This window comes from Triturus cristatus, chromosome 10, assembly GCF_964204655.1.
Source record: "Triturus cristatus chromosome 10, aTriCri1.1, whole genome shotgun sequence".
Lineage (NCBI taxonomy): Eukaryota > Metazoa > Chordata > Amphibia > Caudata > Salamandridae > Triturus > Triturus cristatus.
The window spans coordinates 1,110,560,440-1,110,632,528 of NC_140593.1; positions in this window are offsets into that span (position 1 = coordinate 1,110,560,440).

The following is a 72,089-nucleotide window of genomic DNA, read 5'->3' on the forward strand; positions in this document are numbered from 1 at the left end:
TGGTTCACACTCGCAGCGTAACAAAAGGGTGGTTGATACTTGCTCCCATACCCCTCTCCCCAGGGTGGGTGGGAGGGGGAGGTTGGTCCTACAAAATTGCCAGGACTGCTTTAGGTTCCCAGTCCAGACCTTTTCTGGAGGCTTCAATCCGGAGAAAGGTTGGTATCTGTTTCTATGTAATTGGAGGACCAGCTATTTAACAATTCACATTAGGCTCATTGTGTGTAGGATGATATGATAATTATGTTTGGGAACTCTGAACAGACTCCTCATTTGTCATACATGTTATAATAGATGATATTTTCATTCTGTTATGTATATAAAAATAGAATCTCATATCTTTTGTATACTGCTGATGATTATTGGATAAGAACAGTGATTAGAGTAATGTTGATAGTAAATTCACTTTCATACTTCCATGTGTATCAAATGTGGATTGGAACCAACTCTAATTCAACAGTGATGGGTTAACACATGAATTGATGTTTAATAGGAAGCAAATTAGAAGCGTAGCCTAGGTGTTTTAATCACCTGTTTGTTTCAATGCAGTGCTTATTTATTTTAATGAGACAAAGGTGGCGGGAGAGAGTCATTTCTTAAGTGTATAACGTAAGGAGATTACATTGTTGTTAACTTTAGGGATCCCGGTCTGATGAGATCTCTCTTGCAGTGGATGAACCCAGTACTGCACAATGGGAATAGGATTCAAGCGCTTCTGCTGGGGGTTTTTCTATTGTCCATATTCTTGGCCAATTCATCCAGACTCGGGGCTGATCCTCCCATCTCACTACCATCACTGACTGGAGTCTCGAGTGGCGGGTGCAGCCTCTATTACATATGACAACATGATACCTCCAGAGGGGTGAGTAAAAGTTAACAATTCGATACAGATAACTGCCATGCGTCGGAGATTTTCCATGATCTCCTGGAAGTAAGCTGGGATTTCTTCTAAACTTGCTGACCCTGATTGGTCCACGTTCATAGGGGACTATGATGTCTGTTTAGTTTAGGAGACATGGGCAATAGAGAAAGTATTTGTTGATGGTCATTTCTCATACCATTTGGAGGCGAGGCCACCAGGGCCGAAAATGGATAGCAAACCAGCCAGGGCAATTACGTCTGACCGGCTTCAGAGGGGGGGGGGGGTGCTGGCGGGAACGCTGCTGCGCTTGTTGCAAGGGGCCAATTTTGCAGCACTGTAGCAAAACTGGCCCCCAGCAAAAAAAAAAACCCTACTGGTACAAAGCTGGCCCCCACCCTTCTAGCCCACCGGGAAAACGCCCGATGTCCGCTATGCCAGTCCAGCCCTGGAGGCCACCAACAAAATCTGGACGAGCGATAAGGGGTATGCTGGTTTTGGTAAAAAACAATATTGTATGTCTGCACATGACAATGGCAATAGATTCCCCAGACCTAATGAGGGAATTGTTCCAATTACCTCTGGGTTGGATGAGACATTATGTAATGTTTATGCCAGATCAGTGCCTACCTATAATGAATCGTCTGTTTTCACAATGTTAGGTGACCTTCTGGGGCCGCATTACACATGCGGCGCATTTTCCTTCATTGCGATTTGGGCGGGTCTAATGAAATTGTCCTTGGCTTAGCCCATTGGAAGACCTCTGTGTTACCATTCTTCAGCTTAGATGACACCTTATCTGCAATTAATAGACTTATGTCAGCAAAAGACCCCATCCTGATCGAATACCAGGTGACATATAAATCTGAACTGCAGATTTGGGCTAACAAAATTAACCTCTTGTCTAATACAGTAGCTGCTGGGGGAGAAATACCAGATACATGGAGGGAGGTGGAAATAGTATCGGTTTTCATGAAGGGGGATGCCAATAATCCAGCTAACTATAGGCCTATAAGCGTAATAGATAACTTGCAGAAAGTCTTTTCAAGACAGATCTTAGATAAACTGCAAGATTGGATCATCCCCTTATTAAAAAAAAACCTAACAGTCATAATTAGAAAAAAATCTTTAAAAAATGATCAAAATACTTTTAAATACATATTTTTTTAATAGAAAAAGTCAACACTTTTTTACAGTAAATTACACCCATACATTAAACAAAAATTAAAATTAAATATTGAAAAATAAGTTACAACAATAAAAACATTATCCCCCATCAGACCACAAATAACTCTCATAAAAAATAAAAAAATGCATTTCATTAAAATGGAATACATTTTTTTTACATTTAAAGTCTTTAAAATACTACCCACCCTTTTACCCTATAAACCCAACAACCCACTCCTAAAAAAAATTACAATTTGATTTGAATTAATTTTAATATTTTACATTTTAAATTATACATTTTTAAATTACTTCCTCCTTATCCCCTATAAACTCAACATCCGGCTCCTAAAAATATTTATTACAATTTGATTTAAATTCAATTTAATATTTAAATTTCTAAACGATAAATGTTTAAATTACCCCCACCCTTATCCCTTATAAACTCAAAATCCCACTCCTAAACAAAATATTAGATTTTCATGAAAATTAATTTTAATATTTAACATTTTAAATTATACATTTTTAAAAACCTCCCCACCCTTATCCCCTTTAAACCCAACATCCCGCTCCTAAAACAAATTTTCAAATTTTCACATTTATTAACTATAATTATAACATTTACAAACATATACTATAATAAAAAATATACAAAAACGATATAATTTAATAACGAAATTTTTGTAATCGAGATTTCTGACAACGATATTTTGAACAAGACAGTAAATCGATATTATTAACATCGATGTTTTAAACAACGATGTTAATCACTATTGATGTTTAAAACTCAATTTTATAACATAGCAATATTAAAAAATCGATATTGTGTCTACTTACCACCTGTGGCTGAGATTAATTCAGGATTCCAACGATCACTGTTTTTTATCTGCAATCAGAAAATTCAGTATCTTCAATAATGGTATCCTTGACATGCCCTTCAATAAAGGTACTCAATCGCTGTTGTGCATTTATTGGAACTCCCCTCAATTTTTGTTTAACAGGCTAAGCTCTTTTCAGTTTGATGGGGTGCATAAAACCTTGCCGTTTGCCTAAATCTTGAGACAAAAAATTTGGAAAACATTTGGCAGCACACTCTGTATGGCCAATTTCTTTGACTAAAATAACTTTTTCCTTATTACAAGAGTTCAGGGTGATACTGAGTTTCCATTATCTCTCCATCCTTGTACATTTACAACTTTATGAGTGACATACATGTTGTCCTTGCTGTACTCTCTTTGAAAGTTAAATCCACTTTGACGAAACCTGGAGGGCCTCATTTATGTGTTTTTGCCATAGGGCAGCACAGCAGGCCTTCCTGCTGCGCTGCCCTACGGCAAAAGAAAAGGGCAGGAATGCGATGTATCTCTGAGATACGGCGCATTACTGTCCCTTTCCCCTGCGCCGGCGCACTATAGGCTGCCGTGCACCAACGCAGGCATTTTTCTGCAGGAAGGTTTCCCTTCCTGCACAAAAACAATCACAAGAGGCTTTTTCCTTTTTCTATGTGTGCTGCAGAATGCAGCACATATGAAAAAAGGAATAACAAGGAGAAATAAAGATATATATTTTTTTTTATGTGTTTCTAAAGCGCTCGAATGTCGAGGCGTCTTGGCGCTGAGAATGTAGTGGCAAGGAACACAGAAATCGAATGCTTATATGGTTGCAAAGAGCCTGGTTTTTAAACTTTTCCTGAACATCTGAAGGTCAGGTTGCAACCTCATAGTATGAGGCTGCTTGTTCCACAGCCTGGCCGCACAGTATGTAATCGTCCGGCCGCCCCAGCCTTCTCTTCTGATCTTTGGTACTCTAACAAGACCTTGAGTAGCCGATCTTAAGAAGCGTGATGTGACGTAAGATACAAAGAAACTTTCCAGATCCTCTGTGGCACCGCCATAGATTGCCTTATGCACATATGTAAGCGCCTTGAATTCTATGCGCTGTTTTATAGGCAGCCAGTGGCAAGATCGTATCCCGGCTGAGGTGAGCTGTCCTCTACGTAGACCCAACAAAAGCTTGGCTGCTGCATTCTGTAGTGACTGCAGTTTCAGCAATTGAAATTTATCAATCCCCAAAAAGAGGGCATTAGAGTAGTCCAGCTTTGAGAGAAAGAGAGCCACCATCACTGTTTTTTGTAATTCCAAGGGGAATAAAAGGGAAACATTTTCTCAGCGTCTTCAAGAGGAAAAAGCACGAGGACATGAGACTGCTAACTTGAGCCCCAAAGTTGAGTTTATTGTCAAAGAGGACGCCCAGGTTTCTAACCTTCTCTACTGGGGTTGGACATTTTCCCGCCACTGGTGGCCACCACGATTGGTTCCACACGGGCGGACCTGGTCCAAACTCCATCACCTCTGTTTTGTCTGTATTTATCTTTAAGTAATTCTGACCCATCCAGGACATGATCTCTGTGAGACAGGAATGAAATCTACACGCTATGGTTTCGAGCTGGTTGGTGGTAGATATGATAAGTTGGGAATCGTCAGCATACGAGACCAAAGCGAAACCGTGTTTCCTGACAAGGTCAGCCAGAGGTGTCACATACAGATTGAACAGGGTTGGAGATAGGGCTGACCCCTATGGAACTCCGCAGGGGAGGAGAAAACTGTTGGATTTCATGCCATCCCAAACAGCCTCTGTTCCCTGTTTTCTAAAAAGGAGGTCAGAAGAGACAGAGCAGTCCCTCCTATCCCTATCTCCCTCAGCCGCTGCACCAGAACCGTATGGCTGACGGTGTCGAAAGCAGCCGATAGGTCAGGGAGTACCAGGACCGCTTTCCCACCACCATCCACAGCCCTACGAATTTCTTCAGCTGTGTTGGGAGGAGTCTAACAGGCCATTTGTATCTAGATAGACTGTAAGGATTTTATTCAAGTGTTTCTCCAGAACCTTAGCTGCAAAAGGAAGAATAGCGATGGGGCGGTAATTGTTGGAATTGCCAGGGTCCAAACGTGTTTTTTTTAGAAGGAGGGTAACGGCTGCCCTTTTCCTTGTTGTGCCTCCCTTACGCCTCCCCTGGGGAAGCATAGGTTTTTATCACTGCCTCAGATTAATAGTTTCTCAGAAATCTGGGGCAGTGTCAAAATGCCATGGACGTTGCTGGGAATGCCACCCAAAACAACACCCATTGCACTCCCCTTTACCGCAGAAAACTGCGTTAAAGGGGACAATATTTACGAGGCAGCATTAAGCCAAAAAAAGTGGCTTAGTGCTGCCTCGTAAATATGGGACAATTCCGACGGTGCAAGGGGCTTCATAAATGAGGCCCAGTATATCTTTCTTGCGCCCATCAAATGACTCCACCACAATATCTGTTTGTCCAAAGTCGCTTTCATTCAACTCAACTTCAAATCAAATTGTTCCACAAAACATTCTCTTGTGACTATAGTCAATGCCAAACCCGAATCTACCATAACATTAAAATATTTCCCTAAAATATGTACTTTACCCACAGGTGGCTTTCTGCCTTACAATTTCCACCCTAATTTTGCACACTCTACCAAAATTCCCAAATTTGCTGCAAATTTTGCATTCCTTGCTTATAGCTGGGCAGCTTTTCCGTGATGAATCATGACATTGACTCCAACAGCTACAGCACATTGTTTGCTTCACTATTTTCCTTTGATTGCTTTCTTCTTTTTTCACACGATAACCCAAAAATACACTCTTCACCGTTCTTGTGCTAACTTATCTCATTACTAACAGATTTATTCCACCTCTTGAACAGTTCAATAGCCTTGTATGTGGAAATGGTATCTTCGAAGTTTGGATCACCTAATGACCACAACTACTCCTGTAACCATTTACTCTTAACATTCACTATGTTTGATCTCTGATCATTTCATCCTCCATTTGTCCAAAATGGCAAGTACGAGAAAGTGAACATAAAGCAGTTTAAAAATCATCAAACCTTTTGTGGGCTCAAGCGTAAAATGTGTATTTACCCAGAGCTAAAGTGGAACATTTCTTAAATCTACCTTTTAAAAGCAATAGCCTCTTTGTATTCAATGATAGATAGATAGATAGATAGATAGATAGATAGATAGATAGATAGATAGATAGATAGATAGATAGATAGATAGATAGATAGATAGATAGATAGATAGATAGATAGATAGATAGATAGATAGATAGAATACTTTGTTAAACTTGTGGCATAAACGTCAATGCAACTATAGTTAGGTCAGAGTTTAGATAGGAAAGGCATTTTTTGTTTTCTTCATAATTTGATGAATGTTGGGCCTGGCCCTTTTGCTGGGTTATCCCCAAACGTTTTGCCTTCCTCCTCCTATTTTTCTGACCTTCTTTTTGTTGACTTTAGGACTCTAGGCACTTTACCACTGCTAATCAGTGCTAAAGTGCATATTCTCATCCTCTAAAACATGGTATGATTGTTTTCTCAATGATTGGCATATTTGATTTAGTAGTAAGTCCTTAGTACAGTGCACTACATGTGCCTAGGGCCTGTAAATCAAATGCCACTAGTAGACCTGCAGCATTGATTGTGCCTCCCACCTGAGAAGCTCTTCAAACCTGTTTCAGGCCTGCCCCTGCAGACCCTGTGTGTGCAGTTTTTAAACTTGTGGTAAATAATTTAATTACCGGGACTTAATTTGATACAGAAACATAATAAAAATAGCTCAGTAAATAAGAGGCAGAATCCGTGGTATTAGAGGTTCGGAATGGGCTTTATTTCAATGGATGATTCGAATCGGTGACTCCAAGTTCCATCACCACGGAGGTTCAGGAAGTGAAGTACATACTTTATTGATAATTAATCACTTTTATACAATAGGCATTACAGTGAAGCAAATGCAAGAGGCGTAACAATTGATCGTGTAGATAAAACATTCATGCGTAGCAAAAAGTAGGCGTAACTGGGTGTGACTAAAGAACGTCATCAGGTGTGATGTCATAATAGGGTGGTTCCATGAAAGAATTTCGCAATGTCAGCAGAAATACTTGGCAGAAATGCGCGCGCAGCAGCATGACGTGTGATTGACGTGTGATTGACGTGCAACTAGGGGGTGAAGGGGACTTGACATTTAGCTCTACATGTGGCGACAGAAGTCTGGAGGGTCAAGTCAACCTAATCCCAAATCATATCTAACATCCTATGTTTAAAGAACTATGTTATCCAAAAGAGAGGTCTCTTAGAGTAGAATCTTATTCTATACTGACTATACTGACTGTTAGTGCGTGTACAAGCGTCTAAGTGTCTACACTAGATGCGAGGGCAGAAGTCTTCCATAATAATAGGGCTATGAATTACTTGTATAAAGACAGAGAAGCCGGGCCTTTGCTCGGTAACTGGAAGAATGTTTACTTAAACTACTAGACAGGAATGCATTGGGCAGGGAGCGGAGCAGATAATTTCGAAGGTGAAATACAGTTTTTGGCAGGCAACAGGCTGATGTCAGGCTTCGTGAGCCGCGCAGGGAATGAGACAAAGTTCATGGTCACAGATGCAGGCTCAGACTGGAGCTTTCAGAGGCAGAAGGCAAGAAAAGCTTGATGACAGAATCAGGGCCTACTTGCCTGGACTGTAAAATGGCATAAGTGAACCATATAAAGCCGGTGGCCTTTCATACTTAGGAATGGAATATCCGGCCTATTCATGGCGGATCTGAAAGAGGACATGTTGACGATGGACGCACATGTGTTTGCGTCTTCATAACTGGAACTGGAGGGAATATACATGTACTTGTGATTCATACATGAAACCGTTGGGGTCCAAGATAGGGGACATAACTGATCGGAAAAATCCATATTTCCACATTCCCTCCTTGTCTTGGTGGTGGAATACACGATGTGGCACACAGACCACAGATCGCTGGTCCACATTGTAGACATAGACAGCAACTGAATAGTATGAGAAGGCCAATACCTAGGAAGGATAGGACCTTCCATCCAAAGGTAGATAATACACTCCAAAACCAACCGGACCAAGTCCAGGTGCTTGGATTCTGGTGTATCTGGCTTACAATCTTATGAAGGCGAGTTATGGCTTTATATACAGATGGCGAATTTTCTGGTATGAAAATGCAACAACTTGATCCGATGACCCTACAAGCTCCGCCCCTATCGGCCAGGATGACGTCAAGGACAAGACGATTTTGAAGCACAACAATCCGCATAGCAGACTGCTCTTCTGTTAAATTGCCTAAGGCGGAAATAGTTTCGTTCACTACTGCTTCAAGGGTCCTAGTTAATCTACGTATCAGCTTACTATTAGTAACGGTACCTATATAGGGAAAGAGACCTTTATTGAAATCTGTGTATTTTTCCCATGCTGTTTCAGTGTAATCGACTATTGGGAGATCTCTCCTTTCTCTATTGTGTACTAAATGAGTATTTCTGTGATAGTCAGGAGGAGCTAGGAAAACAGGTGGCAAAAGGAATCCAATGGAGCAGGTACCATCCCAATCTAGAGGCAAACGTACATATGCCGTCTGACCACATATGAAATAGGAATGGCGGGAAGCTCTAAATGTAGATTTGCCTTGATCACTAAATTCTATTACAGTGGTGCATCTACTATGGCCCATATGTATGGAACCATTCTTTCTTACACATAATTCACCTTTTACTGGAAATATTGACATAGCGGGCAAAATTGGAGTAGCTTCGGATTCGACATTTAGGATCATAAGATTAAGCGTAAAATTACCTAATCCATACACTTCATTTTCTAGATCAGTTCCTGTTCTCTTGGGAAGTCCCTCCTTGTTAGGGTAGCAGACTTTAAGTAAAACTGAGTTCAAATTTCCCCATACCCAGTTATCTTGATAAACTGCAGAATTCGAATCTTAGGGAATTAATTAAACTAAACCATGCTCCACAGGAGCCGTTGTGTGTGAACGGGTATGGAAAGAGAGGTAGAATTCCTTTATAATTCTGATAGGGAGGGAGTCGGCCACATATCCAACAATTAGTAGCATTGCTAACCTGATGGGAATGATGTAACATACTAATAAACGTGTTATTGCGCAGCGCAAATCTATAAGACAACTCATGCGGAGGTAATTCACTAAAAGAATGTTCAGCAGTAACATTATAAACATGTCTAGAAATAGGATAATATATGTGCAACAATATACTTGCAGTAATTATTAAAAGACTTAAGAAAAACAAAATTAATAACGTCACTGTGCAATGACTACGCAGTGATTTACAGTACGCATGTCGTTTCAACATTTTTCGGGTTTTTTCTCTATTCAGGTCTAAGGGATACATGTCAGAGACAAATTCAACCGCTTCACCTTGGAGAGGACTTAAACAATCAAATTGCTTGACTGGTTAGACCTGAGTTTTAGTTTATATTGTTCGTGATTACTCATTTCAACCAAAGGAAGTTTTGAGTCAATGGGTGAAGACACACGAGGTGTGGTATTTACATCCGATGGTAGTCCATGAAATTTCTTGATATGACTTGAATGTATCCAGCCTTTCCTGCCTTCGATCTTCACGGCTGTCCTTGTGGTGAGCAAGACCAGTTGCGGCGACTTCCACCTAGGATCCAGCTGAGTCTTCCGATCAAAGTTCCTCACTAAGACCAGGTCCCCCGGGACTACGTCATGGGGTTTCACCTCAGTGTTGTCAGGAAAAGCTGCAGCTACCTGTGAACGACAAGATTGTAGTGCAGACATCAAGGAAGCCAAGTAATCTGTCAGCATATTACAGTCAATATCAGTTATTTTGCGTGGTATCGGCGTCCCCCACATATTCGGTGGTCTGCCAAAGATCACCTCATACGGGGATAGCCCTGTTCGAGAGTGTGCTACCATTCTCATGTAAAAGAGTGCAACTGGTAATGCTACTACCCAGTCGACACCTTTCTCTCTGCATATTTTGGACAATCTAATTTTCAGGGTCTGATTATGTCTTTCCACGAGACCTGCTGCCTCGGGGTGTCGGACACAGTGAAATTTCCACTGATAGCCTAACAAAAGTGAAACGTGTTTCATTAGTTCGGATGAAAACGGCTGGCCGTTATCTGAGTAGACAACACGTGGTAAACCGTATCGTGGGAAGAATTCTCGAACCAACTGTTTGGCAGTAGTCGGGGCAGTGTAATCTGAAACCGGGTATGCCTCTGTCCAACGGGAAAGAGCACAGACAACTACGAGAACATATTTGAATCCTCGACATCGTTCCATCTGGATATAATCCATCTGGAGGACTTCAAAAGGGTGATCAGGAGGCTGAAATCCACCCTGTTCTACGGGAATGCTTTTTCCTGGGTTGAACTGACAACAGATCATGCAGGTACGAACTTTTTGTTTAGCTGCTGCTCGTAAATGTTTATTGAACCAAATGTGTTGAATGCTGTCTAGCATAGCTTTTTCTCCTAGATGCGCTGGACTATGTATAGTGTTAATAATGACTTGGACCATTGAATCAGGAAGGAACCACACAGATTTTTCCTTCGTCATCCATCCTTGATCCGTTTGAATCCCTCCTAATTCAGTCCATTTCCTTATTTCGTCTGGTGTAGCATGTGTCTGTATGTCAATTACGTCAAGAGTGGGATCTTTAACAGTCATACAATGTGTTGGCGTCGGGACTATTGTCTTTGTCATGTCGGATGTTTGAGTTTGAGCAGTCTGTTTAGCTGTTCTGTCAGCTAGATCATTGCCTTGAGAAATGATATCAGTAACTTTCGTATGAGCTTTACATTTCATAATTGATATTGCAGTGGGTAGATGTATTGCATCTAATAAGGCATGAATGAGGGGTCCGTGCTGAATGTGGGCACCGTGAGAAGTTAAATAACCTCTCTCTCGCCACAGCACGCCGAAGTCATGTACAACTCCGAATGCATAACGTGAATCAGTATATATGTTGACTTTTTTATTTGTGGCTTGAATACAGGCTTGTGTCAGAGCGATGAGCTCTGCGGCTTGAGCTGACAAGGTATTTATGCAATTTGTTTCGATGATTTCAGTGTCTGTTGTGACTGCGTACGCGGCCACTAACTCTCCTGTACTTGTTCTCATACATGAACCATCTACATACAACGTCAGGTCTGGGTCTGACAATGGGACATCTGTCAAGTCTTGTCTGGGTTTCGTCGTGATTGTAATAACATTAATACAATCATGAGCTAGTGGGTCTGTTCCGATTACAGGTAAAAGTGTGGCAGGATTCAATGTGTTACAACGTCTGATTTCTATATGTGGTTGGAACAATGTTAATTCATACCCTGTAAGTCGCGCTATAGTCAAGTGTTGTGTTTGCGTTCGATTCACAAGAACTTCTACTGCATGTGGTACTTGAACTGTCAATGGATGTCCTAACACTATGGCATCGCTTTGTCTGATTGCTAAAGCTGTTGCTGCCACTGATTTTAGGCATGCAGGCAAAGCCTGAGCTACGGGATCTAATGTACTAGAAAAATAAGCACATGGTTTGCGTGATCCTGCTTGTTCCTGTGTGAGTACTGACAAGGCAGTACCTTCGCGTTCTGTAACGAAGAGTGTAAACTGTTTATTGTAACATGGTGTTGCTAAAACAGGTGCTTGGCATAAGGCTTTCTTTAGGCTTTCAAAAGCTTGTGCATGTTCCTGAGTCCAAGGGAGAACAGTCGATGTGGCTGCCTCCTGTGTTGTCAATTGAATGAGTGGTTTTGCTAGAAATGCATACTGAGGGATCCACTGCCTACAATATGAAGTGAGGCCTATGAAAGCCCGCACCTCCTTTTGTGTCTTGGGTATTGGCATGTTAGCTATTAACTGAATGCGGTCGGGTGTAAGCTGCCTTCCCTCCTTGGACAGCGAGTGTCCAAGATAAACAACTCGCTGGACACAGAATTGCAGCTTAGAAGGGGACACCTTGTGCCCCTTTTCGGCTAGAAATTGTAAAACTGTCAGTGATGCTTTCTCACATTCAGGTTCGCTTCTAGCGGTGATCAGCAGATCATCGACATATTGAAGCAGGGCAGTGTTAACTGGCATGTGGATACTGTCGAGTTCTCGTTTCAGTGCTTGACTATAGATGCTAGGGCTTTCTGTAAATCCTTGAGGTGCGCGTGTGAATTTAAAGCTACGTCCATTTAAACTAAATCCGAACAAGTATTGGCTTTCCGGATCTATTGGGACGCTGAAAAAGGCATTCTTGAGATCAATTACAGTAAAGAATGTTGCTTCGGAATCAATAGCTGTCAGTAATGACGAGATATCTGGGACCACAGGGAATTGTGGCACAATGCATTTGTTTAATTCGCGCAGATCAATAACCAATCGATATACTGGCGGGGCCTTCGGATCTGTTCGTTTAAGAATCGGAATTATCGGTGAATTACATACATTGGAGTCTGTTTCCACAACCACTCCTTGGGCAATGAGCTCGTCAATGATTTGCAGTAAAGCCACTACAGCATCTGGTGGTAACTTGAATTGTCGCATTCGTGGTAGTACCACTCCTGCCTTTAGTGTAACTCGATATGGTGTAATATTCATGCAACCAACATCAGTAGGGCCTTGTGCCCATAAATGTGTAGGTAAAGTCTGCAGTCGGGGATCCATGTCTCGAGACACATAGTGACCTTTGAAATCACGTAAAAACAATCTTACTCCTTCCGGAGAACAACATATTATAGCTCCTAGAGCTTTCAGGGTTTTTATACCTAACAAGTTTTCTGGACATGATTTAGTAAGCAATAAATCTGTAGTTCGGGTCAAAGGTCCTATCGTAAGTGGAAGAGGCTGTGATACTTCATTAACAATAGGTTTTCCTGAAAAACCAAGGGAAATATTCTGTAAGCCTGAGAGGGGTGCCCCTGGAACTTCACTACGTTTTATGGTTGTTCGACTTGCCCCTGTATCAAGTAAAAATTTTCTATCTTGGCCTAATAATTCACTATGTACATAAGGTCCTTCTTGGTCTACAGGGACCTCGATAAGGGGTAAGTCAACTTCCCTCTCTAGGCTGGTTCATGCATATCGTTGATAATCAGGATAGTCGTACTGTGCGGTCTGGTACAGCTGTCGTGTCGTGGTTTGTGTGGCAGCATTAGGCAGCGCTGGTGCAGCTGGCACAAACTGTATAGACTGTGGTGGAGCGGGCATGGACTGTGCATGCTGCGGGGCTCCTTGTTCATTCTGATCCTGTCTAGGTGGCCGTGGTCTTTCTTGTGTTTTACCTGTGGCAATATTACGCTTCAGGACTGGGCAATCGTGTATGTAATGTCCTGGCTGTTTACAATAGTTGCATGTCCCTTTTACAGGTCCTGCTGAATCACCGGAATGTGTCGTACCCTTTTTATGTCCTTCAGCTGGAACTGTCTGGGAGACTAGCATTTTCATTTTTGTGTCTTTCATGCGTCTCTGTTCATGTTCTTGTTCCTCTCTAATTCTATTGTGATGATACTGTAACATTTGTAACATTTGTGATGGGGTGTTACCTTGCCAGGTACTCTCGAATTTTAATACTCTATTCTTCACTTGGGGCAAGGAATTTTCAACTAATTTTGTCACAAACAGATGTGGGTATGATTCGCTACTTGCTTTTATGCCACTATTTATACCAAAACATTTTTCAAATCGGGCATAGAAATCACTAGTGTCTTCATCTTGCTTTTGTTTACAGGCTGAGATTGTACCCCAGTCTTCTTTTTTCGTTGTTAATAAACGTGGCAGTACCTGTACTAGTAAACCTGGTAGTGCTTTAGTTTTATCCCCAAGCCCTGCTCCTGCAGTTCGGGCCTTTTCTTCTGTTTCTAATGCTGTCCAGTCTATCTTTTGGTCTCCCACCTCCCACTCTTTTTCCTTGAGTTTTTCATAAATGCCAGCAGGCATTAATACCTTTAATATAGTCATAATGTCGGGATAGGTATACTCTCCCATGAGTAACATGTCTTTAATTTCTCGGTGGAAACCCGCTGGGTCTTTGTCATGACTGGGTACCACTTTCTTCATTTGTAACAATTCTATTTTCGATATGGGCGTATATACAAATACACGTTTAAACTCATTGTCCTCGCCTTTTATTGGGTGTACTTCTCGTAAGGGATTCTGTCTGTCCATGTAATACGTCGTTCTTTCCTTGATGGGCAGTGAGACATGTTCTGGGCATACAAAAAGAATGTACTGCTTTCTTGATTCTAGTATTTCTCTAATTAACTTAGTACCTGAACCTCTCCATCTAGTCGTGAGTAATTCAGTCAATATATCAGGTAAGGGACCAGGATCTGAATGTTGACTTTTATATAGTATAAGGAGTTGTTGAATCATATAAATCCCAGCTAAACGCTGTTCATCTGGGGTGAGATTCAAAAATGTGTGTGCTACTGTATCATCACCATACTTTCCGGGACTGTCAACCCAATGAACGGCTGACCTGGCTAATTCTTGTTCATCCATAGAATCGAGAAAATGAAAACCCTTCGTTCTCGGAGTAATTTGTCAGCGGCTTGGAACGAATGCTCGGGGGACCTTATATTTATTATAGGTGTTTGGAAATTCCTGGTATTATCTGGACATATCGGACGTATCGGGTCAACAAAACATCTAGTACTATTACAAGATCTTCCTCTACCTACATAGGCTATGGTGTCTGACTGTCCTGTGGGCAGTCCTGATCCTTCCTCCTCGCTTTGTTCGAACTGGTCTACCGCTAATCTCTCTTCGTGTAGGCGTTCTATTTCTCTACGGATCTTTCGGCACATGGCTATTATACAATTTTGCTTATCATGTCTCCCTTCTGATATATTCTGGCTCCATCTGGTAAGAGTTTGCATTGCTTCCGGATCTACCCCCGGTCGGTCTTGATTTCTGATCACACAATTTATGAGGAAACGTAACAGTTCCCCCTGTATCTCCACTTTCTGGTATTCCATAGCTCTGTTAATACATTCAGAATCTCGCCCTGTTTGGACAAAATGGTATATATTATCTAGATGCATAGTCATTCCTGGTAACTTCCCTAAATACACCGCGGCTCGTCTGATACGTAATGATGCCATGATCATTTCGTCCTCTTTGCCGGGCACAGGGTCATATCTACAATCTATAAGAAGTTCCTTAAGCGTGCGGGCATTTATGAGTTTGGGGGTACGTGGATGTGCTGACTCTTGAAAGGTAAGTTTATTTACTCTGGGTGGCGTAGAAAAAATGTTGGTAGCACCTCCGGTAGCCCCATCTGGGGTATCGGGCGTGAAAGGATTCGTTGAACGCGATACAGCAACTATAGGTGTGGACACAGCTATAGAAGCAGCTGTAGGAACCGATGTGGAAACAGATGTGCTTGCCGGAACTTGTGTCAGGATTTGTTGCTGTAGAGATACAGGATCTTGGCGTTGAACCTCCCTAGCAGGCGGTCTATGTGGGGCGGGGTTAGCATACTCGGGAGCTGCGTCATCTAAATATGAGGAAAGAAAAACATCTTCTGCGGTTCTAGGATGCCCCTTAGGATGCATTTTTATTGGAAACAACGGGGGTGGCAAGTCTTTTGGTATCTCCGGAGTAGCCTTAGGTAATCCCTCGGCCAGGAGGGGATACATACCATTCATAAGGGCATTTCTTTGTCTGTCTATTTGTTCTGATTTCACTCGTGTACCTTCTTCAATTAATAGATTTTCTCGGACTTTATTTGAATTCTCTTTATTTTTTTCCTCCTGTCGGAGTGCTTTTTCTATACGTCTATGAGATTCTTTACGCCATAACTCAACGGCGTCTTTCTGTGACTGTCTGACTTTCCTTTTCCATAACTCTTCCTCTACTTTCATGATGCACTCTGCATCCCAGGTCCCAGCTGCGGGCCACCTCTGACTTTCTGGTAATTCCTTGGTGTAGTCTACCCATAAATCAAGAAATAATATAGCGTCTAAGCCGTGTTTATGATACATGAAGTACCCTGGAGTGTCCCTAGGAGGAATAGGAACAGCTTCTTCGAGTACCCCTTTTCTAGTTGTGATCTGTCTTAATTTCGAAAAGAGCGGCATATTGAGAACTGATCTGATACTAGATCTTGAACAAACTTAATACAATAAACACGATAATGAACAGTCATTCACACCACAATATGCAGAACGTATTTAAAACATTTAACATTTAACATTTAAATGAGCAACAATGATGGTGACGATCTAAGGAAACTTAATCACTAAACATAATACTCGGCATTAACTGAATTATTCTGAATTTATATACTTGATATACTAGATATACTGCTAAACAGTACAGATACACTGCTAAAACAGTGCAGACCGGATTTGTGTACCCAAACCCGTCTTGACCGGCACAACCTATGTGCACGTCAGAACGCCTCCCCAGTAATGGTACTCACCGGGTAGCTCGGAACGGAAGGCCTCGGAACGGAACTGAACTGGACCGGACTGGACTGGACTCGAAAACTTCGAACACTTCGGAACTTCGGGAACTTGGTGGGCCTCTGTATACCTCGGATCTTGCTCTCTCAGCTAGGCTCTGGTCGGGATACTTCGCACTTCTCACCGCCTCGTCTGGGTGTTGATCGCAGCCTCAGTCGCCCCCGCTTGACCGGAGGGAGATACAGGAAATCCTGCTGGTACGCGTTGTTGTCCGTCCAGCTGTGGCAGGAGACCGGGCCTGCAACGCACCGCCTGCGCGTGAGATGAGAAAGTGTCCCTGTTCGGGCGCCATTCATGTGGTAAATAATTTAATTACCGGGACTTAATTTGATACAGAAACATAATAAAAATAGCTCAGTAAATAAGAGGCAGAATCCGTGGTATTAGAGGTTCGGAATGGGCTTTATTCCAATGGATGATTCGAATCGGTGACTCCAAGTTCCATCACCACGGAGGTTCAGGAAGTGAAGTACATACTTTATTGATAATTAATCACTTTTATACAATAGGCATTACAGTGAAGCAAATGCAAGAGGCGTAACAATTGATCGTGTAGATAAAACATTCATGCGTAGCAAAAAGTAGGCGTAACTGGGTGTGACTAAAGAACGTCATCAGGTGTGATGTCATAATAGGGTGGTTCCATGAAAGAATTTCGCAATGTCAGCAGAAATACTTGGCAGAAATGCGCGCGCAGCAGCATGACGTGTGATTGACGTGCAACTAGGGGGTGAAGGGGACTTGACATTTAGCTCTACATGTGGCGACAGAAGTCTGGAGGGTCAAGTCAACCTAATCCCAAATCATATCTAACATCCTATGTTTAAAGAACTATGTTATCCAAAAGAGAGGTCTCTTAGAGTAGAATCTTATTCTATACTGACTATACTGACTGTTAGTGCGTGTACAAGCGTCTAAGTGTCTACACTAGATGCGAGGGCAGAAGTCTTCCATAATAATAGGGCTATGAATTACTTGTATAAAGACAGAGAAGCCGGGCCTTTGCTCGGTAACTGGAAGAATGTTTACTTAAACTACTAGACAGGAATGCATTGGGCAGGGAGCGGAGCAGATAATTTCGAAGGTGAAATACAGTTTTTGGCAGGCAACAGGCTGATGTCAGGCTTCGTGAGCCGCGCAGGGAATGAGACAAAGTTCATGGTCACAGATGCAGGCTCAGACTGGAGCTTTCAGAGGCAGAAGGCAAGAAAAGCTTGATGACAGAATCAGGGCCTACTTGCCTGGACTGTAAAATGGCATAAGTGAACCATATAAAGCCGGTGGCCTTTCATACTTAGGAATGGAATATCCGGCCTATTCATGGCGGATCTGAAAGAGGACATGTTGACGATGGACGCACATGTGTTTGCGTCTTCATAACTGGAACTGGAGGGAACATACATGTACTTGTGATTCATACATGAAACCGTTGGGGTCCAAGATAGGGGACATAACTGATCGGAAAAATCCATATTTCCACAAACTGCCATGTTGATCTACTAGCCAGGCCCAAACCTTCCCTTTTACTGCATGTAAGGTAGGCCCTAGTTAGCCCCTTGGGCAATGTGCAGTGTATTTAAAAGGTAGGACATGTGCCATTGAGTTTGACATGTCTTGGTAGTAAAAAACTGCTAAATTAGTTTTTCACTACAGCAGCGCCTATTTTTCCTATAGGTTAGCATTGGAGCTGCCTTGTAACACTTTACAAATGTAACTTCCAATTGAGAGCAGATAGAAATTTAGAGTTTGGTGTCTCTGGGCTCAGAATTTTAAAACACATCTTTTAGTGAAGTTGCTTTTTAAACTACAGGTCTGAAAATGCCACTTTTAGAAAGTTGGCATTTTATTACTTTAACCATTCTGTGCCTCTGCCTGTCCCTAGAATACATGTATGGGTTGGATGGCAGATGGGCTTTTGTGAATTCACTCTAGACAGTCACACACAAAAGGAGCTGAGGTGTGCCCTGCATATCCTGATGGCCCATCAGCAGGCTGAGCTACAGTGGTAGGAGGAGTGGACACTTGCACCTGAATAGGGCTGTTTCTGTTCCCTTACAAAGAGCTGCTTACACTCCCCTGTAGTGTGTCTGGAGCCAGTGCTAGGAAGGGCAGGGTATGGTGCACTACAAAGACCTTTCTTTGAAACCTCCCTTCTAAAAATGCTAAAATGAGTATACATACTGGACCTCTGATACCATATACTCAGAACACTAATGGACTGAGGATATTCTGTCACGAGGAAGAGCTGTTGTGCTGCCAGGAGGGACTGCTACTTTGCTCCTTGCTTTGCTGTGTAGGCCTGCTACTTCTTGCCTGGGAATGAGAGGACTGGACTTTACTCTCTACATCCTGCTTTCTAAGGTTTTACAAGGGCTTGACTGAGCTTGCCTCCTGTGGCTAAAGTCTCGGGGACATGAAAGACTTCATGTGCATCTTGCTACCAGCACCTGAACTCCTCTGCTATGAGTCCTGCCCTATCAAGTGGTGCCTAATACAGTCATGGGCGCTTAGAGATGAATTTGGTACTGCAACCAAGAAACTGACACATCGAATCCAAAGTGTCTGAACAAAACCGACGCATCCCTGCGAAACCGATGCATCGCCGCTGCCTGCACCGAAGAATGTGCAACGCTGCAACCTCGACTTTCAGCACAGGCCCGACTTCTTCACAGCGCCTCTGAAGAACCGCGGCTGGGTGAGTCTCGGAAGGTACACATATGAGATACACCAACCCTAATCCGACGCATTCACGGCCTTGCGTGGCTTCGACTGACACATCACCTTCAGCCCAGCAGTTTGACTTCGATGCTAAGGAATCAACGCACTACACTCTTGAAATCGACGCATTCTCGATGCCATGTCACCTTTAGGAACCGTGGCCTCACACCAGCAACTGACACATCACCTCCTCTGCGCAACGCATCGTACCCAAACGTTTAAGCTTCAGCGGCCTTACACTGCCTTCAGAAACTAATGCCTCACCTTCATCTGCGATGCCGCATCTCCACTGCGTGATACATCAACTTTGATTTACAAAGTATCCAAGGTACTGTAAGGGGGTCTGTATCCGGGACTTCTGTATCTGGCTCGTGCTCTGTCACGCTCTTACTGAACTTTTGGATATGTCCCGGTTAAGTGCGACCAGACAGCCCCAGTTCGAGCTATAGACTTCTAAGCACTACATTTTGATTTAATCTGGAGAAATTTGTATGCTGAATGTTTGGTGTTTTGGTCTTGTTTTATTCAGATAAACATTGGCTATTTTTCTAAACTGGTGTGGAGTACTTTTGTGGTGTTTTCACTGTGTTACTCTGTGTGTGTGTGTGCTCACAAATACTTTATACATTGTCTCTTTAGTTTAGCTTCACTGCTCTGTGCTAAGCTACCAGAGGGTGAGCACAGGTAAACCTTTAGAGTGTACTACACTTACCCTGACTAAAGTATGTGTCCCTACTTGAGCAGGGTGCATACCTCTGCCAACTAGAGACCCCATTCGTAACAATGAATCTATATAGAACATTTCCCAAAACAAAGTATCCCCACTTTGGTTGCTTTATGGAAAGTGTCATGCCGAACCGGCAAACGGGGGCTATGAAAAAAGAAGAGGGGGGGCAAAAGTGTGGTTTATGATTTTAATTCTCACACACATTTTTGCTTTCCAATACCGAAAAAAAACAATTGAACAGAATTACACCAAACCTGGCACAAAGTTTAAGCTTTACTCAAGGATTGTGTTTTGGTTGTTTTAGTATAAATCGGTTAAGGATGTTTTGATAAAGTAGTGTTTAAAGAGAGATTGAGTTGACCGACCATGCGGGGGTTAAAGTTAAGAAAAAGTTAAAGATATCTTAACAGAGAAGGGCCCTGGATCTTCTAAAGATCCTTGAATCCCATAAAATAAATTAAAAAATGAAAGCTGTTGGCCGTCAGTTTTTTCTCCTCTCTGCCATTTCAGATCCTCACTTCCAAACGAATCTGATTAAATAGTTCAACATCTAAAGAAAATGTTGTGGCAGCTATTCCCACCCAGGGTGAGCCCACCCTGAACCCAGGATCATGTGGAAGGATTCCAAAGGGTATCCCTGTTTTTACAATAAAAAAGTGAATTGCTACAAGACCTTCAGCCATACGAGGCTTAGCTAGGGAGGCACGGTACCAGGTGCAAGCTTCATGGGCCCAAGGGTTAGTACCACCCTACCTGTACACCACCAATGGATCAAAGCTTCATGGGCCCAAGAGGTCTATCTTCAGATGTGCTAGTACTGCCTCTGCAGTAAACCACCACCTGCTCCAAAGTTCGCAATCTCAAAGGGCCTGTCTGCAGAGACTCTGGTACCGACTAGGTGATCGCTTAATAGACCCAAGTGACTTTGCTGTGGAGGTGCTGGTACTGCCCATCAGTACACCACAACTGGACACAAGATTCAGAGACTTACATAAGGAGAGGCTAGTATCACCTGACTGCTCGGCCAACACCTCTGGAAACAACACCACCTGGTGCAAAGTTCAGGGACTGAATGGGCTCAGCTGTGGAGCTGCTGGGACTGCCTGCCAACTACACCAAGCTAGGAGCAAGATTCATGGACCCGCTAGTAGCCCCGGTCAGTACACCACCACATGGTGCAAGGGTCACAGACCCAAGGTACCTGACTTCGGAAATACTAGTATCTCTCAACAGATAATCCCCTCTAGATTTAAGCTTCATGGACCCAAAGGGCCCAGCTGCAGCTACTCTGTTACCGCCCTGTGGCTACAACACCATCAGGTGCAAGCCTCACGGATAGAAGAGGCCTGGCTGCTGAAGCACTGCTATCGCTAACCGGTACACCACCAGTGGGTACACCAATACCCCACCCTCCACTTTTTACAGCCATAGGCTGCCTCTCGACGTTGGTGCTTAGGGCCAGCCTGCATGACACCTCTCTCTATCACTACTGTATGCAGTTGAAGGAAGTACATACTGGTGATGACCACTAGCACATCCGAAGACCAGAAATGTAGTCTAGCTGGATCCTCCTATTTTTAGAAGAGAATAAGCAATTTGCATGGGTTCAAAACAGAACAAGGAGTATGTTAAACCAGGGGAGGGGTTAGGAGAAGAGACAGAAAGAGCAGACCCCGCCACAGGGGTAAGAACAAGGAATCAAACAAAAAGAAACCAATAACTGGCAACATCACTGGTGGTCAGGTCATACAGCAACAATCTGAGATCAATTTAGTTGTAAACCTGTCTATCTGATTATGAATGAAATAAAAGATAAAAATGAATGTACTCAACAAGGGTTAAGTCTGTGCCCAACTAATAAATGTGATTATATTGTTGTGCATGTTGATTAGTTTAAATTCATCCGAACTTTGAAATTGAAAAGCATTTTTACAGCTAAGAAGGGGAAAATATATACTGTAGGTTCAAGGGTACCTACAACAGACATGACTAGTTCGAAAATGAAGGATATACATTGCCTGTTGTCCTTGGAACCATGATATGATAACAAAGTGGATGACTTACTTGAAGAACTGTAGAACCAACCAGACCTCCCGTACGATAGTGGTTTAAAACCATGATCAAAATTAACTTTTCAAAGTACCCAGTTCCACGGGATAGATCTGTTTGCTAAATGAGTAAAGCATGATCTCTATAAATCAGGGGATAAAGAAATTGCTTTGGCCCTTGGTCCTTGAGTCTGATAAAGGTGGAAAAGTTGTGATCATGTATCAAACAGACGGTCATAACGAGTTAATATGACAACTATCGCACCCTGAATGTTGCAGAAAGTTGGATCACAACCCAATAACGCAAACTTCCTTAAGTATAAATATCCATTTGAGATATTTGCACATGAGGTTTGACTTATCTCAGAGTATAAATATCTTAAAGCGGAGTGTCTTAAGAATCGGGCTTGTAAATGGTCCTCTATATCAAAAAAATTACACCCTTCCCCCTTGGTCAGTCTATAATATCAGGCATAGGATCACAGAACACTCATATGAATTGTGGCCACTTTTTTTTAACCTTTGGTCATGAATTTGCTATCTTATGCACGAGATACAACCAATATATTATCCAAATTTGAAGATGTGATATTGGAGCCCAAGAATATGAGCCTTGTAACACTTGACATTGGGAGCTTCTATATTTATGTAAAGAAGGACTATGGTATTATGGCCCTGGAACACTATATGTACTCCAGATGTGCCACTTTTTGAGCACACAAATATGCTTTTGGAAATGGTTGAAATTTTTTCACTAATAATTATTTCCTTTATGATGGCCAGTGGTACCACCAGTTGTAGGAAACCGCCATGGGTTCAAGGTTTGCCTCCTCTTATACCAACATGTTTATTGATTGGCTTGATAGGGGGCATGCCTGGTCCAGGGAGGTATCTGAATGGTTAAAATACATCCATTTGTGGGGGTGCTATATTGACAACATTATCATCACATGCACAGATGATTGCATATGAGTACTTTTTCTCAACTGACGAGTGTACATCCAGCTAGGGTCAGAAATGGAGAAATGCTCCATATTTGGAGACATTGCAGTGAGGATAGGAAATGTGATGACAATCTGGACATAACAATGTATTGTAAGATTCAGAGGGGCTAAAACCCTGCAATTTTGAGAGTGACCAAAACAAAAAAAGAGTAAACAATTTCTAGACAGAATCTTATAAAAGCCTACAACAAAAGAGACCGGATGGAGCCAGTTGGCATTTTTAACAACATGTTCCTAGTTCAGTTAACAGGTTTATAAAATTGTCAATAATCATTTTTTTTTAAATTTTTTTATTAACATTTTGGAAATGCAATCAACATTTCAACATACAAAACCAAAACAAGTAGGTCATGGTACAATATCATCCGGCCGCCAGGACCATCCCAGCTCTCCACGGGCAGTGTCATAATGGTATTAAGCAGCCACATCATCCCTCTGTAGTCCAGCATTATCACGCAATCGTATGCAGTTGTAAATAGTCAATTAAGTACACCCAGTAATCTCGGGGTCTCGACCCTCCTGGAAGCTCTTCCTCATATGTTTTGAGAGTGTTCTTACAGAAGGTTAAATCTTTGATCCATAGCTTAATAGAGGGTGCAAGCCTACTGTTCCAGCATAGCGATACTCGCCGTTTGGCCATCAAAAGTGCAATCACAGTAAATTTACTTTTCAGAGAGCGCAGGTCAGGCAAAATCCCCAACAAACAAGTCTTTTCTGAACATACCAGCTCTATTCCCACCATTTCACCCACCATTTCCACCACCTTTACCCAATAATCCGCCACCGCCGTGCACCTCCAAGCCAGGTGACAGAAGTCTGCCCCCTCCTCCCCACATCTGCAGCAGCGCGAGTCTTCCCTTAATCCATACCTGCAGAGTCTAGCCGGTGTATAATAGGTCTGGTGCAGATATTTGTAATGTAGCATTCTAAGATTACCATTAGGTGTCAGCATTTCAGTCAGCGAACAGGCCATCCCCCATCCTTCCAGTGTCAGTTGGTCTTCTAGTGCGCTATTCCATTTGTCCAATGATTTCTGCGTATTTCCCGCAATATCTTCTTGCAATTTACTATAAAGTCTCGACACCAGTTTAGTGGCAGTGGGTGTGGCTATCAGAAACTGCAATGCTAGCATCTGTGGTGGCTCCTCAGGAAACGAAGGATAGAGCGCCCTCAGTGCATTTTGCAATCTGTAATATGTAAACCTAAACAGCAAAGTTTGATTACTAATATATGTAAGATCGCTTAGTGCCTGAAACGTTCCATTAGGAAACAAGTCCCCCATTGTAGTCATGCCTACCTGCCGCAAAAGCCCCATCCCTACCTTCTCCTGCGTCACCGACAATTCTGGATGATGTAATAGAGGCAAACCCGGCGCGTACAATGGCAGTTTATATGCTTTCCTCCCCATTACCCGCCACGCCCTATTTGTCGTATCGATTGTATTGATATCACGCTTATGCAGCGGAGCGTGCTTATGCGGAAGGACTGCCCTTAGCGGAATGGGAGCCGCATCCCCCTCTTCCACCGCTGTGTGTGTTAGGAACGGTACAGGATGGTACCAGTAGTGTGCAAACTGCGCTTGCGCGCATTGATAATATAGCAGAAAATCCGGCACTCTAAACCCGCCTTTCGCATACGGTAGCGTCAGCGCCCTCAATTCAATCCTGGCTTGTTTACCCGCCCAAATCAATCTTAGCACCAGCGCTGATATTCTACGGAACACTTCGGCCGGTGGTTGTATCGGTATATTATTAAATAAATACAGCAGTTTGGGTAAGACGACCATCTTAACAATGGCCAGCCTATCTGCTAACGAGAGTGGCAGTTGTATCCATCTATCTATTTTCCCTTCCAGCGCTCCCACCGCCCTACCATAGTTCGTTCTGATCACCTCCTCCGGGTCACTATGATGCCACACTCCCAGATATCGCACCGGGTCCGTTTGCCATTCAATTGGGTAGTCCAGCTGGTGTGGATGGGTAGTGTCCGATAAAGGAACAATGACCGATTTCGCCCAATTAATGCTTATCCCGGACGTCTGTGCAAACCGAACATACTCCCGCAGTAATGCATTTAAATTCACTTCAGGATCGCACACATACAGCAGCATATCGTCCGCATATAGCGATATGTGGAGCGGCCGCTGAGGAAACTGCAGCGCCGAGTAGTGATGCTTCTGCCGCACTCTACACGCCAACGGCTCCATCGCCAGTGCGAATAGCAATGGGGACAGTGGGCATCCTTGTCTCGTCCCCCTGCGTATAGGTATCGGGTCAGATACAAATCTATTTACTCTAACTCGCGCCGTCGGGGCCGTGTACAGCAGCTGTATCCACTGCAGATAGCGCACCGGAAATCCCATCCGCCGCAGCACCTTGTGTAAATACGGCCATTCTAGGGAATCGAATGCCTTTGCAGCATCCAGGAGGACCGCAGCCGCCCTAGTCGTCGGCTGCAAATAGTGCGACAATGCAAATAGTGTGCGCGTGTTGTGCGAGGTTGATCTGGTGGGGATACATCCCGACTGATCCGGTAAAATCAATCGGGTCATTAGCGGCTGGAGCCGTTTCGCCAATAGTTTGGCCAGAATCTTCACGTCAACATTAATGAGGGAGAGAGGCCTGTACGATTCGCAGTATTCAGGGTCCTTATTTGGCTTTAATAACGCAATGATAAGCGCTTCACGCAGCGTGGGCGGCAGCAGCATCTGGTCATGTGCATTTCCGTACATCTCCACCAGATAGGGTGCTACTTGGTCAAGGAATGCCTTGTAGAATTCACCCGTGAACCCATCAGGGCCTGGTGTCTTCCCGTTGGGGAGTGTTTTAATCACCTCCGACACCTCCTCCACTGTAATGGGTTCCGCTAAATACTCTCTGTGTGCATCCGATAGCCAGGCTATCGCCACCTCCTCTAGATAGTTCCCTATCTCCTCTTCCGAAGCTGTCTGCTGTGTCTCATACAGTTTACCATATGTAGCTCTAAATTCCCTCAGAATATTCTGTGCCCCATACTGCATGTCCCCCTCCCCATCACGCACCCCACGTACTATCTGTGGTGTTTTCCCTGCACATATTTTGGCCGACAGCGCTCTCCCCGGCCTACCACCCTCGCCGTAATTCCTGGCCATTTGCCGTTTCGATATATATTTTAGTTCGTCCTCTGCAAGTGTTTGGTATTCAGTTATGATGTGTCGTATATCGCCTAGTAGCTTCGTGTTTTGTGTACACTCGTATTCTCTCTCTAACTCGCGGATTTTCTTCTCACGGGATGTCAATTGTTGGCGAATATCTTTCAATATGCCCGCACTCGTTCCAATGCAGATCCCCCTAACGGTAGCCTTAAACGCCTCCCAAAGCAACCCAGGATCCTCCGTGGTTGGCGCATTTAGTTCAAAGTACTCCGTCACGGCCTTACCTATTGCGTCTGCATACAAAGGGTCAGTTAGTGCTCTAGCATTGAAACTCCAACTAAACGGGGGGGGGGTGTAATTCGGCAGCTCAATGGTAAGCTTTACCGGATTCTGATCCGATAGGGTTCTAGGTAAGTGGCACACAGATCTCGTCCACAGGAGCGCCGCCGCAGACCCCAACCAGTAATCTATCCTGGACCAGCTGCTGCTAATCGCTGTCGTATGTGTCGCCTCTCTACTCTCCCGGTTCCTTGCTCTCCAGATATCCTCGAGTTCCCTATCAGCCATTATGGCCAGCAATTTTCTCCTAGCCTTAGTATGTGGTTCAACTGTGTTACTCGACCTATCCCAACCATCCTGTAACGCTATATTAAAATCTCCCCCCCAGATCAGTGGTATGTCAGGCAGTCCACCCAGTTTATTCCACACCTCAGCATAGAAGCCCGGGTCGTCTACATTTGGTCCATAGGTATTCACTAATGCCACTTGATGTCCCCGTAATCTCCCCACCGCTAGAACAAAGCGCCCCATCTCATCCTTATACGTAGTGTTCACATCAAACTGCACCCCCTTCCTAATCAGTATCATGACCCCTCGGGAATAAGAAGAGTATGACGAGTAATGCACCGTCTCCGCCCATCTACTACCTACTCGCATAGGTGCTGCTGGCGTCATGTGTGTCTCCTGTAACATTGCAACATAAATGTGATGCCGATCTAAGTATGCCAACACCTGCCTTATTTTCTTGGGGTTATTCAGCCCCCGTACATTCCACGTCAGGAATGATAACCCAGTATCACGCATCACACTTCCTTCCATCGTTCACCCATCCGTTTCGCATTATAACGGCCTCTGTCCTACCGTCATCTCTACTACAGTCAACCCCTTCAATCCTACCCTTACCTCGTGTCTCAATACCACCCTTTGCAGCTGTGTTGCCTCTTTCGTACCAGAACCCAGTAAACAACCCCCAACATCCCCCCCACCGCCCCCACCCACTTTAGCAACCCAACTCTGCCAAAGACACTTCCCATCACTATGCAACATTTCAACCCAACTGGATTTGGGGAACACCCGCGCGGGGGATCCACCAAGAGCGCACTCTTCCATCCAACCTAATGGATGCAGTCAGTTGTGCAATCGGAATACATGCAAGATCCCAGTACACCCTTCTGCAGCTAGCATAACGGACATATATCCTAGCAGCTATGGTGCAATCGGCGAATCAATACCTCTCACTCCGTTAGATCATCCGGCCCCTTCTTCCCAACAGACCTCACGCACTCACGCCTTCCATGCCGCATGTCCCTGTACATTTGCTAGAGAGCTCGTGTCCACCAGCTAAACAGCATAATCTGCAGCTTACCTCCCGTGCATTCGCTATCTTGCATTCCGCTTTCCGGTCGACACCCACCCCCCAAAGTTCGCATCTCCTATGCAGCAGCATCTATCTCACCTCCCGCGACCTCCGTCACAGCCGTGTTCCTTGGCGTCTATTATCACAAATAGTACACTGTCCCACATATTAGTCCTCAGTTTGAGTCCATGTCTTGATCCACTCGTCTTTGTTCCTTTCGCCGATTAATAATCCTTTTGATAAAGTCTTGTGCCTCCTTGGGCGTCTGTAGAAGTGCCGTTTTCCCATCATAGGTGACCTTCAAACGCGCTGGATATAACATAGCATACTCAATTTGCAGCTCCCGTAGCTTCTTTTTGACCGGGTTAAACTCTTTGCGTGCCATCTGGACCGTTAACGTGAAGTCCGGGTAGAACTCCAGCTCGTTGCCCTGATAGTTGATCTTTCGTTTGTCTCGTGCCATACGGAGAATGGTGTCGCGATCTCGGTAGTTCATGATCCGCGCCACTATAGGTCTCGGAGGCAGACCAGGTTTCGGTCTTGGGGCCAGCGTTCTATGCGCGCGTTCGACCAGGAAGATGGGTGAAAGGGAGTCCACTCCAAACACGTTTTTGATTAATTCCTCCACATATGTTTCCATCTTGGCAATGTTCGTGGACTACGGAACTCCCGCGATTCGTACGTTATTGCGACGGGACCTCGCTTCCAAATCCTCCGCCTTGCTTTTAATAACATCCAGCAGCCGCTCCATTTCCGTACACTTTCGGGTTGTGGCGTGCGATTCATCTTCCACCGCCGATATCCGGGTCTCCGCTTCCACCAGTCGCTCCCCGTGGCCATCTAGCTTTGCCGCCATGTTGTCCACTCGAAGTGTGATAGAGTCGAGCTTGCCATGTATGTCCTGCAAGTTTTGCTGTATGGCCTGCAGGGACCCCTCCATACCTACTGATTGCCGCCTGCACAGCCTCCGCAGCCTCCTCTGTCGTCGCCGTTTGCGCTTTTGCAGATTTTTTTGCTTCAAATTGCAGCTTTGTCTGGCCTCAGTCGTTCTTTCCCATTGTGTCACTCACCACCACTTGCGCGTCTATCCCCTTCGTCTGTGCACTGTGGCTCTGGAAGGATCGCTTCGGAGCTCGCACCTCCACACCCCGTCTATATCCAGCGCTCTAGGAGTTCCTCCGCATCCCACACGGCTCCTCCGTGTCACCCACTGCAGCAGCTCCTCTAGGGCAGGTCGTCCTCGCAGGTGTTCAGCGCACCCTCCACCAGTTCAGCAGCTCACAGCCTCATCTCCACGCACAGCCCTTGATCAGCCCGGCAGCCCATGCACATGTAGCAGCACCCGGTCCAGCCGTTCTCCGCCTGCAGCCACCAGTTGCCTCCAAATCCCGTTATCTGTAGCAAGGCCGCGTCCCCACATTTCATGCAGTAGCCGCACGCCTAGTTCCCCGCTCCGCCACTCACTCGTGTCCTCAGGAAGGCATCAGGCTCCGATATAACGGGCGCCATTTTGCGTCCGGCGCCGTCCTCTCGCCCGCGCTCTTCTCCGTGATCTGCCTTAACGCCGGTCCGCAGTTTCAGCTCCTGGTACCTTCACCTCCTGCCGACAGCTCCACAGAGCAGTGAAGGTAGCCCCCTTCGTCTCCGCAGCAGACCTCCATTAGTCTCGTCACATACCGAGTTTCTCCTCCAGCGCCGCCATGTTGCCTGACCCAGGGCCAGCCACGTCTGTCCGGAGCACAGTTTACTTCGCGGATCTGTATCTCCGGAGCCGCCAGCCACCTCAGATTTACTCCAGCATGCCCAAGTGTTCTGGTACGCCGTTTACATGCCGCTAGGATCTCCGCATGCCGCCGATATTTGCCGTTTCCTGACACCGACCAGCGGAGCCGTCTTAGCAGGCGGCCATCTCGCCGTGCGCCCTCTAGCGCCCCCTAAAATTGTCAATAATCATTGACCTACTGTACCAGGGTTAGGAACAGCTTTGACTAAGAAACCCTTGGTAACCTACCAAAGGGGGAGTGCTATCAAAGAACTTGTAAGTCCCAGATATATTCCACCGATAGCCAATATTATGATGACATGCTTGCCTAAACACCCCCTGAGTTTCTGTACTTGTTCTGCATTCAAACTGGTTATGAATAAGGTGATATCTTTCAAATTTAATATCGCTCGGGAATATAAGATCATATATGCCATATCTGTGGTTGTGAAAACACTATGTAGGAAGTAACAGCTGGGAATGAAAATATTGGATTCTTGAACATGCAAGAGCATGTCGAAATGGTGGCAAAATTCATTCATCAAATCAGGATTGCCCTAAAAGCGGCTAATGAAAGCAACAAAACTCTGGCGAAGGGTCCGCAAACCTGGGGGAAGCAAGTTTAGCGGCCCTAAACATCCTTAGCCCGCCAGTCTAAGACAGCGGTATCATCAGGGAAGGCCAAAAGGAATGTAGGAGGCGTTGTCCACTATTCTGTACAGCTGTTTACCTAGTGAGGCTTAAGGGGGACTCCACGAAAACGCGCAAGGCCACACGGCACTGACTATAACCTACAGGGAGGGACGATCGTGTTGTCACAGGGGTGCGGCGCTAAATTTTATGTAAGACAAACAGTTGCTTTTAGTATCATGGTTTTTAGCTTTTATATGCTGATCGTTTTTACTGTAATGATTTTATTTAATTGTACAGTTAATAAATACAAACAATAATAAGGATGAATAAAAAAATACTTCTTTGCTGCACCATGGCCTTATTATTTGGGACTGTATCTGTAATAGCAAGCCATTATGTAATCATGGTAGTCTGTTACAACTCATTTGACAATTATGTAGCTCTATGCTTTATGTATTACCTGTAAATAATCAAGTCACTATGATGCCTCATTATAGCACGCAATGCAGGATTGATGATTTTTTGGATATTTTATTTTTGGACTTTGGCATGATTGATCAGTTGATCTTTTAAAGATGGCCCACATGCCGTCATTACCAGTTTGTTAAGTGATCGAAAGCACTTTAAAAAAAGACCCAATATGGTCAGAGATTATGACATTATGACTACAACACGAAGTGCAGGCTTTACAGTTATTGGAGCTTTTGCCTTTATGGTGTTGTTATATTTGAGCATTGACATGATGGGTAGATTGTTTAAAAATTGCCAACCTTCTACCATTGCTGGCATGTGAGGTGATTAATGGAAAATTTGAAAACTCGACCTGGTTAGAAAGGCATTAGGGAAAGGATTCTGGTTCACCATATATAGATCATGGGGAACTCAATTTGGGGCCTTACCAGCATGCCAGTATGCCGCAATGATGATCTGCCGCAAATCTTAGTGCAGGTATAACAAGGTTTTAGGGGTTTTTCTTAGGTTTTAACTATAATGGTTCTTTTAATTGTTTTCTTTTTAGGAATATTTTGGTGTCAATATTACATTAAAAAATTATGCAAATAATACAGTGTCTATGCCAATTAAGAAATATTATGAGCTGTGAAGAGTTTTATGGTACCAGAGCACCCTAGCATAACAACCTTCTTAGTTTGCATGCCTTTGGAAGCGAGATTTTTCTGTTGTCTTGGAATTATGCAGTACTTGCCATATTCTATTTTGCAATGCTTATACATTTCTCCAAGATGACCAGCACCATGTAAATGGTGCAGGGACAGTGTATTGTTATGGTGGCAGGACGTCATGTTATGTTGTAGTTAGATGAGCTTGGGCTAACTTTTTCATTTGTGTTTCTTGGTTGAACACTGTGTGTTACGCTCGATACTGTCATATGATGCTCTCTGTGCTTTTGGAGGGTTGACCCTCACAAAAGAGCAGCCCTTTTTCCTTATAACTGTCAGTTGACTGGTGAATCCTTTGATGATACTGAGAAGCCTGTATGTGTATAATGTTAATAGTTTTGCTCTATGTTTATTTTTCTTACTTTATTGGGATATTTGTCACCTGTTTAGGCAATCAGAGTGCAATTTAATTTTCTGAAAGCAATGTTTTTCCAGGAAAAATAGATTGCTGCGTTTTGAAAAGATGTGCTAGTTCTGAAATTGGGGTATGAGGGTTTAAGCTTTGCCTGTGCAAGATGATTAATACCTTATGGAGTTTTTTTGTCTCTTTTAAGAACATTAACAAGTTAACGGCTTCAGCAGATTACCTAACCCAGTGTGAAAAGTATTAATACATTTTATCATGGTACTTAGCAGGTTTTGAACCATAAGGCTTTTAGAAGTGCAACAAAGCATTTTATGTACTAAGATTTGACACATGGCTATATTATTTGTTCACAGTACTCTGTTGATTAAAGGCTGTACTCATATTTGAAAATAAGAATTGAAGAAATTAATATTTTACTATATATGCATAAGGTAAGCTCAAAATTGATGTTTTAGGATTAGAATATACTTAAGACATCTGAGAAGAAGTACTAATATTTAAAATGTATTTTTAGACATTTTGAAGAGAAGTGTCATGTCAAGAAAAGCGTTACGATCTGATCGGGATTTAGTAGTCGCTCTTAGCGGATTTCAAAGTAGAATGGTCATCTGGTCTTTGTGGCAAACTTTGAATAGCTTTCAAGGAACCTTACTATATGCAAACTTGAAATATGGTTTTGTATGCTTGCACTTTAAATTGGTTTTCCTCCAACATGGAATATAATTTATGTAGTGATTAGCAGGGATGTATATTAAAAAAACTTTTTGTGTATGAGAATATACTCAGATCTCGGCGTTTTCTAAAGTTGATTGTAAGAAAAGCAATTTTAAGTATGATTAATAGGGATGTGTGTAGAAACATATTTCTGCATAAGAGTATACTTAAGTCTATATGTCTTGTGAAATTGATGACAAGTTAAGTAAGTGTAATTATGAATGTTATGTGCTGATTCTTTACTATGGTGTGCATGACACATTGGTTATATTCCCCCATGTTGTTTTAAATGTATATATGTTTTTAAATTGTTTAATTTTTTCATTGATTGCGCTTTAATGAATGTCTATTTTTATTAATTTAATGACTACCCTGAAGAATTCCTTTCGTATTTGGGATGAAACGTGTTGGCTATATTTCATATTGATGTTACAAAAATGAAATAAAGATGATCTTTTACTAATGAACTGTCTCAATGCCTTTGGATAATATGAGTGAATCATTTTATGTATCTTCACCTGCTTATTGAATCTTGGATTGCTAAGTTCGTTTGTAACTAGAATTGAGATAAGATGAATTGTTACATGCTGTGTAGTGCCTCTCCTATTTAAGTATGAGTGTTTGAACACAATGAAGCTTAACTGTTCTTGTAGATTTGAGAACAACGTCTCCATACACAATCCCTGGTATAGGTTTGAGACAGGGACATACCAGAAAAATGTTATATGCAGTCAACCCCTTCTTCATATGTCTACAAATCATGTCCTGGAATGGTTAAGTTGTCTATAAAGGTATTCTTCAGAGAGTGTAGATGTTCCCAATTAATCACAACCAAAATGGTTAGGATTCAATGTGATTATTATTAAAAAACCACAGAAACTGACTACGGAACAACAAAGGGTAATGTAAAGGCATGGTTAGGTTAGTTCATAACAATGATTTAAAAAGCCTGTATATTAAAAAAAATCTGTATAATTCACAGACACAACACAGTTAAAGTGCAGGTATGGTTGTAAAACTAAACCTAATAATTACTGAAATTCGTCAGGTATGGTTAATTAAACTAACGATAACTTGGACACCTGTGATTTTCTGATTATGACCTCACATAGACCGTCACTCATAACATGTTGTATAAAATAGAAATAGGGCTGTCCCAGTTAGAGGTTGTTTATCTCACACTGGTGTTTTAAACATAGCTCTAAGGTTATACGCCTCCCCAAGAATGTGTGTAGTGTATTTTATCAAACTAGAGGGTTGGTTGTCCATATGACCTGTTTTACAGTGGCAAATGCATACCTGTCAACCTCTTGACTTAAAATTGCAGGCCACAAGAAGCCATTACAACAGTGATTCTGTTAAGATGAATAGAATGAAAACCCTTTTTTGCAGGGTGTTCAAAAATAACAAAGAATGTTACCCTATTAAAGTCTATGGAGACATTTTGTTTCTTAGCTCAGTGAATACCTGTAAAAGGAGGATAACATCCACCAAACGTGGATGACTTCACATATATGCTGTGTTTAGCATGTGGTCAAAGGTTATGTTCATTGTCATGTGATTTGTCATTGAAAATTGGCCATACCTGTAATGTGTTGTACTACTTCAAGTCCACTAACCCTGTAGGCTGCTGTCAGAATGACTCAGTGATGTCATCAATTATGTCATGTGAGATGTCACCAGTGCTGTGATTTAACATGTCACAAGTGATATAATATGTGAGCTCATAAACAGTGCATGACGGGAGCACATTTAATCCTTAGCTCAGTAAATCATAACTAATGAATTTCATTTTTTTCGTTTTTAAATGTTAATTCTTAAGCTATTTGAACACCCTAACTAGAATGTCACTTTAACATATGAGTTTTGTTCAATGAATTCGTAGAATTTTTTAAGATAAGCTAAGATTTTATTACCCTACCTTTTTTGACAATATTCAGCGAATTCTACAGCTGAAATGACTTTCGGACAAGATTTACCAAGAATCGTGCAACACCATACTGTGACACCTCAATCGATAATTAACATCACGTGTCAATTATGTCATCAGTCAGACTCTTGTTAAAAATTCAATTTTTGCCTTAAACTAACCACAATTTAACATTGCACAATGGCACAAATATAGGCAGGTAGTATCTAGCATGAGATTTGTGCGGGATATAGCCTTAGACTCTGTGACATATAATTTTTGCTATGGTAATTGGCATAATGTTTGGAAATGTATGTTTGATTCTACAGGTCTTTAATGATCTTGTGAGGGCCTGTTTGTGCCTTACAAATGTTTAATGAAATAAATGTGTCCTCAGCTTCAACCTAGCACAAATTCTACCAAACATGCGTTGCACTTGTTTTTGGTGTTACATGGCGGGTTGATAGAATCGGAGCTACCAAGCAATTAATTATTTAAGTCTCCTTTCAGTGTTGTGATAATGAGTCCTATGAAGGCTTGGCAAGAGCCACTTTAAAAATGAATGTTATTATTTTATTGACTTACAGAACTGCAAGTCCCACCTAAAAAAAACTTTGCAAGCATGGATTTACGTCGCACCCTACTTCGTCAGAGTCAGTTGAGGAGAGGAAGAGCAGAAAATGAATTTAAAGAGTTACTGTGTTGCATACCTGACAACTCACACAGTGCCACCGTGTGTTACACGATTTAAGCTCACTTCATTTGTTCACCTGTTCAGGAGCAGAAATCACACTATGAAAGGAAAAACGAGCTGAAAACCACTGTTAACAGTGGATTTTCAGCTTAGTATCGGAGGCTATAAGCAGCTGATGTCCATTAAGAGGTGTGAAAACACCCCAGGACATTGGCGACAGCATCAATAACCCTTTGTTCTTATTTTTCTGGGAGGGGGGCTTGGTGAGGGGCAGAGTGCCTCTTACGTAGCTCTCCACATGAGGCTTGCCCTCTCCAAGGCCACGCCCCCTCAGCACACTGTGGCACTGATTTGTAAGTTGGCAGGTATGGTGGCCGGTATGAATGTTTGGACCTTGATATAGTGGTGTTTTCTCAAAAAAGATACCGAGCTTAGATGTTTGAACTGGTCTGCTTGTCAAATGGGGTGGTGTTACCAGGTTGGTCTTTTTGTTGTAGGAAGTTTTATTTCCAATTGAATTAGTAGTTTTCAGTTTTTCCTCACTTTCAAAATTTAAAAAATCCTCAGATGTCCATATATTCTTAATTTCCATTGTTAGAATTCCCAGGATCCCAGCTGGCTGAGGTAGGTACCGAAGGCCAAACGGGGACCCGCGAGCCCAAACGTTAGGGAAAAGACAGGCCACCTCTAGAGATAGCCCCCGCTCCACCCCCTTGGTAGCTGGTGGTGGCACTTAACAACCCTGAGGGTTCATCTGGCGTCCTAGGCCTATGTCTTGAGGCAGTTGCCCAATGGATGAGCCATTCTCACCTCAAATTAAATGGGGAGAAGACCGAACTTATGTTCCTAGGGAACACCCCCTCGCTCTCCTCCTCTTTTGTCTGGCCACCCTGTCTTGGACCTATGCCCACTCCCAAGCAACAGATCAAAAGTCTAGGCGTATGGCTTGATAGCTCCCTCTGTTTTAATCATCAGACCACTAAGCTCTCGGCCACCTGTTTTGGACTGCTGCGAATGCTCAGGAAAATCCGCCCCCTACTCCCTTTTCAAGCCAGGAGAATCATGGTACAAGCCATGATTCTATCCCGCCTGGACTACGGGAACGCACTCTACCTGGGCGCCCCTCAGTCCACCCTAAATAGACTTCAGGTGATCCAAAACTGCGCAGCGCGTCACCTGTTACAGATTCCCCGCAGACAGTCAGCTAAGCCTGCCTTAATAAATCTACACTGGTTGCCCATCCGAGCCAGGATCCAGTTTAAAGCCATGTGTCTAACTCACAAGGCCATATGGAAGTACGGCTCCCACATTATTCAATCCTTAGTTGTGCCCTATCAACCCACCAGGACTCTTCGTTCCAGTGCCGCTTTCCTTGCCACGCCTCTGAAAGTCCGAAGATCTAGGTGGGGCGGACGCTCCTTCACTCTGAATGCCTCCAACCTCTGGAAAACCATCCCGCACACGCTCCGTAGTGAACCCAATATATCGATCTTCCGTAAACACCTCAAGACCCACCTGTTCCTCTCAGCATTTCAGTGATACTCCTTCTTTTTTGTGCTCCCCGTGTCCGCAAGCGCTAGGAGGCCTCCGGGTAGCTACGCGCTATACAAATATAATTTCATTCATTCATATACGATGCGACCACACAATACTAAACCAACATATGCGTCGGGGTAATTCTCCCCCTGGCCTATTAATATTCAGCTAAACTAAGCAATCCTACGTAATCCTAATGTTGTAATATGCAGTTCGTTATGCAAGAATCAGGTACTTCACAACATAAGAATAATGCAGACCGTAATTCGGCTATCTTGCGATTTGTACTGTCACTGTAATGCAATGCGTAAAGCAACAACGTGGTAAACTGCTATGCCCCCGTAATGCAATGCGTACGGTCCCCTTTAAGGTACTCTGTTAGGAAAAAGGAATGCAACGTGTAATACAGTTATCAGGCAGACTAATGCAATGGGCAATACGACAAAACAGGCAGTCCGTTGTGCAGAAATAAAGCAATGCGTTATACAATCATCAGATACTCCGGCGCTCTCTCCGCCACTCATGCTGGCTTGCGGTTAGTCTCCGGCCACAGTTGCCCCCCCCACATGGGTAAGATAGAACACAGTAAATGCAGCTCCGCACTCAGGCCCCGGTGCTGCCACTCCCTTGTCACACGGGCCTCAATCCGAGCCGAAGCAGAGGCTTGTGCTGCAGGACAGAGAGAGAGGCCGAGAGCGTCTTCCACAGAGCCCGCACCCCGCCCCAGGAGTCGACACACGTTACCTGGGGGGCACGAACCCACTCTCCTCTCCTCATCCAGCGACTTGGGCCTCCGATGCAATTTCACTGAATTTCCGGGCAATGGGAAGATGCCAGGCTGCACACTACACCCGCACTAAGAGTCGATGAGACTCACGGGAACTCTGGGTGCACGATAACCTTGACAACTCCTCACATGGGTCTCAGGCTGCGCACGGCACAAGCACACAGCGTCGCTGAGACACACTTGATCTCCTGGTGTCCACGATCACTGGGCACAACTTGCGCAGGTCTCAGCGGGTAGAAAGTACATGCACAAAGCGTCGCTGAGACACACTTTATCTTCCAGTGCCTCCGATCACAGGGCACCTCTTGCGCAGGTCTCAGACAGTAGAAAGTACACGCACACAGTGTCGCTGAGACACACTTTATCTTCCGGTGCCCCCAATCACAGGGCACCTCCAGCGAGGGTCTCAGGCTGCAAACAGCACACGCACACAGCGTCGCTGAGACACACTTGCTCTTCTGGTGTACACGATCACAGGCCAATCCACACGAAAGTCTCAGGCTGCCCCCAAGCACACGCACACTGCGTCGCTGAGACTTGCTTGGCTCCCCGGGACACACGTTCACAGGACGATCCTCTCGAAGGACTCAGGCTAGACAGAGCACATGCACACCACGTCTCTGAGTCTCGTTTGGAACTCCAGGTGCCCAAGATCACAGGGCACAACTTGCGAAGGTCTCAGGCTAGACAGGCGTATCTGAGAGTCTTCTCTGGAAACGTTTGTGTTCCTGTGTTTCCAAACAGGGAGCCAGCTCACCTCGCACCCTTGGGGATAGTTACTTCAGGACACAGCACACGGCAAAGTCCTTCAAGCAGGGGGACACATCACACAGCAAAGTTCCTACAGCCTTTCCTTAGTTGAAACAGCAAACTGCAGGCCAGCCCCAGATCACACAGCAAGAGCAGTCCTATCCATCAGTCTCTTCAGTTGTTTCTTCCTTGGCAAAGGTTCCTCTTGATCCATGAAGTAGCTCCAGTCTTGTTCACACTTGCTCAATCCATTCTCCAAAGTTCAGGGGCTTCAGCTTGCATAAGTATACCCCTCAATGGCTTTAAATTCTTTGTGTTACAGGGGGCACTGACCCCTGCTCAAACCAGTTCTGGGTGCCTCCCTACCAATGACACCTTATTCCTTTGATTAGTGGGGGTCTGGATTCTCAATCACTCAGCAGGAGATGGGACAATTGTTTTATAGCACCAGCCCAGGCCTCTTCACCTCTAGGCCTACTCCTCCCCCTACACACTCCAGATGCAGGTCAGCCTGTGCTGTCTCACCTCCTCCTCTGGGTCAAGACATTCCCCAGATCCTATCGCTTTTAAATCCAGCCAGTCAATCCACAACCAGGCAGAGACAAACAGAAATATCTAAAGCACAAAAATCCAGCCACTTCTTAAAGAGTGGCTTACAAACACATAATGCAAAAACCATCTTTATAAAAAGATGTGTTATTGCAGGGCGAGTTCAGGCATACTAAACGTCACCTTTGCATCTTAAGCCTTTGGGAAGATAGTCTGGAAAACATATTACACAGCCTTTCCATTCTATTCTAATGGGCAAGATGGCCTTTCAGCAGTGAAAACGAAATGGAGATTATTTCACTGCCAGGACATATGACACACAACCTGGTACATATCCCACCTTTCAATGCACTGCACCCTGTCCAGGGGGTACCCTAGACCTACCACAGTGGTGCCTGATGTGTATGGAAAGGGAAGGGCAGGGTCTGGTAAGTGCGTGCACTTACCAGAACAACATGGCAATTTAGGAAACTGTGCGCAGGCCCTGCAATGGCAGGCCTGAGTTCCCTTCTCAAGGCTACTTGAGTGGGTGGCACAATAAGTGCTGCAGGCCCACCAGTAGCATTTGCATTACTAGCCCTGGCACACATCGTGCACTTTACTAGGGACTTTACTAGTAAAGCAAACATACCAATAATGGACAGCCAATCTCCATTACACGCTACACAGGGAGCACTTGCACTTTGACACTGTTTAGCAGTGGCAAAGTGTCCAAAGCATCTAAGTTGGCAACACATGTCAGAAAAAAGGTCTAGGGGAAAAGCAAAAAGTTTAGGGAACTTTAGCCAAAAAGGGCCAAGTCCCACATCCATGTACTATGAAAGAAAGTTGACTTTTCGAGAAATTGGCCATTAGCTAGAATCTGTCTGAATGGAAGATCATGAGAGCCTTGTTATGTGCACACTGAGGGAGATGCCTAGCTTGTATCTGTATCTACCTTAGCAATGACAGCTTAACTGAGATAGAATACCTGTCATAATTGCCGATGACAATTGAGGAAGCGTCGAATAGAGGACACTTCTATGTGTGAAAGTCCTTGCATGGAACAGAAAAAACTTGATGGGCACCCAGTGTCTTCTACCAGTGAACAGGGGGTTAAGTATTTCATGTTAGTGTGCACAGCATGAGAAAGGAAAAGACATAAAACATGCAGGTCAGGAATCTGCTCTCACAGGGATACTCCTGTACTTGGATCAATTTTCCTACTTTCAGCGGGTTCACAAAAGGGCAAGTTTAGAAATCTATGCCAGTTATACATTGCCAGCACAATGTAAGCATGTGAAAATGTGATGAAAATATGTACTTGCACATTCAGCTTCTGTTTTTCGGAGAGGAGATTATTTTCGTGCTTGGTAAAAAGCCGGCGTCTCCTCTCCCCTAACCCAATTAAATAGGGAGATGTTTGCTCCTCTTTTCATCTTTACGAATGCACTTCTACCACTGAAAAGAGCAAATGAACATGCCTTCCCAGGGTTGGAAAATCAATTTTCTGTTGAATACTCTTGTTTATAAATGCACTTTGCTAGTGTGAAATTCCTTTTGTACAGACTCTCTGAATCGATATTGCCAATTTTCAAGTTTTTGTGCATTGACGCTGAACTTTTATTGTAGCGTGCTGGCAATCTTGAGAACTCTTTCGCTTGACAGATAAGAACAGCCAATCCTGGCAGGAAGAGGAGGTGATACTTCACTCAATACAACCCACAGAAGGAAAGGGTGTTTCTTACCTTCATAAAAAGGAAGAATGGAGAGGCCTACTAACAGATATTGATACTAAGGTAATGGAAGCAATTGCTGAGCTTGGGCACCTTGGACTTGTGGGAAGCCATTGCTGCAGCCTTCCACCTGGGCCCAATATTACTTTCATTTGACTCTATTACACTGGGAGCTCCCTAAAGAGGTCAGTCCTTCGATGGATCTTGTTATTTCCATTGAGGAGTGAGTAAATCTAAGGTGTTGTCTGCTGATTACCCAATGAGGACCAAGAAATTGGTAACCAACTTACAAGTTGGTAATGAGGTTCAAATACACCACCCTCAAAACCATACTGTAGAGATACAGTTTAACTACAGGAAGTGCAAACCTCCTGAAGAAGGTCAGATGGACTAAGGTCATACAGATTAATAACTCTGCAACCGCTATATAAAATAACATCAACAGAACTTGATGTTCTGAAAATATTCTATGACTATCCTTGCTATACGAAGCAAAACCAAAGGGGATGATAGTGTTGAACATTGCAAGCACTCACCCCCAGTCAACTGATCTGGGTTTAATCCATCATCATTCTTTAGCTCACAGAATTCAATTACAGTATGCATAATCTGTGGAAAGAGAACATTAAAAATTTGAGAAGACTTAGACAATTTGAGAGTTTGGTTAGAATTTGTATTAGATAGTTAAATCAATTATCAATAAATCGGCATTTCCAGAATTCAGGCGAGTTTCAATTAAAGTGCAGAAATAATGTAAACTACACATTGATAATCCTCAGAAATCAATTAGTTTGGCCAGAGTTTGAGAAAGTCTATTTAGGCAGGGAAATCTTTCCACCAGCAAGGGTAGAAGGAAAATTCTCAAAAGCTCTCTCAGCAATCATAGGAGTTGGGTCATGGCAAGGAAAGTAAATAGAAAGATAGCAAGCCTGCCAGCCTGAGTACATGGGCAGGAAAAGGCAAACAGGGCAATGAGTTCCACAGTGGCAGTACGATCAGCTGGGCTCTCAGTTTGATGGTCCTGGACATGAATCAGTCTGAAAGAGCCTCTCTCTCTTAAAAGGAAAGATAAGGAGCCAAAGGAATTGTCTATCAAGAGGAAAGGTAAAAGAAAGAATCCTCCCCCAAGGAGGAATCAATAATATAGATCCACCAGTCCGAAGATGACATCAATTGTCGCCCCACAAACATACGGCGATGATGAGGCAGTCATCTGATCACAAGGTGCAAGAGTAGACACCAAGGCATTATTTCACAAACAGTTCATGGGAATCCATTGTCCGTTTGGGCACATAGGTAAATTCACAAAGGAGCATTTATAAACAAAAGTCCTAGGTGAGACTTCAGGAAGGGATCGGATCCCATGGTAGTGTCCATTTAGGATGCACTACATTGTATCAAACCTCACAGTCAGTCATGAGAAGGTACAAAAAACATGAAGAGGGCTGAAACTGAGAAATCTATGCTCACCATTGCAGGGATTTAGGCCTAAAGCATGAGGCCATTTGGAACCTTTAGATTAAGAAATTGCATGATATATATATATATATATATATATATATATATATATATATATATATATATATATATATATATATATATATATTATATTCTTATATATATATATACATAAATATATATACATACATACATTTTTATTATAAGCAAGATAGATGCAGATTAGTACATTGATTTGACCTGTGAATGTCATTATTGCATAGAAGTTTTCAATTCAAACTATGACTCATGACTGCAACATTTGTAAGTCATAACGTGTAAAGTATGCCTATACATTTACTCAGTAAATATATTGTTTTAGGACATCTAAGTCTCTATGAATATGAAGGTTCTTTGTTCAAAATGTCATCTTTTTATCATAAAATATGAGTGAGTAGCACCACTTTTTCAAAGTCAGTGGGCCTTACAATGCGAATTATTACACATACAAAGTAATTAAAATAATCACATAATCATAACTGAAGCTTAATAGTGCATTAATTCACATTCATTTCTGATTAATTGCTTAATTGCAGTAGACATTTTCTTGTGAGTTATTCTTTCAATATGAGTTAAACTTATATGAAAGTCCCTGTTGATGCATATTAAACATTCGATACATGGTTTCTTCTATATCTACAAATCTAAGCACTCTAATCTGGTGCCCGTACTACTCAATCAATCAAAATTCTATATTCAGCACAAATACTGGTAGCATAAAAGATTATAAAATATATTACCAATAAATAAAACATTGAAAACTAATGGAAATTAAAACAGTCAAATCATTCCTAAAAATATATGTTACAATATAATACTTTTCCTAAGCTCATACTGCTCTTTTTTCTTCTTTCTCATTAAAGTTTCTCTAATGTGTGCAAGGTGTATATTCATGTTTTATGTGAGATTCTATCTCGTTCAGTTTATGTCTTGCAAAGATGAACCATCTTTCAAGCTGGATCACCATGAAAAGACCCAAGGAGGTGGGTGTGTTTAGGACTCATACAGATGGTTGCCAGACCACCCTGCCAGGACACCATGACCCAGATTTATCAAGGGCTTGCTTTGAAACCCTTGCGTCATGCAAGGTGACAAAAAGCAACGCAAGCTCATAAGTTAGATTTACTATGCCATGCTGTTCCATCTTCCGTGGCTCTGTATGGCATATTAAACCTGGAGTCGCACATGTCGCTGCCTTGCATTACACTGCATGGGGAAGGCGTTCCATGGGAGGAGTGTGGGTGTTCCCGTGCATCCACCCATGGTTGTTGGTCCATTTCTCGATTTACCATGCTGCACAAAAACAATCCTGGCTGTAATGCAGGCACACTTGCACCATGGCGCAAGGGTGTCTACATTGGTGCTTGGCAGCCACAAGTCCTCCAGCGCAGAAAGAGAGCAGGAATACGCCATATCTTAGTAGATATGATGCATTCCTGCTCTCTCTACTTGACGCAGCGCTGCAAGTTTTCTAGCTGTGTTGCACTGCATCAGAACTTAGGCCCATGTTTCCAGTCTTTAACTTTCCTTTTACAAATCATTCAGCTGACATATTACTGTCAAATTTCTTCATTTGAAGTAAATAAATACTACAACTACCAGAGAGTCCAGAAGGCTAAATACGTTTGTGTTTGCAAATCCGGCAACTCGCAAAATCAAGGTTTGCAAGTACAACAGTGTTATATGCTATGAACTAAACCCATTTTGTGATCCATTCTGAACTGCATTTGGGGTGACACAAAAGGAGTGTTCTCTCCAAATTGCAAGTCACAATGGTATGTATCAATCTGCAATGGCATTTGTAGTTCCATTGGGGCACCTTTCCATTGGTGAATTCTTTTGGGTGACCTGAGAAGGAAGGGAGCAAGCAGTGATAGCTGATCCCAACGATTTATTCCCATATAGAAAAAAAGGTTTTCCAAGCAACACTTGTCGCCTGCAGGAGCACCGGCTGCTTTAAACATTGGGGCATATTTACGAGCCGAGTGCGCCGCCGTAGCGCCAATTTTTGGGATGCTCCAGCATGGCACACCACCAAATCCTATTTATAAAGCTACGCAAAGCCACTTTGCATGGCTTTTAATGGCCTCATAGATATGGAGTAAGGCAAGGCAGGGCTAATTGCTGCGTTGCCTTACTCTGTGCTAGGGAGGCGTTCCATTGGCGTTGCAGTGGGAGTTTCCATGCAAGATCCATGGATTTTAATGCTTCCCCAAATTCACAAGACCATGTAAACCTGGGGATGAGCCAAAACTTTACACCACATTTCTCCTTTTTATTTCCTCTTTCTATGTGTGCAGCAGACATAGAAAGAGGGAAAAGCCTCTTAGGATTGTTTTTGTGCAGAAAGGTAGCCCTTCCTGCACAAAAACAATCCTACATGCAACGAAGGCACCCTTGCAGCGCAGATGGAAATTATATGACTGCGCTGTATCTCATAGATACTGCACGTTTCTGCCCTTTCACTTTGATGCAGGGCAGCACAGCAAAGTGACTTGCTGCGCTGCACCTCCCAAAATCCCCAAAAATATGCCCCCAAGTTTCCAATTCGGGAACACAAACACAGGGATGGCAGTTTTGTCGTTTCTTGAAGGCCATCATCTCTATGGGCCTCATTTATGAGAAGTGATGCATCGCTGCGTGAAAGCAGCGATGCGTCACTTCTCAGTGCACCCTCCTTGCGTCATGATGGATGCGTCATATTTACAGTATGCCGCATCATGCCGCAAGGAGTTACAGATACGTCAGTATTTCTGACATATCTGTAGGCGCAAAAGTGACGCATTGCTGGAGTGTGTTACAAAAGTGACGCAACTCCAGGAATGTGTCCTTTCACATGGGCCTGCGTCAGTCTTACTCCTGCTGTGAGGCAGGCGTAAGATATTGACGCATCTGCACCCTAGAAGTGGCGCAGTGAAATCTCATAGATTTCACTGCGTCACTTCTACGATGCATACTTACGTGGGAACGCCCACCCTGCATACATTATACCTGCGCAGGTATAATGTAGCGCAGGGATTTACAAAGTGACGCATCTACCTAGATGCGTCACTTTGTAAATATGGTGTAACAAGGCAAATTTTTTACGCCGCTTGTGCGTCACAAAAAGTGGCGCACCGGTGGCGCAAAAGTGACGCAAGTGCTCATAAATAAGCCCTTATGGGGCAGATTTACAAGCCCCTTGCGCCACTTTTGCGTCACTTTTAACATGAGAAAAGTGACGCAAAAGTGGAGCAAGGGGCTTGTAAATCTGCCCCTATGTGTATAGCCCATCAGCGGGGGTCGTGAATAATGACGTGCCTAATTAACATTAACAGATCACTCTGTGACCCCCTGTAACTGGATATTAGGCAACCTGACCTGCTAATAGATACATCGAATTGCAAAATCATTTAGAGTTTTCAAAAAGTCTGCACTTTCCAGGCCCTTTTTTGCCACCAGCTGTTGCTTTATGCTTGCCTGCCATTATAGTGCTCTGCGATGGAATGCCATGAGGTCAACTCACAAGCCATTTGCCTGTATAAGTACATTTTTCACATGCAGATGGAAAGGTGCAAATTCATGCTTTGTATTTCGAAAAAAGTGAATGCACACTGACAAGTCTATGTACACACACACACACGCACGGACACACACACGCACGCACGCACACACACACTCTCATTATTACTCCAATATGGTATAATATTACAGGGAAGTAAATCTATTGCCATTGGTTGAGAATGTGTGCTCCAGAATAGGAATGCCCTGGAAAGTTTATATCCTAGCAGGATTAAATCCGTGTACACAGTGGGACTAGAAATGGCACATTCCCAAAATAATTGTGGGTCAGGGGGAAGTGGTTTAGCTCGAAAACAAAACAAAATGAATTGTACTCAGGCGTGATATTTAAACATTCATAATTGTACATAGTGTACAATTATGCAAGCAGACATATCGTCACATTACTAGCATAAATTGAAATTCTCAAACGTTTTCCAGGGATAATTCTAGGAGCTGCATTCTCCTGGCTTTTCTTGAGAATTGCAGAAATTCAGAAATCTACACCCAAGGGTAGGTGTAAACCACAAGAATAGACTTCTGATTTTTGTATGAATTGGGCCTAATGTATTGAGATTCCCTTGGCGCTAACCACCCACCCCCACCCCCCTATTTGGAATTGTGTTGGTTCCTTCCTGGACTTCTCCAGTTCCATGCCAATATCCATCCTTTCCTAGAACGGGCTGCTGCTGCTGCTGTTCGCGCTGTGTAATTAATGAAATCCAATTAAAGGTGAAAGCAGTAATTCCATCATCTCAAGGTCCTTCTTATTCATAAGCAACTTGAGCTTTGCTATCAGGCTTGATGAGTTCACTGAAACTCCTGGGCATAAATTAAATCCTGCAATTTAATCAGATACAATTCAGATTTATGGGGCAAGTCACCCCCTCAAGCAGTTGTTTCCGAACATGACAATTTATTGTCTGCTGCAGCAACAGCACAAACAATCCTGTGCTGACATGCTGGCCCCACACAATTAAATTACCACACAATTAAATTACAAGGGCTGCCTTGTATATAAGGCCCCCTTTCGCGCTTTGCTTAGCGTGAAAGAGGAGGGCAATGGGCAATGGGTGTTGCTTTGGGCGTTCCACCGCAAAACCCATTGATTTTGACATTGAGGTACGCTTTGGGAAGGTTTCGCAGGTATGAGGTACCAATGTGAAAATTTCCTGTATCCAACTTCTTTTTTTATCAACGTCAGTGGTTCTTCGAATGCTGTCTCCCCAAACACCCTCAAGATCTTGATTAAGTAGTCATGAGTTAAATTCACATATGTGTAGTCATTTCTTTTATTGCACATATTAAAATTAACCCTGGCCGTAGTTCGCGTAGCAGCGCTATGCGTAGCTACGCAAAGTGCACTTTGCACTAGGCGAGATACGCGTAGCACTACGCGAACTGCGTAGTGCGCTGTTCGCGATGATTGCCCAGTGCCGGATGCTTGTCCGCACTGTGCAATCATTGAAAACGGCATCTTGCACAGTGCGAGCTGTCGTTTTCTGCCGCTCGAGTAGATTTTTACTCGAGCAGCAGCTTTCTCAACGCGGACTGGTAGTTTCTCATCGTGAGCGGTAGCTAGCATACGCGACTACTCGCAATGAGAAACCTGACCTCCCCGCGTTGAGAATCTCGCCGGGAGTTTTATTTTCCACGCTCGCGATCGCCAACTTGATGTTGCTGACCGCGAATGAGGAAAAAGTCTCGCCGGGATGTCATTTTGCTAGCTCGCGGTCGCCAAGTTGAAGGTGAGGACCACGAGCGAGCAAAAAATGGCAACTACGCTACGCTACGCGTTTTTGTGCACTGTGCTACCTGATTGCCTCAGACCTGGGTGCTTTAGTTTTAAGCCCTGAAGTGCCCAGGGCAGAATGTCAATCAATGACGCTCATCACAGAGTCGGGTGGGGTCAGCAGTCCACTTACCTTATCCAACTCTGTGACGAGTGAGGGACTTCTGCCTTCCCTCTGACCTTAGGACAGCCAATGAGGGCAGGCAGCAGGCCAAATCCTCCTGGAACGTTGAATGCTCCCTCGCTGGGAGCTGCAGTCAAGGTAGGTTTTGTTTTTTGATGTTTGGTGCGTGAGTGTGTATATGTATGCATGTATGTGTGTGTATTTGAGTAAGTGAGTGTTGTGAATGGGTGTATGTGTGCGCGTGTGTGAATGCATGGGTGTGAGTGTGCATGCCCCCCGCCCTGCTAAAATTAATGGCCGCCACTGATTTACTGATGTGGTAAATATCTCATCTTCATCCAGGACACCTATAATCAGGGTCAAATCCATGTTTACTGATGGCTTAATTAAAACATTTGTCCCATCTCTTATGTGAGGGAAAGACGTGTGCAGGTTTCTTTATTTTTGTACTAGCCAAACCTTTCAATAATACTGTGTACAGGACTTGTTTTTCACCACATATTGTAGGGAGGAAAGGATGAAATGTATTACTTGTGACAATGTTCCCTCTCTACAATGAAGACTTAGTTAAATTAATCATGCTTCCAAATGCAATTACTAAAAGGGGAAGGTCCCATTGTATTAAACAGATAAAATATTTTGAAATGTGTCTTTGTAAATGTTAATAGTTCTACCATTTGCCTTTATACAGAAATAACATTAGCTCAAAACTTACAATAGCTCTCTGTGCTGATTTACCCATTACCTTTGGAAAAAGAGAGAATTAGAGTCAGAACCCCTTGCAAAGGACCATGGGCCCAATCGTGGTGACTGAGGCCTTTTACTCCTGAAGTACTGGGCCCGACCTACAATGTACCCTGAGCAACTGGGCCAAGTACCCCATCTGCATTTGACTCTTAAGGGTAGTGTGGTATGAGCAGTCTAAGTCTACCTGGGTTGAGATGCGGATACAGGGTAGCGAACACAGGCTCACAACACAAAATGTTTGCAGCAGCAGCAATAAATTGTTGTCCAGTCAAAAACTCACTCATGAAAAAAGAGAAGTATTTTGTTTCTACAGCTACCCATACAAAGGAAAAACACGACATTCACAAACAATTACACAATCCTCAACTGAGATTGGGGCTCTAGTGTTTCTTTGGTGATTCCCGGTCCCATTCTTTGCATTAACAATCATCGTAATTCCCTGTTCACTACTGATAACATCCAGGGTATGTCCTACTTGTAGTCTGAGTCGCAAGAGTCCACTATGACTTTCACCTGAAGTCAATAGTGTTCCAGCGCTATCACGCTTCAATTAGCAGCAAGTTCTCCTGGGTTTGACAGGCCTGAAACAAATCTTACCTGCACTGGAATGTGTGGAGTGTTCTGAGTTCTGGGGTGTGCCGCAGGCACCCACAGTGGCTGCAACCAAGTTCAGGTAAGCTGGCTGCACACTGCCCAGGTGGAGTGCACTTAGAGGGTGCAGTCTCTCACTTGTGGTCACGCGCCTAAAGTGACCAGAAGCTTCCTACAGTCCTTGCTGTTCAGCTCCTGATGGGGGGTGGCTGTGATGATCTAATCTTTGGTCACTCAGCTGGGTGAAGGTGCATGGGTGCTTCCACAGTGATCTCACTTCTCCGGTGGGAGGGAAGAACAAGTCCTTGGTGCTCCTAGTGTCCCCCACCGACTTACTGGGTCACCGCAATTCACTGTTTATGGACTCTGGTCAGCATGGTAAACTTCTCCACAGCGGCCCCTCCTGCCATAGGAGGTTGCTGCCATGCTACCGCAATAAATGTGCTCTTTACCGTACAGTAATCTTTCCCACAGTGTCATAGTCATGTTTAGTGTGCAGTTAATAAAAACCTTTACAAATAAGACCGGTACAAAAATGCTAAGAATTGTTAAAAAGGTTGTAAGTAGCCATAACAAAACAAATTCTTTCCCAAAGAGGTCCCTCCTGGCATACAGGGTCACTGCCACGCTACTGCACAAGGCCTACAACAAATCAGTCTTTCCCATGGCACCCCCTTCTGGCATACGGGGTGGCCGCCACGCTACCACACAAGCTTACCGCATGGTGCTATACACTGCTACTGTTACAGCGGCCTTCTTCTGGCATACAGGGCTTGCTAACTCAGTCCTGCACATGGGCACTGACCCGATCCGTACAGCTTCTGTTTCCTCACACCTCATGCAGGGAGTCCACTAGACAGGGCTCTCCACTGAACCTAGCTCCCACCAGCGCTCTGCTCTTACTCACAGGGCACACTCATTGTGACAAACAGGTCTTGGCAAACAGGCAGGTGCTTGTGCTCCAGGCTCACGGGCAAGTGATCTTGGATTCCCTGGGTGATGTTCCTTCACCGAACAGGTAGATTAGCAGATCTTGGCCCCCATTCCTGGTCACAGGTAGGGGTTAGAAAAATGTCTGCTCTGCCCATGGAATTGGTGGAATTTTGGCCATTCAGCATTACACTGTAATGCGGAGTTCTGGCCAAATACCACCAATCGCCGAATGGCAGAATTCTTTTCCCTCAAGGCTACAGAATATTCTAGCGCGAGTGAGATTTGGCAGCTCCTAACATGATTTTCTAACACAGGGGGTCACTAGCGTTCACAAGCGGTCGCTGTTACAGTGCATTCAAGTAAATTTGTTGCCGGTCTAGTATATTTTCAACTTGATCAGCAGCAAAATCAACTTAAATGGCTGCATCATCTTGGGCAACACTTGGTGCAATTCATGCTGATTTTCAGTGCTGCTCACGCTACCAGTGCTAAATTGCAGCGCAAGCTGTATATTTACTGTCCATTGGCGGAATTCCGCATATTCTCTCTGTGTTTTCTGTAACTCCATGGAATTCCGCGAGTTTTGCCCACCCCTAGTAGGCAGAAGTCTTGCAGAGCTTCCCCATCTCACACAGCCCATCTGGCTGCTTGGCAGATGACAATTTTTGGTCTCTCAACCTCACCTTCGTATAGTCCATCTCCAGTCACCAAATGTGATTTAGAGTCTGAGTCTTTGAAGTTTTATGTCGGGGTTCTACTTTTGAAGTGCCCACTCCTCTGCTCTCTCTTCCTCTTGAAAACAGGGCATGGTATGACTAGACTTCACAGCAGGATGTCAGCCACAGTAATATGTGCATGAAAAGGTTAGCCCAGTGTTCCCACCCCTACTCGTTATAATCCTACTATCAGCCTCCTTCCTGAGATGTGTCCAGTCCCCTTGCTCGTGACCTCTCACTGAATCAAACCTTTTGAGTGTAAAGGTGGAGCCTAGCTCTCCCCTCCCCAGTGTGTGTCCCACCCAGCTTACAAGAATGCAGCAATACGCAAATCTGTCTGGGAGGATTGCTCTATATCCTCTTGCGTTCACCATGAGGTACCGGGTCTCCCAAACTAGAACCGAGAATCCTCTTTGCAATGTTCCATTCAAGGGCACACTTACACCCAGTGCATGTATACAGCATATACACATTGAACTGCACTGTATCCTCCATGCACTGTATCACTAACCAGAGCATATATATATAATGCACACACTACATAACACTGTATCCTTCATGTACTGTACCATTCACAGGCACACCTTCATCTACCATATGCATTCAATATGCACACACTGCACAGTACTTATTTCTTCCTGTACTGTGCAATTCCAGGCACACATACACCTAGCATATGCGTTCCACATGCACACACTGCATGTATTGTACCATTCGCAGGCACATGTACATCCAGCACATGCATTTCTCATCAGCGTACTGCAGAGTACTGCCTGATCCTTGTAATGCACCCACCCCAGACACACAAACACCCAGCACAGATACACCACTCATGCACTGTGCAGCACTACACACCAAACCGATGTAGGCCAAGGGGTGAGTTAACCACACAGCAGTGGAACTTTGAAAGTGAGTGAGCCTGTATGCCTCACTCTGGTGACACAGGTTAAAATGGACTTGTTCACTCTTACTGATCACTACACAGCATACTGTGTGCCCTGCACATTGCTCTCCTTAGCTGCTAATTTAACATGTGCTCTTTAAAGTTTTTAAAATTTCTCAAGTTAGTAAAAAAACATGTCAACAAGAAAGTGGGGCGTGACCAAGATGGGTACTGGAACAGATGTGGAGTAAAGAAGCTCTGTGCCGCAATCCTGCCTTGCACCATCTTGAGAGCTCCCTACCTGCTCGGCAGGCGATGCAGGTTTAGCGCGGACAAACCCAGATCGGCCCTTACAGTACCAGTATCGGACCGCGATGTTTTGCAGTGCGGCGCCGGCCGGAGGTGACAGTGGCCTACAAGGGGCCGGAGCAGCATCCTGTCGCAACGCCTTCTGCTCGACAGCTTCATTTGCAGCATATCTTGGCAGATTCTCCAGGTCCGTGCTGCGACAATATGGCTGGGTCCAAACTGGGGTGGCGTAGTGGGCAAAAGAACGGTGGATTTAACCCAGATCTTTTGACTGGGGGAGAATGTTTGCATTGTCAGCATTCCATCCATCATTTGTTTGCAGTAACACTTTTCGCCCTAAGTGGGAAGGGTATGTCCAGACGTGGGTCCCTTGCTCACTGTGCCACTGGATTCAAGCTAGCCTGGCTGAAGAAGGGTGACATACCCTGAAACCGGTCCCAGGATGCTTGTTTCCGGCCCAGGGAGGACCTGGCCTGGCAGTTCGGTCTGGACTGTTCCCATGAGGCACAGGGTCAAGACTGATGTGCATATGGCTGGGTCCAAACTGGGGTGGCGTAGTGGGCAAAAGAACGGTGGATTTAACCCAGATCTTTTGACTGGGGGAGAATGTTTGCATTGTCAGCATTCCGTCCATCATTTGTTTGCCGTAGCGTCAACAACAGTGGAAGGCATCATGCTGCATGCCTCCCCTGCAGACCGCACAACAGCCAGGGGAGCAGTGAGTCCTTTGACTGGGGGAGTGCACACTGGGAGCGCCACTGTATGCACTGAGTTGGTGCACGCCTTTTCCCTTTGGGTGCCTGAGGCCCAATGCCATCCGGAGAGCCTGTAAGACTGAGGGGTAAAAGGCTGCCTGGCATACATTCTGAGCTATTGGACATTGTCGGGACCTCCTGCTGTGAGTTGTACAGCACTTCCAGGCATGATCATGGTGAAGTAGCTCCCCACCGAATGCAGTACTAAAGGGAGAGGCGAGCTCCACCTGCTCCCCACTCCCACCCAATGGGGAGATCACAGGGCACCTACCAGCCGGTCACACAGGCGCTTTGATGAATTGCTTCATGCCATCAAAGATGTGAAAAACTCTCTGGAGCCCAAATTGGATGCATTGATGATTGGCATAGGTCTTTTGTGGGCCGATCAAGTCAACGTTCAGGATAAGGTGGAGGGAACATGAAACTATGCATGCAGAGATACACACCGTGGTGCTGGAGATGCGATCCCATATCAAAACTCTGCAGGCAGAGGTTTCTCACATACATGACAGAGCTGAAGACACAGAATGCCGGTCACCCAGGAACACTATCCAATTGGTGGGCCTTCCAGAATGGGCAGAAGGCCCTGATAGGGAACTCTTTCTAGAGGACTGGCTCCTTCATAGAGTACTTAGTGGCAAGAAATCTACATTCCTTTCCGTGGATGGGTCCAATACGGCCCCAGACTGGGCCCATTCTCCTGGCTCCCCATCTAGGCCGGCGATGGCCCACCTTCTCAGCTATAGAGACCGAGACCATAACCTGCAACCAAAAGCCGCTGGAGACTGGACAACAGAAGGTGAAGATCTATCCAGATTACAATGCAGAAGTGCAGAGACTTAGGGGGTCCTTCATGCTGGTCAAGCAGTCACTGTGGCAACTGGTGCTAAAATGCTCCTTCATTTTCCTGGCCAAATACGGGTAGTGGATGCTGAAACTATGCACTTCTTCACAACACGGCAGGCCACCTGGGAATGCCTAGAGTTAAAAGGAGTATCCCCTTCACCTCACACAACACGCCGAGATGGAGACTGGAGCCGATCGGGCTCAAGACATTGCCCACACAAGCCACCCACGAGCAGGCCCACTAGTGAACAGGCAGCACATGTACGCCCTATGGCCGTGGAGAAGCTGGAGTCTCGGAGCAGTTTGTCTCAATTGTCTGCCAGCCCTGTGACTGTTTCACCTGAGCAGGTGCTGACACTCGGCCTGGAGCACACCTCAGCAGAACTTCAGAATGGTCTTGAACTTACCCTGATGACGTCTGACCAAGTGATATGAGGCCTTGGGCTGCCACCTTGAGATTTGTAAACTCCTCACCAAGGTGTTGGGTTGGGGAGGCAAAGGGATTCCCCCCCCCAACTTCCAAGGACTGTCTCGTTGGATCCGAAGGTAACCCCCACCCCGCACCAGGTAAACGAAAGTTACACGCCTCATTGATTCTTGCAGTCAGGTCAACATGCACCTCTTTCTCCATTCATGGATACACAGTACGATCATCAGCATTACTCCCCACACCATCATGTGGCAAGATGAGCCTTGGATCCAAGGTATGCCGACGGCACACGTAGCAGATTATCTCCTCAGTTCTCAAACTGCGAAGCTGCAGTCCCTGTTGGGCAAAATTATAGGCTAGTGGTAATGGGCTCCTGCCAAAGGATGCGCATCGACGCTGCAACCGTTAGTGAGACTGCGTTACTTAAAGACATGTTGGATAGACATTGGAAATGTACTGTGTTAAAGAGTTCTTGTCGTCAATACTATTTGGCATCATAACCAAGCTGTACTTGCTGAATATTTTTACTATTGCACTTGAAACTATTGCTCCATCCGTTCAATGTGTAAGCTAAAACCACTAATAAAGAATAAATTGGAAGAAATCCCCTCAAGAAATGCATTCCACAAACTGTATTATGTTAGCGATGCCTGTTGGACTTGGCCCTTCTGGCAGATTCACCCCCAAAACTTTTTGCAATTATCCTAGCTTTTTCCCTATGTTGTGTGAGTGGTTTTAGGCCTCTAGGTGCTTTTACACTGTGTCCCAGTGGAGAGTGCGTGTGCGCTGTGTATGTCTCTAGTGAGACTGACCTGCCCTCCCATAGGAATGCATGGGGAATGTGTGTGTCCATGGTAGTTCCTGGTGCGTGGGGAGTACAGGGTCGAGATTGGTATGTGCGAACTCGTGAGAGTGGATGCTGCGCGATGATGTGTGCGGCGTTACTGTGTCTAGTGTAGAAGTGCCACTTCTAGACGCTGGCATAAAAGTGAAGTGACTGTCTGGCTTGTGATTGGCTCCAGGAGTCAGGATGGGTCTGCCCCAGTGGTGAGTGGCAAGATCTGCATGTTGATGAGTGGGAGGAGTACACCTGGGACCTGAATAGGGCTGGGCTTTCCCCACACAATGCTGGCTCCGCCCCCTGTGGTGCGACTGATGACCCTGGCCTGTTCTGTGAATAGGGAGAGGGGCTGAGCAAAACAAAGTGCTCAGGAACCAGTTGCATCTGGTTCGCTCCTTCCCTGCACCTTGAGACAAAGGAAACCTGTGTATAAAAAGGGGCTGTGACCCCATGTAAAATGTTCTTCTTCTGATCCTAATTGGAGGGGAGGCCTGCTGCTGCTGCTGGGCGCCAGGAGAGACCGCCACTGGGGACTGCCTCCTTGCCTGGAGGGCCCTGTGAGCTGGCCCCTGGGCCCAGCCCTTGCCCCCCTGCCTTCTGAAAGACTTCCTCTGGATTTTGCATTTAAGCGCCTGGGAAGCGCTTTATTTTCATTCCTAAAAGAAGCGCTCTATTTTTCCTGATGAGCGCTTGGCTTCCCACTGCTGAAGAGGCGCATTGTTTTCCGGAGAAGAGCTTTTATTTTTATTTCTGAAAAGTGCTTTACTGTCCCCAGGAGCAGCGCTTCTAATTTCGGTGGCAGCACGGAGCTGCAATCCTTTCAAACAGGGAATCCCCAGCATGGAGATTCCCTCGCAACCCTAATCATTTACGGCGCGGGAGCCCACCCCGCATTGCCTGCCGTTTTGATACCCCTGGCGGGTGCCCACCCCGCCAGAAACCTTTTTGCGTAAGAAAAGCGGGAGCCCACCCCGCGTTATTGCCGCCTTCGTGATTGGTGATCAGCGGTGGGATAGGACTTGCGTTTGTGCTGTACCGCAGCAGCAACTGGCTGCACTACAAAACTCTGCATTTTAGATAATCACGTATTTGGGGATTATTGTTTTGAGTTGCATTATTTCTTCTCCTAAAGGTGTCCTTTGTGAATTGTGTACTCCTGTTTTAGCTTAGACACCTAGGTTCCTTGTGTTGAACTTTTCTCGAGAACGTCCGCCAAAATGGAGCCTGCTTTTAATTTCTGTGGTCTGTTTAGATACAGTATGTTAGAGTTGGTCAGATTCTGTGAAGAGAGAGACATAGAGGTGGGTGAGTCAGACACCGAGTCCAAACTGAGGGACAACCTGTCCTATGGCAAAAGGATGAATGGGAACGTGAGCGCAGAGAGGAGGAGAGGGCCCGGGCCACACGCCAAGAGGGTGGTGGGAGCCCTGAGGAGTCTGAAGAGGAGGAAGAAAGTGACAGGACAGGGACGCCAGTAGATAGTGAAGACCCCATAGATAGGGAGTCCCTTGCTGGGTCCAGTGTCAGGAGCCGCGCCCCCTCCCTTTTCCTGTCCCCAGAGGAGTGGGTAGATAGGAGGGAAGAGAGGGAGCATCAGCTGGCCATGGAAAAACTCAGGATAAAGCATGCCAAGCTGGAGACCGAGAGGGTCCTAGCGCAGAAGCAGATGGCGGAGGCTGATAGGGCCTTTGCCAAGGAGACAGTAGCTCTGGAGGGTAGATTGTCCCCTGAGCGCAGTGGTAGTTGTCTGGATTCCCCAGGGAGGGTAGAGTCCAGTGGTGGTAGCGATATAGACTTCAGTGCAGGAAGTCCCATTTCCAGTTCCCAAAGTATGGTACCTTGTTCCCGAGAGGAGGAGTACAGGTTGAAGTTCAGGGATAGTAAGAAGCAGCTGTCTCACCAGTCTTGGGAGGAGTTTGTGGATGAATGTGATGATGCACTGACCGATTGGGTGAGGGTTAACCCAGAACGTGGTTATTCCGCACTGTTTGGTCTGCTTCTCAAAGAGCAGATACTCAGTAGTTGTTATCCCGGGTTGCGCCAACACCTGCTGAGGTATAACTCCTTTTGTCCTTGGGCCCTTGCAGAAGAAGCGGACCGTTGGGAAAGTGCCCAAGGTTCTGATAAGGTATGGGAGAGTACTTCCAACAGTAGTGGCTCAGGTATCTTCCCGTCCTGTATTGGGGAAGAGGTTCAGAGTAGCCCAGCTAGGTCCCAGAGTAGTGAGAGGGGTGTAGGGGCTCACAACCTATCTCAGTGGAGTAAGAGTGAGTGTGTGACTTCGAGTTCCCAGATGCCCGAAACCCAGTCTCAGAGACAGGATGGTTTCTTCAGGAAACACCAGGTTGGGGGCCTAGGCTGTCCTGTTAGTCCATTTGAGGAGGATCACCTAGTGTATGGAGAACCTGGAGCATCTGTAAGTAGAGCTCCAGTGGTTCTGGTGTCTGGCAGTGCCGCTCCAGTAGGGAGGATACAGAAGTCCAGTGAGAGGGGTGGCATGGGGCTGTGTTCCCCGGTGGAGGAGCCAGTGGGTCAGGGACCAGCCGGGAGGGCTGAGTCTCCTAGAGGTGACCATGGTGACCACATGTCTGTCCTGGGGGATCTTCACGCACTGTCAGGTGGACAGTGGACGGGAGATCTGCGCCAGGCAGACTGTCACGCAACATATGAGGCATATGTTACCCTCGGGGGGATGGTGTGTAAGTCCCCAGAAGTCCTGGAGTGCCAGGCAAGTACTCAGCCCAATGGTTTAGACCCATGGTTGGGAGGCCAGGTTCAGGATCAGCCTGACCTGGAGGGAAGGACGACTGTAAGCAGTGTCCTGACCGATGTAGCTGCTAGGGGCACCACTCCAGTTGGGAGGGTGCCGGACTCTGGAAGGGGGTGCAGAGGGAGGGAGTCCTTGCCTCTGACCCTGGTGCAACCTGAGGGGTTAAACCCTGGGTTGGGAGACCAGTTCTCAGGGAGAGGTCCTGAGCTGGTGGGTGAATTGTGTTACGAGGTCGCCTCTCAGAGGAAGAGAGGGCGGAACCCTAGAAGAAGAGGTAGGGGGAGGGGAGCCTCGCCCGTGACTGTTGGTCAGCTTGAGGGTACAGGCCCTGGGCTGGAGGACCAGTGGCAGTTTAGAACTGCCCTGATGAGGGGTAGAGTGGAGAATGGTTACTTTACTATGTGCCAGGGGTTACTACCCCCCACTCTGTGGTTAGGCAAGGACCAGTGGCACCTGGATGGCCTAGGGCCTGGTCTTGGCCGCGGACAGCCGAGGAGTACCAGTGGTGTAGCCCAGTTGGTCCGCAGAGCTTTGACAGAGGGAACCATGTGGGTTCAGAGTGGCGTAAAACCGGAGAGTGTCCCTGCCATTGCGGGCCTACATCCGTGTTTTATCGCCCCAAGCAGGGAAGACCATCACAGTGGTGATTGGTCTGCCCTGCATTTTGGCTGGAAGGGGGTTGTGTTGGATTTGGCCCTTCTGGCAGGTTCACCCCCAAAACTTTTTGCAATTATCCTAGCTTTTTCCCTATGTTGTGTGAGTGGTTTTAGGCCTCTAGGCGCTTTTACACTGTGTCCCAGTGGTGAGTGCGTGTGTGCTGTGTATGTCTCTGGTGAGACTGACCTGCCCTCCCATAGGAATGCATGGGGAATGTGTCTGTCCATGGTAGTTCCTGGTGCGTGGGAAGTGCAGGGTCGAGTTTGGTATGTGCAAACTCGTGAGAGTGAATGCTGCGCGATGATGTGTGCGGCGTTACTGTGTCTAGTGTAGAAGTGCCACTTCTAGACGCTGGCATAAATGTGAAGTGACTGTCTGGCTTGTGATTGGCTGGTGTGCCTGGCTCCAGGAGTCAGGATGGGTCTGCCCCAGTGGTGAGTGGAGAGATCTGCATGTTGATGAGTGGGAGGAGTACACCTGGGACCTGAATAGGGCTGGGCTTTCCCCACACAATGCTGGCTCCGCCCCCTGTGGTGCGACTGATGACCCTGGCCTGTTCTGTGAATAGGGAGAGGGGCTGAGCAAAACAAAGTGCTCAGGAACCAGTTGCATCTGGTTCGCCCATTCCCTGCACCTTGAGACAAAGGAAACCTGTGTATAAAAAGGGGCTGCGACCCCATGTAAAATGTTCTTCTTCTGATCCTAATTGGAGGGGGGGCCTGCTGCTGCTGCTGGGCGCCAGGAGAGACCGCCACTGGGGACTGCCTCCCTGCCTGAAGGGCCCTGTGAGCTGGCCCCTGGGCCCAGCCCTTGCCCCCCTGCCTTCTGAAAGACTTCCTCTGGATTTTGCATTTAAGCGCCTGGGAAGTGCTTTATTTTCATTCCTAAAAGAAGCGCTCTATTTTTCCTGATGAGTGCTTGGCTTCCCACTGCTGAAGAGGCGCATTGTTTTCCGGAGAAGCGCTTTTATTTTTATTTCTGAAAAGTGCTTTGCTGTCCCCAGGAGCAGCGCTTCTAATTTTGGTGGCAGCACGGAGCTGCGATCCTTTCAAACAGGGAATCCCCAGCATGGAGATTCCCTCGCAACCCTAATCATTTACGGCGCGGGAGCCCACCCCGCATTGCCTGCAGTTTTGATACCCCTGGCGGGTGCCCACCCCGCTGGGAACCTTTTTGCGTAAGAAAAGCGGGAGCCCACCCCGCGTTATTGCCGCCTTCGGTGCCTTCTAGCGGGAGCCCACCCCGCTTTATGCTAATTACCGCGGGTGCCCACCCCGCTTCCGGCGTACCTTCAACCGCGGGAGCCCACCCCGCAATCACTGATTGCTGATGGGATAATCACCACCGCGGCCCGGGGAAAGCAGGACGGCCGGCCCGGAAGTCAGGGACACTGCCTGACTGGAGGCGGGGCCGGCCGCGTTTACCCGGAAGAGGAAGTGCCGCTGCTGCTGGGGAATCGTCGTCTTAACCCGGGGCCCCCGAGAGCGAGGGAGAGCCCTGTGGTGCCTGGTGAGCAGCGGAGAAGTGCTGCAGACGTTGGCAGGGCCCCTCTGTGTCAGAGGGAGCCCTGCAGGTTGCCAAGGAGAGGAGACCGCCGAAGACGGAGCAGAGTCCCCAGGAGCAAGCCGGTGAGGCTCGCAGGGCTGGGGGACTCCGTGGGAACTATTGTTGGTGCCAGGTAAAGGCACTGTGCAGATCTGCCTTCAGAGCGGCCCCGGATGGCAGCGGGCCGCTCCAACCCCGGGGGCATGTTTGATTAAAAGCACATCCTGTGCTCCAGTGGGGGCATTATTCTTTTAGAGTCCAGAGGGACTCCACCGAAGGAGGCATTCTCAGTCTAGAGCCCAGAGAGGCTCCAACGTTGGGGGCATTTGTGTTTAGGAATCCCCTGAGTGTGGCTCCCCCGCGCTGATTTCTTCTTTGGGGCATAGTTTATTTCCAGAGCCTAGGTGGCTCCAGTACTGCGTAGTGATTGTTTCAGAGCCCCGTGTGGCTCCAACGCTGGGCATATTTGTTGAAAGGGCCATTGAGAGCCCAGGCCTCCGTTTTGACATTCTAGCCTACATAGCTGCCCAGCAAGTAGTGGGCAGCTGCAACGTTTAGGCCGGATCCTTTTGCGCTTTTCCTTGGCTGCCTGCGCAGCCCAGCCCTGACACTTTGGACAAAGGTCGTTTGAGCCCCTGAGAGGCCAAGTTGGCCAGGGGACAGTTTTTCTGTGTTGTGCCAGGGTACATGGTTATTTTTACCTGTGTACTTTTGCGCAATGTGCAGTGCCTCTATGCTATGTTTATTCCTAACCGTGTCTATGCGTAGGAGATTGTTTTTCTAGTAGAAATTATGCTAGTGTGTTCATGGTTCCCTGCGTGATATATGCATAAGATGTTTAGGATTGCGTAGGGTGTACTTACCTTTTACCAGTGGTTACTGGTTGTGCGCTACATTTCTTATTTGTTCTACATTTCTACAGTTACAATTGGTGATTTGTGCTAATCCTGACAGTGGTCCAGGTGGCCCTGTCTTGTGTAAATAGTCCCCTGTAAATTCCGCCCAGTGCCAGTGGGCACAGTGTAAATTGTGTGAATATTATCTAATGTGTTTATTCTAATACAAAGGCTATTTTTATATATATCCTTGTGTGGAGTTCCTTTTGTGGTGGGCCTTGGGTGTTGTTGCTGGGTGCGCGCACAAATGCTTTACACATTGCCTCTGGGATAGGCCTGACTGCTCGTGCCAAGCTACCAAGGGGGTGAGCAGGGGTTATCTTTGGCGTGTAACTCCCCAGCCCTGACTTAGAGTGGTGGTTTCTGCCTGGATTTGGCGCAAGCCCTAGCCAACCAGAAATCCCATTTCTAACAATACCCTAAATCTGACTCTTGATATCAGTTTATAGATCTTTGTCAGGTCGAGCACTTGAGGATTTTAATGATTGTTGATTGTCTCAAAATTCTCTTACCCAAAGGCTTAATTCCAGAAATTAAAAAAAAAATGAAATTTCGATTTTTCTGTAAAGGACTGCATCCCAGTTCTTCGTCCAGATTTTTATTTGCCTGCATCAGGAAATTATTTGGGGGGGAGGGGAGGGTGTTCAATTGCAGAAGTCAATTTCTAAACCTGAACTTTAGAGCAGTGGCCCTGGCTATAAGGGTTTAGTGCCCCAAGACTATCATAATGGAAGTCAGCATCTCCTTCTAGAGTACTTGAGGATCAGACCAAGCCCACAAAGAATGCATCATTGGCCCTAGAGCCTCTGAAGTTCTCATACACTGTATCATTGAGGTACGTTTTGGGAAGGTTTAGCAGGCACGAGGTATCAATGTTGAAATGCCCTGTATCCAACTTCTTTTGTAATCGACATGAGTTATTCTTCGAATGCTGTTTCTCTAAATACACTCAGGCATTGATTAAAAGTAAAGAGTTAAATTGCGATATGTGGATCAATTCCCGAAATAGAACATATTAGAATTTAGATTTATGCCGTCAGTCCAGCAAAAAACTTATTGTGGAAAATGCCCAGTAAGAAACCAAACATGCAGAATATGGTGGGATGCAAAAAGAACTATTGATGGACAGAATGCAGAACAATGTCATACATTCACCCCAGTACAGAGATCTGGGCCTAAATCCATCGTTATTTTGCTCACCATGCCATTCCAGTTTCGACCCAGCCATATGCAAATCAGTCTTGACCCTGTGCCCAATGGGAACAGTCCACCCCAAACTGCTAGGCCAGGTCCTCCCTTGCCTGGAAACAAGCATCCTAGGACCGGTTTCTGAGTTTTACCCCTCTTCAGCCAGGATCGCTTGATTCCAGTGGCACGGACAGCATGGGACTCACGTCTGAGCATACCCGTCCCACTCAGGATGACAAATGCAAAAAGAACTATTGATGGACAGAATGCAGAACAATGTCATACATTCACCCCAGTACAGAGATCTGGGCCTAAATCCATCATTTTTTTGCTCACCATGCCATTCTAGTTTGGACCCAGCCATATGCAAATCAGTCTTGACCCTGTGCCCATTGGGAACAGTCCAGCCCAAACTGCCAGGCCAGGTCCTCCCTGGACTGGAAACAAGCATCCTAGAACCTGTTTCGGGGTTTCACCCATCTTCAGCCAGGATAACTTGATTCCAGTGGCATGGAGAGCACGGGACTCACGTCTGAGCATACCCGTCCCACTCGGGGTGACAAATGGAAAAAGAACTATTGATGGACAGAATGCAGAACAATGTCATACATTCACCCCAATTCAGAGATCTGGGCCTAAATCCATCGTTTTCTTTCTCACCATGCCATTGCAGTTTGGACCCAGCCATATGCAAATCAGTCTTGACCCTGTGCCCAATGGGAACAGTCCAGCCCGAACTGCCAGGCCAGGTCCTCCCTGGACTGGAAACAAGCATCCTAGGACCGGTTTCGGGGTTTCACCCCTCTTCAGCCAGGATAGCTTGATTCCAGTGGCATGGAGAGCACGGGACTAGATAGCCTGGCTGATGAGGGTTATGAACCTGAAACCAGTCCCAAGATGCTTGTTTCCGGTCCAGGGAAGACATGGCATGGCAGTTTGGGCTGGACTGTTCCCATGAGGCACAGGATCAGACTGATTTGCATATGGCCATGTCTTAACTGGGGTGGTGGAGTGAGCTAAAGAATGATGATGGATTAAACCCAGATCAGTTGACTGGGGGTGAGTGTTTGATTTGCTCAAACGCTCCGTCCATCATCCCCTTTGGTATCGCTTTGTTCGCCCTAAGTTGGCAGGGTATACCCAGACGTGGGTCCCTTGCTCACTTTGCCACTGGATTCAAGATAGCCTGGCTGATGAGGGTTATGAACCTGAAACCGGTCCCAGAATGCTTGTTTCTGGTCCAGGGAAGACATGGTTTGGCAGTTTGGGCTGGACTGTTCCCATGAGGCACAGGGTCAGACAGATTTGCATATGGCCATGTCTGAACTGGGGTGGTGGAGTGAGCTAAAGAATGATGATGGATTAAACCCAAATCAATTGACTGGGGGTGAGTGTTTGATTTGCTCAAACGCTCCGTCCATCATCCCCTTTGATATCGCTTTGTTCGCCCTTAGTTGGCAGGGTATGCCCAGACGTGGGTCCCTTGCTCACTTTGCCACTGGATTCAAGATACCAAATGGCTGATGTTGGTTATGAACCCAAAACCGGTCCCAGGATGCTTGTTTCCGGTCCAGGGAAGACATGGCTTGGCAGTTTGGGCTGGACTGTTCCCATGAGGCACAGGGTCAGAATGATTTGCATATGGCCATGTCTGAACTGGGGTGGTGGAGTGAGCTAAAGAATGATGATGGATTAAACCCAGATCAGTTGACTGGGGGTGACTGTTTGATTAGCTCAAACGCTCCGTCCATCATCCCCTTTGGTATTGCTTTGTTCGCCCTAAGTTGGCAGGGTATGCCCAGACGTGGGTCCCTTGCTCACTTTGCCACTGGATTCAAGATAGCCTGGCTGATGTGGGTTATGAACCTGAAACCGGTCCCAGGATGCTTGTTTCCGGTCCAGGGAAGACATAGCTTGGCAGTTTGGGCTGGACGGTTCCCAGGAGGCACAGCGTCAGACTGATTTGCATATGGCCATGTCTGAACTGGGTGGTGGAGTGAGCTAAAGAATGATGATGGATTAAACCCTGATCAGTTGACTGGGGGTGAGTGTTTGATTTGCTCAAACGCTCCGTCCATTATCTCCTTTGGTATTGCTTTGTTTGCTCTAAGTTGGCAGGGTATGCCCAGATGTAGGTCCCTTGCTCACTTTGCCACTGGATTCTAGATAGCCTGGCTGATGAGGGTTATGAACCCAGATCAGTTGACTGGGCGTGAGTGTTTGATTTGCTCAAACGCTCAGTCCATCATCCCCTTTGGTATTGAATATGGTGGGATGAACACCACATTGTGCATGTTGGGCCCCATTGTGCTAAAAAAAGCTTGGAACAGGATGAACCAAGTAAATACCTGACTCACAGAGTACTAGTCTGATAAATACGTAGGGCCTCATTTATAAAAAAAAATGACGCAGCACGGCGCCCAAGCCATCCTGCTGCGCCGAACTGCATCTTTTTAAAAGCACATGGATGTGTGGTATTAACAAACAATACGACACATCCGTGTGCTTTCCCCTGCTCTGGCGCACAATTGACTGCCATGCGCCAGCGTAGGCACCCTTGCGTTTTGTTGCAAGGGTGCCTGCATTGCGGGGATGATTGTTTTTGTGCAGGAAGGGACACCTTCATTGATGCTATTTTCCTCTTGCAGCCCGCATAGAGAGAGGAAAAAAAGAGGAGAAATAAAAAGATTTCTCCTCGTTGCGCCACTTCTACGTCTAGGCATAGGATTCTGATGCGTTCCCAGCTTTACAAAAATGTGTAAATCTGGGAATGTGTCAGGTTCCATGAATGTTGCCTGGGAACACCCACAGCAGCACCCATGCAATGCCCCTTTCAAGCAGAGTAATGGGTGCAACTGATGTTGTAAAGTTTATTGTTTAGTTAATTAAAACCGTAACAATTTTTTTTTACTGTTTATGACAATTATGATTAAAAGAAAAAAAAGTATCAAAATCAATTCATCAATCCAAAGTATCACCAATAAATATGACACAGGTTTAAAATATTCTGTTGGCAGTAGATACTATCTAAATTCTGTGACATGATACAGAACCTATATTCTACTGTTAAGTTTGTAGTGGACAGGAGTAAACCGGCAGTTAACAGGTAACAAAGGTTAGTTGCTTCTTTTCCAGGAAAAAATTCACTATACTTAATAAAAGTTTCAACGTCCGGGCTGGTCATGTCCATTTGGTGCCTGCTTAGGGTGTCGTCCTCAGGATGGTTGTTCATACAGTTCAGTTACTGCTGGCGTTAGACCTTCTGTGGGTGGACCCTCTGGTTTATGCCCATATTTACAAGGCCATGAAAAGTCATGCAGGCTGACTTTATGTGGCCTTGTAAATATGGGCAGGCACACTGTGCCACCAGCCGCGGCCCGTGGAGGGAGTTCCGTGGGGCGGTAAGGCGGGGCGGGGGAGGGGCAGGGTGGGGGGTTCTAAAAACCGGAATATGGATAATTGCAGGTAAGTAAACAATTAAATAAATAAAACGAATTTCGTAGCGCGCGCTGCATCGCAAAATGTGAGATTGTTCCCTCTCTACTGTAAAAGCTTAGTTAAATCAACCATGCCTTCCAAATGCATTTACCGAAAGGGGCAAGTTTGATTGTATTAAACAGATAAAATGCTTTCAAATGTTTCTTCTGTGAACGATAAGGGTCAGCCATCCGCCATTATACAGAAACAACATTAACTCAAAATTTGCTATAGCTCTCTGTACTGGTTTACTCATTACCTCTGGAAAATTAGAAAATTATATTTTAAGTAAAAGCATAAAATATAATTACATTAATGAATGAGGATTCATAAAATGTATAGCCAATGACACATTGCATCACAACAATTTATTATATGCCATAAACTATTACAGTGTATGGTCCTCCATAAGCACGAATAAAAACGTACAGATTCATTTAAATCAAGTAGGAAATTGTTTTTTTGGTTGAGGGGGTGAGCATTCTTCTCAAGCAGAAACCATAATCTCTGTCTGGGTGAACCACACAAATCACAAAAGTATCCTGTGCTTAAGCCCATGATAGCTTGGCACAAAAGCAGCCAGGAGTAACTTGCAGGTAATATGTTAAGGGGAGAGGTGTGGCTTAACTTGCTAGTGCGGTGGCTCTCAACTCCGGGGAACCGGGTCGGAGTGTCTGCAATGATGTTCAACATCCTGTGATTCTGGGAAAATCACTTAATCTCCCTGTGCCTAATAAAAATGAATGTGTCCTTGTGTAACATAACTAGCGCTCTGATACCTTCTAGTCAAGTTTGCACTATAACTCTGTTTTTTTTTTTTTTTTTTTTTTTTTTTATTGATTTTCACAGCAGCAAGTGAAGGTTGACCAGACACATTATTATCCAATTAATTATACAAAGACATAGATACAGCATGACAGGAAAATCGGATAAAGTACATATTATATTTTAACATTGTAACCATCCGTGAATAGGAGCCCAAAGTTTAAAGCCAAAATTCCTCTTTTTCGTCCCCTTTAGGCGAAAAACAGCATTCTCTAATTGATACAAATTCAACAATTTAATCTGCCATTGAGAAAATGAAGGGGGATCTGCATCAAGCCAATGCGAAGTGATGCAATATCTAAAAATAGACATTGATATAAACAAAAATCCCTCTTCCGCACTTGTGTACGGCCGAGCTGGATTAAATTGAATGCCAAGTATAACAAGATCAACAGACAGTGTTAAGGGAATATTCATTATTTGATTTAGAAACAGTTGAACTTCAGAAATAAATTGAGATAGTTTAGGACATAAAAAGAACATATGAATAGAGTTTGCACCAATGCATCCACAACGGTTGCACTTATCTCCATTATTCCCTTTCCATTTTGATAACTTGGCGGGAGTATAGTATAAATCAAAAGTACTCATAAAGCTCTGGCTCTTTAGTGATCCATTAATTAATACTTGATTAGACAGAACTAAGGTATCTAATACATCTATATTTTCAATATTCATCTCTTTTTGCCATTTCGCATTGCAAGATACAAGGTTATCTTCTAAGCCTTTAATCATTGCTTTGTATATCACCCCAATTTTCTTTTGTTTCAGGCAGCATTCTAATACCTCGTGTTTCTTAATTTTGTTAGAGTTCACCAAATTCTTTGAATTTAGGAAACTACGTATTTGAAGGTATTTGAAAAAATCTGATTTAGGCAAGTTATACAGTTGTTGAAGATGAGAGAATGCTATAAATTGTTCATTAGGAAAGAGATCCCCAATTTGACGAATATTACAATTTTGCCAACGCTGCATAATATGATCAGAAAAGATTAATGGCAACGATGGGTTATCATATAAGGGCGTATAGAAATTAAAGTTACTATCTAGATGAAGTCTTCGTTTACACATTTTCCATAATAAGAAGACTGTTTCCATTATCTTGAACCTTGTTTTCTTATAGTAACTTGGTTCCAGAAAGCGGACCAGGCATCTTTGTGCTTGACTACCAAGAGTCATTGTATAGATTGAAGGATATAAAAAATCCTCAAGAATTATCCCCTCAAAAATTAAGCTACTCATTAGTCTAAGTGATATCGCCAAGTAATATAAACGAAAATTAGGAATGCCCCAGCCACCCCGAAGCGAGGGTAAAGTACAGCTAAGTAAAGACTTCCTTGCTCTTTTATATCCCCATAGAAATCTAGAAGTTATCCTATCTAATTTAGTAAAAAAACTGGATGGAAAAAGTAGCGGTATAGTCCGAAAAAAATAAAGAAACTTGGGAAGGAAAAGCATCTTGACGACATTGGCGCGACCATACAAAGAGAGATGTAAGTTATCCAACCTCTCAAGGGACCTATTCGTAGCAGCAAGTACTGGATCGAGATTGAGCCCAACAATATCTTCTACTTTAGGTGACAGAATCACACCTAGATACAAAGCCGTCTTCGACAATGGCAAACCAGTTGGCGCACCAGCAGTAGAGTGAATCATCTGTGTTTTTGAAATATTTAATTTGTAGCCAGAATATGATCCAAATTCGCCAGCTATTTCAATAATCTTAGGAAAAGCGCGATTAATGTCTGAGGTCACTATCGCGACATCATCGGCATAAGCCAGAATCTTATACTCAATTTGGTGGATCGTCACAGGGGAGATATCATCATCTCGCAAAATTTTTTCCAGATATGGTTCTATATATAATGCAAATAACAAGGGGGAGCAGGGACATCCCTGCCTTGTCCCCCTCGTTATTGTAAGTGTTGTTGAAGTATCCGAAGCAATTCGTATGCTCGCCTTGGGGTCAGTATATAGGGCTTTCAAGGCTGTTATATATCTGCCTGGGAATCCCTTCCAGGCTAGGACAGACCAAAGAAATCCCCAGTCGACCCTGTCAAATGCTTTTTCAGCGTCCAATAACGCCACGCCGACTGGGGATCTCGAGGCCTGAGCCCAGTCTAGGAGGGTAATGATTCTTCTTACATGGTCCGTTGTGTCTCTATTTTTAATAAAACCATGTTGGGTTTTTATTACTAAACTGGGCATAAAGTCTTTTAGTCTGTTTGCTAATATCTTAGAAAAGATCTTGCTGTCGCAGGTTAGTAGAGAAATTGGTCTATACGACCCCAAATCCAGAGCATCTTTACCTTTTTTTTTAAATACAACTATAGTTGCTAATGACCATGAAGGAGGAGGCCTGCCTGCAAAAGCTTCTTGAAAGATTTTTAATAATTCTGGTTTCAAGATGTTACGGAAGGTACGGTAAAATTCTAAAGGGATATGATCCGGGCCCATCGCCTTACCAATAGCCAAACTCAATATCGATTCCTCTACCTCTTCCCATGTTATAGGGGCAATTAGTGTTATAACTTGATCACTAGTGAGAGAGGAGGGATTACCTAGATTTGAAAAATAATTAAGCACATCATTCCTTATACTGGTACCATCATTTGATTTATTGTATAAGGATTGGTAAAAATCCCGGAATGCCCCTAATATGCCTACAGTAGACTCCTGAATTACACCATCTTGGTCTTTTATTTTGAGAATTTCCGTGATGGCAGCTTTTTGTTTCAACCTTTGAGCTAAGGTCCTACCCGTCTGTTCACTTAATTCGTAACAGTCTTTTTTAAATAGTTTATATTTTACCGCTACTTGTTCGGCCAGGAAGGAATAGACAATCGAGCGTTCCACAGCTACAGATTTCTGTGCTTCTTGAATACCAATACAATTTCTAATGCAGGAAGCTAGATTTATTTCTGCAGAAGTAATTTTATCCAAAGCAGCCATAAATTCAGCTTTTTTTTTCCTTAAGCGATGTTGCGAGAAGCTCAAAGTCTCGCCTCTAATGATAGATTTAAAGGTGTCCCAAACTACCTGTATCGATGTAGATCCATTATTGTTCGCAAAAAAATCTTTGATAGTCCCGTTCATATGAGATAAGTATTCTTGATCTAGCAATAGGTTTCTCTGAAATGACCATTGTCTCTTGTTATGATGCTCAAAAGAAGGGATTGAAAGCTTTAAAACAATAGGATTGTGGTCAGAAATAATTTGTGGTAAGACCTCTATACTTAAATCATCAAAAACCTTAGGAGAAATAAAGAAATAGTCTAAACGAACAAATTTACAATGCGGTGCAGAATAATAGGTAAAACCTGGATCTGTTGGTCTAAGTTTGTTCCAAACATCAATCAAGCCGTTCCCCAAAACTAAATTCCTAAGGGCCCTATAGGATTGAACCTTCCGTCCTTGGTGACACCTAATATCCCTTATATTACAGTTTGCTACAATGTTGATATTAAAATCACCACATATAATTAAAGGTTGATTCCAGTTCGCTAATTCACAATTAACAAAATTAAAGACTTCTTTATCGTCTAAGTTGGGACCATATAATGAACAGACTGTCATTTCTACTTTATCTATAAAAATCTGTGCAATTCCCCATCTACCCCATTTATCACCTAGCGTTTTACCGCACTTCCCAATCCCTTGTTTTATCAAAATGGCTATTCCTCTTGTGGTTACCATTTGTTTAGAACAAACTAAGAGCTCAAGACCTAATCTTTTTAACAGATCCCTCTTACCCCAAGGAATGTGTGTCTCTTGAAGACAAAGAATATCAATATTCAGCAGGTGAATCAAATGACGTAAGACCCCGACCTTCCTATAGTCATTCAGGCCATTGATATTTAATGAACATATTTTTAATTTTCTCCCCATATTGTGTTCTTAGCTGACATTTATAAATACATTTCTGCTCATGAAATTTATTTTTATATGCATTTCTAATATCTAGGTCAACCATTCTTGCTGCTTTACACCCCAAACCCCACCACCGAGACCACCCCCCACCCCCAGGTACAAGACCTTCAACCCACCCCCATCCCCATCCCCCCCCCACCATATGAGACTCAGGAATTCTCGGTTCCTGCTAGAAGAGGCGTTGCGTTCACCAGACTCCGCGTCAGTCGAGAAAGAGAGAAAGAAAGAAGAGAGAAAAAAAAAAAAGGGGGAGGGTGAGAAAAAAAAAAAAAAAAAAAAAAGGGGAAGAAGGAGAGACATCAAGAGTACTGTACTGTACAGAGAGAGTAAATGTTCGCAATAAGTCTTCACAAAAATAAGATGAGACAGATAAGCCCTTATGCAAAAAAAGAAGAGCTTTACATTACAGAGTATCTAAATATTCTTTTGCTTTGATCTCTGAAAAAAAAAATTTTGTTTGGCCTTTCCAGATAGTCTTTAACTTGGCAGGGTTCTGCAAATAGACAAGGGCTCCCTTTTTCTGGAAATCCGAGATTAACTGCCTTAGATGCCAACGCTGGGTCACTGTAGCCTGACAAAAGTCCGGTCGAACAAAAAAAGAGCATCCTTTGGCAGTTGCTTTTTTATCCGGTCTAGCTCGAGTTGAAATGGCTTCTCTCGCCAAGAAATTATTAAAGCTGACCAGGATTGCGCGGGGATACTCAGCTTCACCCTGTCGTGGCTTCCTGATGGAAAAAGGGAAGCGATGGGCTCTTTGGATCTCTTTTGACCAGTCCCACTCAGTTAGATCAGGAAAGGCCTCGTTTAAAAGTCCAATCACAAACTGTCTGACCTCATTTCCCTCCTTCTTTTCTGGAATTCCAAGGAATCGCAGATTATTCCTACGGGCTTGGTTTCCAAGATCTGACAATTTATAAGAAAGATCATCCTTAAGGCATTTGACAAGTTCAAGTTCCTGCTTCTGGGATTTCATCTCTTCCTCTAATACTAAGATACGGGCCTCCGCTTCTGTCACTCTGTCTGCTGTTTCAGAGGAAAATTTAATTGCACGACGAACCGTATTTTTTAATTTTATACAGGAAGCCTGAGTGCGCAGATTTTCTAATTTGGTCTCCGCCCGATGCGCCATCATAGTGTCATAGATAGTTGACAATGTAATTTCAGGGGGTGTTTCAGTCAGAGAGTTCGTGTCTGTAGTAAAATCGGACCTCTCTATGCATACAGCCCCAGTCTGACCAACCAAACCCTTTTCGCCAGAAAAAGCAGGAGCAAGAACAGTATTTTCAGCTTTTTTAAAATTATTAGACGCAAGATTAAGAGTGCTCCTCTTCTTACGTTTTTTCAGAGTAGCCATACTATCGTTGGGTGAGATTAGGAAAGATTGACCAGTATCTTCACCGTCATCGTCATCTTCTCCCTCCCCCGAGGGACTGTTCTCTTCCATATTCTCTGCCCAGTCTCTTCTCCCACTTAAACTTTCATCAGATGAATGATCTGAGAGAGAGTAGAAATTTTCCAGCGCCTCTTGGGTTTTTGAATTTTCAAAAGCGCATTTGGCACTTGTAGCAGCAGAGGACCCACTGGAGGTAATATCCTGCAGTACCTCGGCTTGTCTTCCGTCTTTCATGAGACTCTGAGTGTCCTGGCCCCTAAGGTTCAAGCTTGTCCCTGCTGAGTCTGTGACATCAACAGAGCCGCCTCCCAAGGTAACACTGTCTCCATTCAAAACTGTAGCCTCTGTATTAGCAATCATTGAGGATACTGCTGCAGTATGCTTTGATACTTTTTTTTCAAAAAAGCCATGAATTGGTAAAGCACTTTGTTTGGGAGAACACTGAGGTACCGGTACAATTGTATCTGAACTGGTCGGATCTGCCGCAGCATTACCCACAACATCATTGTTGACCGTAAGTTCGTATATTTTTGTAAGTAAGGGATCAGTTGCTGCGTTTTTAACTATAGACAATTTCTCACTTGCAGGGGGCTTTACCCTTACGTTGCGTGTCTGGGCTTTCGTGTGCAGTTTCTGTGTTTTCTGCGGCATTCTCCTACCTCCTTGTAGAGCGTTGTTCCTGCTCTCTCTCCCTTGGTAAACCAGGAGCCGGCTTCCCGCTACGAACCCTAGAAAACGCCACAGAACGAAGCGTTCGCGGGACCGGAGCACGTCGAGAGCATCAAGCAGCATCCGTCGTAGCTGAATTCACCAAGCCGGGCAGCCAGTAAACTCCGTAATGGAACTCCCAGGACTGACACGCCACTGAAATCCGATAACCGCTAAAAATGCTGAAAATCACTCCTTTACTATAATTGACAGTCACGTAGGTACTCTCATTCTGGATAATAAAGAGCTCGTCAAGAAATTCAGCCCTCCGTTAGCATAATCTCTCCCTCTTCCTCAAAGACGCGGAGCAGGGGAAAGGAGCTGCTCACACAGCCCGCATCGCATCCGCCATCTTGTCTCTGACATAGGTAGGTCGTTTGCACTATAACTCTGAAGAAAAAAAACGTTTTATGCAGCACCCAAACAGCAATAAAGTGAGAACACATTTTGTTAAATAATTTGAGACCAAAATGACAAATATTGAATC